Below are 72,089 nucleotides of genomic sequence, written 5' to 3'. Positions count from 1 at the left end.
AGAGAAAGTGACTAAGCTCTACTTATTCTCAGTCCTTGGGCTCAGTTAAGATGGTTGGAGCCTAGTACCACAAAACCAAGATCATGGGACTGATAACTGAGGAGCTACATGCAAAGGAAAATGGCTCAAGGGAAACAGCCTGCCTACCATAGGCCCAAGCAGTTCTCACGTAAATGTGAGGGGCAATGGTTAAAAGGAGGAACAGGAAAGAGAGTAAGGACAGCTCAGTGCATCCTATCCTTGCCAATTGGCACAACAGCTCCTATCCTTGACTTGAGGTCAATAGTATCATTAAAGAAGATCCCAACCAACCAAGTCCAGCAGGAAGAGATAGAAAAAGAATTCCATTTAAAATAACTACAGATGCTATAAAATACTTAAGAGTCTACCTACCAAGACAAACCTGTGAACTATATGCTACAGAATGTTTTTCACACAAATAAAGTCAGATCTAAACAATTGGAGAAATGTTATCTGTTCATGGGTAGGTTGAGCTAATATAACAAAAATAACAATTATACCTAAATTAATTCACTTATTCAGTATCATACTAAATTACCAAAAATTATTTTGTAGAGCTGGAAAAGTAATAACATAATTTATCTAAAAGAACCAAAGGTCAAGAATGTCAAGTGAATCAATGAAAAAATTTGAAGGAAGGTGGCTTAGCAGTATCAAATCTGAAACTATGTCACAGAATGATAATCGTCAAAACAATCTGGTACTAAGAAACAGAGTGGTAGATCAGTAGACCAGAATAGGTACACAAAATATGGTAGTCAATAACCATAGAAATCTACTGTTTGACAAACCCCAAAATATTGGGATAAGAAATCACTATTTGACATAAATTGCTGGGAAAACTGGAAAGCAGCTTGACAGAAACTAGGTATAGAATAACATTCCATATCATATACTTAGATAAGTTCAAAATGGGTACATGATCTAGATATAAAGGGTGATGTGAGCAAAATATTAGGGAATATTAGCAAAATATTAGGGAAATATTATATCTTTTACCTGTTAGATATATGGATAAGGGACAATTTTGTGACTAAAAAAGAGACAGATAGCATTATAAGATATTAAAGTGGACAATTTTGATGAAATCAAATTAAAAAGAGTTTGCACAAACAAAACCAATTTAGCCAAGATTTGAAGGAAAACAGGAAATGGGAGTGTGGGGAGTTTATAGTAAGTTTCTCTGATAAAGGCCTCATTTCTCAATTATATATAGAACCAAGTCAAACCTATAAGAACACAAGTCATTCCCCGAGTTGGTCAAAGGATATGAACAGGCAGTTTTCAGACAAAGAAATCAAAGCTGTCTAGGTTCACATAAAAAATGCTCTAAATCACTATTGAGTAGAGAAATGCAAATTAAAATAACTCTGAGGCACCACAACATACCAATCTGATTGTCTAATATGACTGAAAAAATAATATTACCAATATTAAAGAGGATATGGAAAAATAGGGACACTAATGCATTGCTGATGGGGCTGTGAACTGATCCAACCATTCTAGAACTCAAAAAAAATTTTTAATTAATGTTAAAAAATTTTATTTAAAAGTAATAGAGAAAAAATAAAATTGAATGTTAAAAAACAGCCCATTACTTAATATTGACTGACATTTTGTCAGAAAGATCAAAAAAAGATGTCAAATTCAACTCTGTGAGAGTGTAAGTTTCATCCAATTTCCCCTTCTGATACTCTACCACCTATCTTGGAGGTGGGGTGGGAGAGTGAACAGGAAGGGAACTCTAGTTCCTCTAGTTTTGTTAGGACAAACTTTCCAACAGAAGTACCTAATCTGTAATTTGCAGAACAAGTGATGACCTAGAGGGAGTTTCCTCACCAGAACTTTGGTATACCGATGAAATCACAGGACTAATCCCCAAAACATGTCTCACTGCTTATGTGACCTTGAATGTCACTTTCCCTCTCTAGTGTGAAATGGAAAGGTTGCATTAGATAATCCCTAGATTTCATCCAACTCTAAATCTATGGTCCTTTGATTCCCCAGTCCCTGTGGCTGCATTGAAGTCTGTGAATGAAGAACCTGAGTCCCCCAAAAGGAGGAAACAGGCTACCCCTAACAAGCCACTTCTGATATTACTCAGGAAATGCGATGCAAGGGACCAATCCTAAATCCCCAACCCCACCTCCTTCCTTGAAGGAAGATCCAAGGCAAGAGTTCCTAATTGGGTGGCCCAATCTTTCACTTCAGGGAAAGCAGGCATGCACTAGCATACCTGTCAGTAGAGCTACAAAGCAGTCCAGCCATTCTGGAACGCAGTTTGGAACCATGCCCAGAAATTTCATTATCATACTGCACAGTGTTTGACCCAGCTATACCACTACTAGGCCTATATTGCTAAAGAAATCAAAGAAAGAAGAAAAGAATCTCTGTGCATGAAACTATTTATAGCATCTTTTCACAGTAGCCAAAAATGGGAAAGTAAGGAGTTATCCTATGGGGAAAATGGCTAAACCAATTGTGGTATACGAATATAACACAAAATATTGTGCCATAAGAAATGATGAACTGTACACTTTTGAATGAAACTGGGAAGACCTTTATGAACTGATACAGAGTGAAGTAAGCAGAACTAGGAAGACAGTTTATAAAATGTTAATAATATTATGGAGAAAAATAACTTAGAAAGGCTTTAGAACTCCAATCAAGGCAATAGGAAACCAAGAATCTAAAACAATGAAGATGAAACTTGTTCTGTACCTCTTGGCAGGAGAGGAGCCGAAATTAAAACGCAGAAAGAGATACCCATTTTAGGATATGGCTAATATGAGAATTTTTCTTGGCAGACCTTGTGAATATATACTAAGACATTTGCTTTTCTTTTTTTTTTTTTAAATGCGCTCAGTGGTGGTCAGATAGAAGGCATGGAGATTAATAAAACAAAATAAATCATATTAATAAAACGAAAAAAACCTTGTTACTTAAACAAATAAATAAATATATTTAGTCTGCTCTTCCCCTTCCAAAACAACTTTGGAACTCACTTAGAACAGGCTCACTGAGCTGGATTTTTACTCATAACTGGCAGATCTGAGATGAAAGGCCTGGGTTATGATGTAGGGAGGAGAAGAGAGAGTAGGAGGCATCTTCCTCTTCAAGTCACACCCATACCATGTGGTGATTGGGGTGGTGATCTCAAGATGACAGTCTTAAATGGCATGAGAGTCCTCCAGGAAATACCTTTGCCACAGGAATGGTAAGATTCTGCCTCTGAAGGCAACAAGGCATCTGACACACAGACTGCAGGAAATTTTCCACTTTCTGCATTTTTCTAAAAGCCCCTGGTCCCCAGCTCAACATCTGGCATCAGGGAGATTGGATCATTCAGCTTTAGGGAGTTTGCTTATCCATAATATTTAATCAGGTTCTCTATACCAGAAGGATATTGTGGAGAAATGCCAGGCCTAGAGGCCTGTGGGCAACCCGAGTCTTCCCTTACCTCACCTCCCGAGGTCTTCGGTTGGCCAAACCGGATGCTCGCATGAGAGAAAGGACGTTCCAGAGTCGAACAAGGGTTGAGCTTTATTTCAGGGTCTAGTTACAAGTGCAGGGGAATTCTTCCTTAGGAGGGAGCAAAGAATCTCCCAAGGAGGCAAAGATCTTACAATAAGAGATTGAAAGTAGAAGTGTAAGTGGGGAGAGAGGGGGAGGGGATAGAAGAGAAAGGAAAAGCGGAGCCTTGTTGTCCTGTCCGCTCCGCCCCCCTCCGCCCAAGAGAACTTTCAGGCTTTCCTGATCCTACTTAAACTCTTCAGCCGCATAGTTTGCATCTGAATACCGTGCTGTTAGATAACAATAGTGTGCCCAGATCCGGGACAATCTCGAGGGTGGGGAGAGCTCTCTCCCATCACGTTTCTCACGGGAAGAGGCGGAAATACACGAGATAGCTCGGTTCACCTCGATTCCCAGTCGTTTCCTGGGGGGTCTCATGAGAACTCTAAGATTTAGAAGTTCCCACCTTTACCCGCCCGAGACTGTCCACCTGGAATTGAGCTTCCATCCCCAGCAGAGAAAAATGTGGAAAGACACAGCATATAAGACAGTGGAGCTCACAAAAATCTCTCCTCCAATTTTCTTCCAAATTGCTTAAGGAACTTTTCCAAAGTGATTATGGAAAACAATGACCTATTGTATGTGGGTGAGTGTAGATAGAGGTAGGTTATAAGGAAAGAGATCAGCCACTCAAGAACAAAACACTGGATTATAATTGTAGCTGGCTCTTACTCCAAAGTTCCACCCCTATCCCCACTCCAAGGAAATTCATTGGAGTCAATAGAAAAGTTGTCTTCCATTGCAAGGGCCTACCTGATTGATGGGGTACAGGCCTAAGCCAAGACCTTTCTTCCCTTCTATCTGAAGGGCTTTTGTCACATTTGTCTGAAGGACCCTGGAAAGTCTGGCTGTGGGAGGGGAGGGGGCTCCTTGGATTCCCCTTTCATTTCTCTCAGCCCAGATACTCCCTATTTGATCACCATTTAGCATTCTCTTTCTTTGATCCTAACATCCTTTTGATACTCTAGACTACTTAGCATTCTCTTGAAGTCTATGTTACCCAGTCTGGTTTGTGGATTGTCTGGATTACCAGGCACTACCATTGGGTTCCTCCCTGGGTTTGATCTCTCAAGACTATCCCTAGGACTCCAGATTACCTGGCAACGCCTGGATGCTTCCCTCAGTCTTTTCTGTATTTAAGGTGCATCTTGCCTCCATGAAGGCACTCAGATTCAATCCAGCTCAGACTCTGTCTAGCTGGGATTCTGTCTGGCCAGTTTGTGAATACAAGCGTTACAAATGCTTAGTCTCCTTAAGAATTAAGCCAGTAAGGAGAATCTTTAATAAACTTTGTTTTCTTTGGCTTTAAGAAGGCTTGAATCAAATTCATTCAAGTAGGACCTGGTGTGTCGGTATTTTGGGATCCTGATGAGGTTTAGGGGTGATCCGGAACCCCAAAATACCGACCGTCCGGGTCGTGCTCGAATGAATTCGACTCAAGCCTTCTTAAAGCCAAAGAAAACAAAGTGTATTAAGGATTTGCCTAATTGGGTTGCCTCTTAAGGAGCCTAAACCCATTCAGTGACTAAGGGCTAGGTAAGAATTAAGACAAAAGATGGCCTAATTTACCATCTCAAAAATATCAGTCTGAGAGGGGAAGACTTTCAAAGTTTCTGGCCAAAACAGAAAACAATTGGTATCCACACTCATTCTAAGCCATCAAAACCTAAACAATGAGCCACAGAGTCTTGGGCTGGAAGCCTTTATTAGTCATTCAAGGAAAGCTAGAGTGATTTGGGGTTGAAAGCAGAGTCAGATAGCTCCATTTGAAACACAATGGACATTTTTAAAAGCCAATCTGTATTTCAAGAAATTCATACATGAAAACTGAAGAGGACAAAAAGTAAATTATCCCAGCTCTTTGAAAAAAAATCAAAATTAATTACATAAAATTCAAATAAAAAACTAACCCCCAAACCCCAAAATATATTACAAAATATAGGACAATCAAAAATTACATTCCTAAGGACAGAACACCTACATGTAAGGATATGGAGCTCCAAGTGGAGAGAGGGACCACATGTGGTGAGGGAAGAAGAAAGAGAAAAAAGGAGGAAGAGGAGGAACATTCCCCAACCTCTGTTCGAATGGGCAGGTTGGGTCCCTAGAACACAGATACTATGACTCTCAGGGTTCTAGAGCTATTTCTCAGAGACTGTATTTCTCCTACTATAGGTTTTGAGTGCCAAATGTAGTAGTTCCCATTGACAATCATCCAATAGTCTCCATTAGTTTTATCAATTAGTTTACTCAGGTTTTACTCAGTTCTAACTCAAGGGGAAATTTGGTTGAATAAATCACAGTGTATACAAACTGAAAGTTCCCATTTGTATCTTGGGGCGTGCGTGTGTGTGTGTGTGTGTGTGTGTGTGTTTGTGTCCTCTAGGGGCTGTTGACCTGAAAACTTAGTTAAAGAAAAGGCAACAGGCTAAATGCACACATTTTATGATTTAATTAATTAATCAATTCCCCATAAAGAAACAGTTACATAGCACTATGGAGTGTTGACCTGAAAACTTGGTTAGAGAGAAAAGGCAATAGGCTAAATATGCATACATTTTATGATTTAATTAATTAATTGGTCAATTCCCTATTAAAGACAATGGTAACATAATGCATTATGGAGCCAGAAATGTTCTGGCTACCCAGTGCAGAAATCTTCTGGCTTATATACATTTTGCTGTGAGAAAGGAACTTTCCTAGTTGAACAAATCATAAATTTAGTAAGACAAGACAATTAACAAAGTAATGTTGGTCAGGCCTTGCAATTCCAGCTGGGTAAACATATGTCTCAGTGACGAGAAAGGAAATCCCACCACTAGTGAGTGGCAGGCTTCCTGCCCTAAACAGATAACTGACATAGGAAAAGGCTAAACAAAGTTCAATAGAAATTACGACCTAAGATGTCTATTTTTCTTTACCATTAATATGCCATAACATAGTATATGTCTATAGATAATAAGATACAAAGGAAAGCCTCATTATTCAAGATATAGTGTCTTAGGTTAAAGGTCTCCTTAAGGAGTGTAGAGTCGGCCTTGGCTGGCTTTTGCTGACATAGGAAGAGGCACTCTCTGAGTTTGCTTCAGAGAGAACAAAGAGATTATTCCAAAATTTTATATTAAACATTATCAGGAGTCAGAGGTGACTCTGACTACTTAGTACAGAAATCATCTGTCTTAAGTACATTTTGCCATGAGAAGGAAACTCCTAATCGAGCAAATCACAAATTCAGCAAGACAGGACAACCAACAAAGCAATGTCAGTCAAGCCCCGGGACTCCAGGCTGGGTAAACATATGTCTCAGTGATAAGGAAGGAAATCCCACCACTAGTGAGTGGCAGGCCTCCTGCCCCAAACAGATAACTAACACAGGAAAGGGCAAACAAAGTTCAATAGAAACCACGACCCAAGATGTCTATATTTTCTTTACCATCAATATGCCATAATATAGTATGTGTCTATAGATAACAAGACACAAAGGAAAGTCCCATCACTCAAGACAGCGTCCCAGGTCAAAGGTCTCCCACGGAATGCAGCGTCCCAGGTCAAAGGTCTCCCACGGAATGCAGAGTCAGCCTTGGCTGGCCCCCGCCGACATAGGAAGAGGCACTTCCTGAGTTTGCTTCAGAGAGAACAAAGAGACCCCTCCAAAATTTTATATTAAACATTATCAGGGCTTACTGTGCTGTTTCATGACTGATCCTATAACTGTCCCAACAAAGATAAACTTAAACCTAAACTTGGACATTCACTTTCTTTTCTTTTTGAAGAATAAGCTCATGTTACGTCATGTGGGACTGAAATCTGGTTCCTAAAGCTAAACCTCCCTTTACTCAAAGGTGGAGAGAAAAACAGTAACTAGCTCTTAGTTTTGGTTTCATTCTCCACCTTGACCCAAGATCCTTGCTATATACAATCAATCAACCAATCAGCATTTCTACAGGGCTTATTATATGTCAGGCACTGTGCTATTGACATGTAGTGGTTTTACCTAATGTACCAGTACCCACTACAAGATGACCTGGCAGGACTCTGCATGTTCTGAACCCTTGGACACTAGGTCTCATGATTTTGTCTTCTGGGGATTTGACTCTCATCCCAAGGAAGAGAATCAGACCCTGGCACTTGATGAAGGTGTCACATATCCTATCTGACTCCCTACCTCTGTTCACCCCACATCTCCCTGAGGTGCTGGAAATGGCAGAAAGAATCTTAGAGTTCATCTACTTTCAACTACTTAAATTTTCAAATAAGAAAACTGAGGTCCAGAGAGATTAAGTTGCCCAAAGTCACATGGGTCACAAGTGGAAGAGCCAGGATTTCAAACTAAGTCCTTCAACTTCGAACCTAGCTCTGTTCCTAAGAAAAGTTATTCTTTCTATGACATTAATGGACTAAAGTGAGCAGGCTTCAAATATATTGATAGTAGGACATATGGAAGCAAACCTGGGGATATCTTGCAAATGCAATGAGGCTGTCTTCCTGAGAATTCCATCACTAATGTTGGGAGGGATAGGATTGGAGAATTCAGTCTAGGATAAATAAAGGGAACAAGAATAACTTAGAAAAGACACACTGGAAGGCAACGAGAAGAGCATCCAATTTGTAATCACAACCATAGAATAACCTAATGTAAGGGTTTGGACAGACTTTAGAGGCCATCCAGGCTAATATACACCTGAGTAAAAATTCCTCAATAATATTCTTGATGAAAAGTCATCCAGATTTCTTGAAAACCTTTGGTGAGGGGAAACTAAGTACCTCAAGAGATGGCCCATTCATTCCACTGTTGGATAGTGCTAACTGTTATGTAGTTTTTTTTCCATGCTGAACTGATATTTGCCACTCTGTAGCTACTGTGCCAAATTAATAGTTTTCACACTGGGAGCAAGCACAAAAAGTTTATCTCTTGTCCACATGAGAGCCCTTAGAATTCTTGAATATGGTTGTTATGTGTCTGTGACCTTTCTCTTTGGCTAAAGATGACAGTTCTTTCAACCAGCACTCACATGGTATGATCTTGATACTAGTAATTTGGTTTTCTTTTTTTTTTTCAAGTCAGATTAAACAATGATTTATGTATTATTTTTCATAAACTGGCTCCTAGTTTTGTTTATTCAGGTTTTTTTGCTTTCAATTTTATTTATTTCTCCTTTGATTTTCAGTATTCCCATTTTGGCATTTAATTGGGGAATTTTAATTTTTCTTTTTCTGGTTTTTTTTCAGCTGCATGGCCAATTCATTGATCTATTCTTTCTCTCTTTTATTGATGTACATGTTTAGCAATATAAATTTTCCCCTAAATAATGCTTTGGTTACATCTCACACATTTTGGTATGCTGTCTCATTGTTGTCATTATCTTTAATGAAATTATTGTTGTTTCTATGATTTTTTTTTTGACTCACATGCTACCTCCTGTCTTTCCCCTGGTGGAGGAGAGGGGGTCACGTTGTACCTTCTACCAGGTTTTTGGCTGATATGAGCTGTGAGTAGCAGTTGATTGACAGCTGCTGAGGATAGCTAACCTTCCTCCATATACTCCTGTGGATGATGGCTGTGATGAATGTGTTAGAAACAGGAACCCTGGTGTGGGGGACACTGCTACTCCTAGGTCTTCTGTGGTTTCTTCCTTTTGATGGTAATTAGTAAGCAGATGCTGCTGGTGGTGTTGAGGAAGGTGGATCATTTGTCCAAAATGATCTTTCCCCTTAAGGATGGCTGTGGGGTCTTGGTTGGAAGTAGGTCTGGTGGTTCATGAAACACTGCTGTTCCCAAATTTCCTGTGTTCAGGCTTCTCTACTGTCTCCTTTAGAGTCTGTGAGGAGATGGTGGTCAGTGTAGTGGTAGTGGTTTGACTTGCCTGGCACGTGCTACATCTTGTTTCTCCCTCATGTGTCTTGAATGCTTAAAATTCCAAAGAAAAAATTTCTTGACAGTTAATAAATAATTAAGGACATCTTAAATCCTGGCATGATGTGCTCTTTTTAAGGCCTAATCATTCTAAGGGATAGTGATGAGAAAAGTCATTTGACCCTTAAAAAATGTACCTTTTTAGGGAGTAGAGCCAAGATAGTGTAGTAAAAACAGGAACTTGCTTAAGCCCTCCCCCAAACCCCTTCAAATGCCTGAAAAAATGACTCTAAACAAATTCCAGAGCTACAGAACCCACAAAATGACAGAATAAAACAAATTTCCAGACCAAGGAAACCTGGAAGGTTTACAGGAAAGCTATATCGCACTGGGCTGAGAGTGGAGCACAGTTCAGCATGGGCCATGCCAGAACAGACTGGACTGGAGGACTCAGGGGACTGTAACACGCAGTTGTGGCAGTTTCCAGAGTTCTCAACCCACAAACACCAAAGACAGCATAGAAGGTCAGTGGGAAAACTCTGTGAGACCTAGGTGAAAGGGGAGCACTGGAGGCTGGCCCCAGCCCTGGGGTGGGGGAAGTGGCAGCTGCAGGGGCAGTGGCAGCAGCAGCAGCAGCAGCAGCTGCTGCTGCTGCTGCTTCTTGAGCTCTGGAACCACAGACGGTGGGGGATTGATTGACTGATACGAAACTGGGACAGTACACCCACCCCCAACACCACCCACACTGGGAGCAGAGGCCCACCTTGACAGACAGTTTAAAAAGTCAAGTATTTGGCTGGGAAGATGAGCAGACAGAATCAAAAAAACTATAGAATAGTTTTTTCTATAAGACTATAAAATCTTTCTTTGGTGACAAAGAAGATCAAAACATACAATCAGAAGAATACAACAAATTCAAAGTTCCTACATCAAAAACCTCCAAGAGAAATATGAATTGATCCCAGGCCATAGAACAGCTCAAAAAGGATTTTGAAAATCAAGTAAGAGAAGCAGAGAAAAAATCGGAATGACAAATGAGAGTGACACAAGAAAATTATGAAAAACAAATCAACAGCTTGCTAAAGGAGCCCCCAAAAATACTGAAGAAAATAACAGCTCAAAAAATAGACTAGCCCAAATAGCAAAGGAAGTCAAAAAGCTAATAAGAAGAAGAATGCCTTGAAAAACTGAATTGGCCAAATGGAAAAGGAGATCAAAAAAAACCTCACTGAAGAAAATAATTCCTTAAAAATTAGAATGGAGGTGGGTGGAGCCAAGATGGTGGAGTAGAAAGATGCACATACACATAGCTCCGAACCCACAGCCCACAGAACATTGGTAAAAAAGAACTCCCAGCAAATTCTGGAACAGCAGAGGCCACAGAATGGTGAACTGGAGGAGATTTCTGTTCCAGAGTGCCCTATAAACCTCTCGCAAAAGGTCCGTCGTGCTGCGGACGTGGAGCCGAGCCTAGCCCTGCCTTGGCTGCACAGCACCGAGAGGAGCAGATCCGAGCGGGCTTCGGGGACGGAATCTCCAGCGGCTGCGCGGGTCCCTCCACCCACAGGTGACAGAGGTTGGTGAGAGGGTCTCTTTAGTGGGTCGAGAGGGGAGTGGGGTGCCCCCATAACTCAGGCCCCCTTGGTAGGCAGCAGCAGAGGCGGGAGCAGACCAGGGCTCCCCAAGCAGGCAGGAGCCCGGATCCATTGTTGAAGGTCTCTGCATAAACCCCCAGAGGGAACTGAGCCTGTGAGGCGGCCCTGCCCCACCTGAGCACCTGAACTTAATCTCACACTGAATAGCAGCCCTACCCCCACCCAAAGCCCTGAGGCTGGGAAGCAGCATTTGAATCTCAGACCCCAAGCGCTGGCTGGGTGGATCTGGAGGCAAGGTGGGGGTGGAAAGAAAACTCAGAAGTCAAGTCACTGGCTGGGAAAAAGCCCAGAAAAGGGAAAAGAAATAAGACTATAGAAGGCTACTTTCTTGGTGAACAGGCATTTCCTCCCTTCCTTTCTGATGAGGAAGAACAATGCTTACCATCAGGGAAAGACACAGAAGTCAAGGCTTCTGTATCCCAGCCTACTCAATGTGGTCAGGCCATGGAAGAGCTCAAAAAGGATTTTGAAAATCAAGTTAGAGAGGTGGAGGAAAAGCTGGGAAGAGAAATGAGAGGCATGCAGGTAAAGCATGAACAGCAGGTCAGCACCCTGCTAAAGGAGACCCAAAAAAATGCTGAAGAAAATAACACCTTGAAACATAGGCTAACTCAATTGGCAAAAGAGGTTCAAAAAGCCAATGAGGAGAAGAATGCTTTCAAAAGCAGAATTAGCCAAATGGAAAAGGAGGTTCAAAAGTTCACTGAAGAAAATAGTTCTTTCAAAATTAGAATGGAACAGATGGAGGCTAATGACTTTATGAGAAACCAAGAAATCACAAAACAAAACCAAAAGAATGAAAAAATGGAAGATAATGTGAAATATCTCATTGGAAAAACAACTGACCTGGAAAATAGATCCAGGAGAGACAATTTAAAAATTATGGGACTACCTGAAAACCATGATCAAAAAAAGAGCCTAGACATCATCTTTCATGAAATTATCAAGGAAAACTGCCCTGAGATTCTAGAACCAGAGGGCAAAATAAATATTCAAGGAATCCACAGAACACCGCCTGAAAGAGATCCAAAAAGAGAAACTCCTAGGAACACTGTAGCCAAATTCCAGAGTTCCCAGGTCAAGGAGAAAATATTGCAAGCAGCTAGAAAGAAACAATTCAAGTATTGTGGAAATACAATCAGGATAACACAAGACCTAGCAGCTTCTACATTAAGGGATCGAAGGGCATGGAATAGGATATTCCAGAAGTCAAAGGAACTAGGACTAAAACCAAGAATCACCTACCCAGCAAAACTGAGTATAATACTTCAGGGGAAAAATTGGTCTTTCAGTGAAATAGAGGACTTTCAAGCATTCTTGATGAAAAAACCAGAGTTGAAAAGAAAATTTGACTTTCAAGCACAAGAATGAAGAGAAGCATGAAAAGGTGAACAGCAAAGAGAAGTCATAAGGGACTTACTAAAGTTGAACTGTTTACATTTCTACATGGAAAGACAATATTTGTATCTCTTAAACTTTTCAGTATCTGGGTACTGGGAGGGATTACACACACACACACATGCACATGCACCCGCACACACACATAGAGACAGAGAGCACAGAATGAATTGAAGAGGATGGGATCATATCTTAAAAAAATGAAATCAAGCAGTGAGAGAGAAATATATTGGGAGGAGAAAGGGAGAAATGGAATGGGGCGAATTATCTCTCATAAAAGAGGCAAGCAAAAGACTTATTAGTGGAGGGATAAAGAGGGGAGGTGAGAGAAAAACATGAAGTTTACTCTCATCACATTCCACTAAAGGAAGGAATAAAATGCACACTCATTTTGGTATGAAAACCTATGTTACAATACAGGAAAGTGGGGGATAAGGGGATAAGCGGGGGGGGGGGGGGGATGATGGAAGGGAGGGCATGGGGAGGAGGGAGCAATTTGAGGTCAACACTCATGGGGAGGGACAGGATCAAAAGAGAATAGAAGTAATGGGGGGCAGGATAGGATAGAGGGAAATATAGTTAGTCTTATACAACACGACTATTACGGAAGTCATTTGCAGAACTACACAGATTTGGCCTATATTGAATTGCTTGCCTTCCAAAGGGAAGGGGTGGGGAGGGAGGGAGTAAAAGAAGTTGGAACTCAAAGTTTTAGGAACAACTGTCTAGTACTGTTCTTGCCACTAGGAAATAAGAAATGCAGGTAAAGGGGTATAGAAAGTTATCTGACCCTACAGGACAAAAGAGAAGATGGAGACAAGGGCAGAGAGGGATGATAGAAGAGAGAGCAGATTGATGATAGGGGCAATTAGAATGCTCGGTGTTTTGGGGGGGGACAAAAGGAGAGAAAATTTGGAACTCAAAATTTTGTTAAAATGAATGTTAAAAGTTAAATAAATAAAAAAAATTAAATTTACAAAAAAAAATAGAATGGAACAAATGGAAGCTAATGACTTTATGAGAAATCAAGAAATTATAAAACAGAAGCAAAAGAATGAAAAAATAGAAGACAATGTGAAATACTTCATTGTAAAAACCACTGACCTAGAAGCAGATCCAGGAGAGATAATTTAAAAATTATTGGACTACCTGAAAACCATGATCAAAAAAAGAATCTAGACATCATCTTTCAAGAAATTATCAAGGAAAATTGCCCTGAGATTCTAGAACCAGAGGGTAAAAGAAATATTTAAAGAAGCCACCAGTCACCTCCTGAAAGAGATCCCAAAAGGAAAACTTCTAGGAATATTGTAACCATATTCCAGAGTTCTCAGGTTGAGGAGAAAATATTGCAAGCATCCAGAAAGATACAATTTGGGTATTGTCGAAATACAATCAGGATAACACATGATCTAGCAGCTTCTACATTAAGGGATCAATGGGCTTGGAATATGATATTCTGGAGGTCAGAGGAGCTAGGATTAAAACCAAGAATCACCTATCCAGCAAAACTGAGTATAATCCTTCAGGGGAAAAAATGGATATTCAATAGAACAGAGGACTTTCAAGCATTCTTGATGAAAAGACCAGAGCTGAATAGAAAATTTGACTTTCAAATACAAGAATCAGGAGAAGCTTGAAAAGGTAAACAGAAAAAAGAAATCACAAGGGACTTATTAACGTTGAGCTGTTTACATTCCTACATGAAAAGATGATCTTTGTAACTCATGAGACCTTTCTCAGTACTGGGTTGTTGAAGGAAATAGACAGACAGACAGACAGACAGACAGACAGACAGACAGACAGATAGATAGATAGATAGATAGATAGATAGATAGATAGATAGAGAGATAGATAGATGATAGATGGCACAGGGCGAGTTGAATAAAAAAGGATGATAGCTAAAAATAAGATTAAGGGATGAAAGAGGAATATATTAGGAGGGGAAAGGGAGAGATAGAATGTGGTAAATTGTCTTACATAAAAGAGGAAAGAAAAAGATTTCACAATTAAAGAGAAGAGGGGGGAGGTGAGAGGGAATGAGTACAACTTACTCTCATCAGATTTGGCTTAAGGAGGGAATAACATACACACCCAATTGAGTATCTTACTCTACAGGAAAGTAAGGGCGAAATGGGTAAGGGAAGGAGGATCACAGAAAGGAGGGCAGATTGTGGGAGGGCGTATTCAGAAGCAAACATTTTTGAAAAGGGACAGGGGCAAAGGAGAAAATAGAATAAGTGGGGGCAGAATAGGATGGAGGGAAATATAATTAGTCTTTCACAACATGACTATTATGGAAGTATTTTACATAACTACACGTGTATAACCTATGCTGAATTGCTTCCCTTCTCAATGACAGCGGGTGGGGAGGGAAGAAGGGAGACAATTTGGAACTCAAATTTTTAAAAACAAATGTGAAATTTTGTTTTTACATGCAAGTTGGAAACAAGATATACAGACAATGGGGTATAGAAATCTATCTTGCCCTATAAGAAAGTAATGGGGAAGAGGATGGGGGGGGTGATAGAAGGGAGGGCAGACTGGGGGAAGGGGTAATCAGAATGTATGCCATCTTGGGGTGGGGAAGGAGAGGAGAGATGGGGAGAAAATTTGGAACTCAAAATCTTATGGAAATGAATGTTGAAAACTAAAAATAAATAAACATGTTTTTGTAACAGAAAAAAATGCACTTTTTCTTGCTTCTTGAGTTTTGTATTTGAAAGTCAAATTTTCTATTTAGCTCTATTTTCTTTTTCTCAAGAATGTATTAAATTCTTCTGCATCACTGAATATCAGTTTTTTCCCCTCATTGATCACACTCAGTTTTGCTGGGTAGGTGATTCTTGGTTCTAATCCTAGCTCCTTTAACCTCTGGAATATTCTATTGCAAGCCCTCTGATCTCTTAATGCAGAAATTGCTAAATCTTGTGTTATCCTGATTGCGGTTCCACAATACTTGAATTGTTTCTTTCTGGCTGCTTGCAATATTTTCTCCTTGACCTGGGAATTCTGAAATTTGGCTATAATATTCCTAGGAGTTTTCATTTTGGGATCTCTTTTAGGAGGTGATCAGTGAATTCTTTCAATTTCTATTTCACCCTCTAGTTCTAGAATATCAGGGCAGATTTCCTTTAAACTTTCTTGAAAGATGATGTCTAGACTCTTTTTTTGATCATGGCCTTCAGGGAGTCTAATAATTTTTAAATTATCTTTCCTGGATGCCAATTCTGCTTTTTCAGTTTTTTCAAGTTTTTTTTTTAGCATTTTACCAAGATGTTAATTGTCTTTTCATCATTTTCTTGCATTACTCTTATTTCTTTTCACAATTTTTCTTCTATCACTCTTATTTGATTTTTAAAAATTTTTTTTAGCTTTTCCTGAAATTCTTGTTGGGCTTTGCTCAGGTTCAGATTTTTATCTGAGGCTTTGCTTGTAGTTGTTTTGACATTATTTTCCCTGTCACTACAATAGTTTTTATGGTCAGATCCTTTTTATTGTTCTTGTTTGCTCATTTTTCACCCTGTTTATTGACTTTGAATTTCATGTTACAGTTGTGCCCTTTTCCCATGTGTTGGGGTGGGATACTGTTCCAAGACTGAAGGTTTTGCATTGCTATTTTCAGAGCTGGTTCTTGGGGCTTGGAAGTTTTCAGTGCTTCCAAGGTGGTGTGATCTGGGCCAGGTGTGGTCACTGATTTCCTGGTCTGCCCTCTGGTCCTTATCAAAATGAGCCCCTGATTCCTGACAGCCACAAGTGCTCCTCAACTGATCCTTTGTGACCAAAATGCTCCTTTCATCCTGGAACTTCACCCTGAAACTGGGGATAAGCAATGGAATTGGGAAACAGTAGCTAGACCTATGTCCTGTACTAGCATAGAGTCCCCTATAGTGTCTTTCTGACTAGTTGCTCAGTCCTCTTATCATTTCTGGTTTGAGAACTCCTAAAGATTCTGTTGCTGCTGCCATTGCCTACAAGGCCCATGGCTATAATATAACTGGTGTTATAGTCATGTGTGCACCTGGCCAGCCACCCATTCCATTGCCACAGATCTCTCCTTCCAACTTCCTAAATTGTCTTGGGTTGGGAAAATGTCACATGCATTGCCAGAGCTAGCTCAGTGTTTGGGAGGCTCCAAAGAAAAGTTTGGAAGAGAAGAGATATTTGAAAGTCTACAGAGCCATTGTTGCTGACCTCGTTGTTTGCTTGTGAAACATGGACAGTTTACCAGCACCTTGCCAGGAAACTGAATAGCTTCCATTTGAACTATCTTAGGAAGATTCTGAGGATCATCTGGCAGGATAAGGTATCAGACACTGAACTCTTTTCTCGGCCTGGATTGTCAAGTATTCAAACTGCTTCAGAGAGCACAACTCTGATGGGGCTGGCCACGTTGTTCGAATACAAAATGTATGCTTACCAAAAAGACTATTTTATGGAGAACTCTCACGGGGCAGGTGATCACATGGTGGCCAGGAGAAACGATACAAGGATACTCTCAAGGTCTCTCTCAAGAACTTTGGATTTGACTGTGCAACATGGGAGACACTGGCACAGAACTGCTCAGCATGGCATGCCCACATCAGAAAGGGTGCTGTGCTCTTTGAGCAAATCAGAATTGAGACAGCACAAAGTAAATGCCGGATGCGCAAATTTGGGATATCTACCCAAATATTCACACGGACTATCTGTGCCTAACCTATGGTAGAGCATTCTGAGCTCATATTGGTCTGATCAGCCACAGTTGGACATACTGAAATTTCACTTCATCATGGTGATGTCATTTTGGTCTTCTTCAAAGACAAAGGACAACAACCAACCATAATCTTATACAGCAGGACTGTCATCTCCATGGTCCTAGAGAGTATGGTTCTTTCAAGGTAACCCAAGATCACGTTAGATTTTTTTTTTAGCAGCAATATCAGCAATATTGATTCATTTGAATATTGAGATTCACCCAAAAAATTACCTAACCCCAAAATAAAAAATACCTTTTTCAGGTAAACTGCCATCTCATCATTTTTTACTTGGGTAGTTGATTTTCTACACCAAAGCACAACTTTACATTTATCTCTATTGAGTTTCATGTTATCACATTCACCTCAGTGCTCTAGCCCAGGGTGGGAAACCTGTTCCCTAGAAGTCACATGTGACCTTCTAGATCCTTAAGTGTGGCCTTTTGACTGAATCCTTGGGCTCAAGGCTGCACGTTCCCCATCCTTGGGCTAGCTTGTCAAGATGTTTAGGCATCTTGACTCTGTCATCCAATGTGCTAGTCATCCCTCTCAACTTTGTGTCATCTGCAAATTTGATGTGTATCATTTATGACTTTACCCCAGCAACTGACAAAACAAGTTTAAAAATGTCTGCCAAGCAAAGATCTCTGAGGTACCTCATAGAAGACATTTCAAGATTCTGTCATTAATGACTACTCTTTGAGTCTGGACACTTAATCAATTTCAAGTATATCTAACTGTGCTTTTTGCCCAGCCCACATTTCCCCATCTTGTCCACAAAAATTTCATAAGAAAGTCTGTACTATTCTTGTGGTCAAGATGGAGAGATGAGGTTAGACAATAGTAAAATTAGTTGCAATCAGAGCTGGTTGCTAAATTTAGGTAAACTAAATTACTATGCTAAACTAAATAGATTGCTAAAATGTAGGTAGACTATCTATTGCACTTTCCTGATCTACCAGTTTTGTAAGTTGGCCAAAATTTAAGTGAGATTAATTTGATATAACATTTTTCTGATGGAACCATTCTGGTTTTTTCTGATCTCTACTTCCTTTTCTAAATGTTACTAACCATCCATTTCATAATGCATTCTAGAATATTTTTTTTGCAGAAATTAAAGTAAAACCTAGAGTGTACACATTTTAGTCTCTTTCCTTTTAACACAAAATTGAGATATTAACATCCAGTCTCATGGTACCTCCTCTGTTTGCCACAATCTTTCAGCAGTCTTAGCCACTGATTTTCTCAGTACCTGCCTAGGATATAGGTTGGCTAAGCCTGGTGGCTTGAACTTATCAAGAGCAGATAAATTTCCTCTTATTAACTGCCACATTTGTAGTTATAACTTTGCACAAAGTAGACACTTAATAAATGTTCGTTAACTGACTGACCTATTATCCATTTTTTCCTGCTTTTTTAGCCTAAAGATTATCCTATTTGGAAAACACAGTCAAAATAAGAGTTGATTGAAAAAGGTCTGCCTTCTCTCCATTATAAGTTTACTGATCCACCCTAAGTACACTTCTTTGATCCTCTTCTTTACCCCATTACGTATCTCTAAAACAAGATAAAAAAATCTAAGCCTTTTTTGAGATTTTTAATTTGAGTAGCTCAATGCCACGTCATTCTTATAGGAACTGGATGATCTTTTGTCTCTTTTTTCCCAATTACAACTTTCATCTCCATATTTTATACATGTCTTGTGAAAATCTTGGGTTGGCAGTTACACGTCTACATGGCTCTATTGAGACAACTCCCCCCTTTTCTTCCTCAAAGGAATTACTTTTCTTTGTGTCTTCAGAATTTTCTTCTTGAAGCTTCTTTAGCTTCTCCCCAATTTTAGCCATGGGATTGGATATATCCTTTTTCTGAACCCTCTGATCTTTGACCTTTCCAAATTCAGGGCTCATGTCAGATTATGTTCAGATTTCCCTTCCTTCTCTATCACAAATTCTAAGATGAACTGGCCATTTCCTGCTGAATCTCACCATTTCTGCCCCATCAACCAGTTCCTAAGTCTTACTGAAGAGGACCTGACCCATGCTAGCACTTACCATTGCTGGTTGCTTCCTCCATCTTTTAAATGGTTGAACTATGATTTAGGTCAGCCAAGAATATAATAACAGCTCTCCTTTTGGCAGAGGGAGAGAGCTCCCACAGATGGCCAGATAATTGAAGTCCCCCATCAGTACTATCTAAGGCCTTAATGCCAGGCTTCAATCTATTTTCCAAATGTTTCATGTAGTTGGGCATCCTGTCCAGGTGGTCTATAAATACAAGGGTCAAACATGAGCTGCAGGCCTTGCTGCTTACAACATCCCCCAGTGGACTCAAACCAGACTAAAATGTAATTGGGAAATATTTAACAAAATAAATAAAAATACAGTAGAACATATACAACACTAATATGTGATTTTCTAAGCCAATATGAGGCCAGTGGCTCCATTTCTATTTGATTTTGACATACTGATCTATGGCATTCTTTAGATCCGTTCTGCTGATTACTTGGTATGAATCCTGGTCTCTCCAGGACTCAAATTTTTCCTCTATAAAGGGGACTAGATGAATAAAATTATACTTGATGATTTGTAAGCTCCCTAATAATTTCCAGGCCCAAAGATCCATGAAATATCCTTGTAAGACTGGAAATAACAGAGATGTAAAGGGTCATAGGTTTAGCTTTTGATGAGAAAGGAAAGAGAGAGAAAAGGGAGGAATAAGGAAAAAAAGAGCAGGACTGGGTTAGGAACAAAATGAAGGATGTTTGGGGCTTTGTTTTGTCAATTTAATTCAAGAAATATTTATGAACCACTTACTTTATACCAGGCAAAACAATCCTTGCCCTCAAATGGCTTACATTCTACTGGAACACAGAAGACGAGGGGCAACAAGTACACCAGTAAGTAAATAAAAGTACATACACACAATAAATACGAAGTGATTTCAGGACCCGATGGCTAGAAAAGCCGGGGAAGGCCTAGGGCAGGAAGCAGCGTGTGAGCTGAGCCCTGAAGGGAGCCACAGACTCCGAGAGGCGGGTGCAGAGAGAGCACTCCAGGTGCAAACCAGGGGCATGGGATGTCGAGGGTGTAAAGGGGAGGAATGTGAAAACAGTCTGGAACGAGACTGGGGCCAGGCTGCGAAAGGCTTTAAATGTCAAAGAAGGGTGTATTGCAACTTTCAGTCATGGCGATATGGGACCCCGGAAGGTTTGCACAGGGAAGTAATGCTATGCTTTAAGAGTCCCGGTTTGGCAGCTGTGTGGAGAATCTATATGAGAGGAGAGAGGAGGGAGAAGAAGCAGAACAGTTGTGGTGTGAATGGAAAGAGGAGGACCCATGACTCTGAGGCTGTGAACCTGGGTATCTGCAAGGACGCTCTTACTTTTGACAGAAATAGGAAAATTAGAAGAAGGGATAGGTTGAGGGGGATGAGAAGTCAGAATCTGGGACTATCCTACTAAGTCCTGGTGTCATGTTGCAGAATGGTGGCTGGATAGACTCAGGACTATGAAAGGGGGTAACCACAAAGCTTCCCCAGGCTAGGAAAGAGGCCTAGCCTTGGGGTCAGCAACCCATGATGACTCCTTGAGGTTGGACAAGTTTTATGGTTAGAGCATCCTGAGTGATATGCCTGCCCAGGAAAGAGACTGCCATCTCTTACAGTGACATTAGCCAGCACAACTCATAGCACCGGCCCTTGTGTTGACAAAGAAGTGGCAGCACTCCGACAGGAATCGGTTTCCCTGCTCTGATTCTTCTCTTGGCCAAGAGATGGCCTCAGCTTAAGCAGAGAGGCCCTTGCCTCTCAGAGGTAAATCATGTTTTCTTCTGTACATGCCACCCCCAACTTTTGGCCTCCAAGGCCAGTTTGAGAGCATGAGGTAGCTCCCAGGAGAATGAGAAGTATGGCAGAAACATTCAAACATTCAGCCTCTGGAGAGAGATGAAAGGCAGACCACACTGGTGTCTTCTGGGAGCAAAGCCAGCTTGGATCCTCAGAAAGAGCAGTGTGGGAAGGTGAGAGCAGGGAAAGGTATGTCCAGGCTTTTTCTCCTTGGTGTTGGAGCACACAAAGGTGCCACATTGCCAGACCCAAAGAGAAAAGGAGGAAAGTATAGATGGAATATTAAGGCACTGAGGGCTTGGTTCAGGCCCCTGATAGGAGAGAGATATCTGTCCCCTAGGATTTTGCCATGGATTCTCAGAACCCTAGGCAACGGTCCACATCTTCGCCACCCCCAGCCCTCAAATCTTCCAGGTGGGGAAAGTGTGGTTCACTTTTTGGCAGCCGAAGGAGAAGCCAGGTATCTCAGAAGCCTGGCAGGTCTAGAGGAGTCTTGGGGGGGATCTCTTGGGAAAATATTAGACTCTGAGTTCCAACCAGATATCACAGACTTTGGACACAGGATAGGTCAGGCGGAAGAGACCAGCTCTGAGAGCAGACTCTCAGAAGAAGGCCTTGATCTCAAAAAATACCTAGCTCTTTTCCAACACTTTAAGGAAAAAAAAGTCAGAACAGCCCTGACGTGACTGAGCAGCCGACACAGGTCACTTTATAGCTGTTTCCATTGACAGTAGCGTGGTAGATTGAAACACTAGGAGGACAACAGGGAAGGTCTGGAGCACCTTGACTAGGTGTACGTTACAGAGCCAGCAGAAACTTCCTTCTGGAAAAACATTTAAGCACTAAGAGAGGACTTGCTTCAAGGGCCCTTCACACACACTTCAGTGATCCTCTACTGTGACTGCAACCTAAAGAATTTAGGTGTCACAGGTGCTGTGCCTGTGTTAGCTTGTCTTTGTGCCACAATCCAGAAGTCAACAAGACCAGAGCAGGAGAATGGTACAGGTCATTGAAGGTATTTCCAGAGTTCCTCCATGACCCTGTTCACTGGATCCACCCATGTAGACCTCCGTGTCAACCCCTTTTCCTCTCTAAACTGGTGTGGGCAGCCCTGTTGGAAAGGTCCATGGAACTCAAGGTCAACTCTCCCAATATTTTCCAGTTTGGTTAGAAAATTAGGTCTTTTTCCATTTTACAACAATGCTGTGCAGGCTTGAGAAAGAGGGACACATATGCACACAAACATACAAACCTGTATGCGTACACACATATACATGCACCCACTGAATGAGATAATAAAGTTACTGAAGAGTATCTTTTGGGCCCACATTTCCAGGTGATACTGGAGAAATCCCTGTAGCTTCAATCACAGGTAGAGCCTTCATAGTCAATGCTGTGAGATGGTCTGGTTTCCCAAGCCAGCTTCTTAGGACTTTTGGCCCCGCACCTCACCCTGAGAATGGAAGAAAATTACACAGTAGGTTAAAAGGGCACAACAGGGCCTGGAATTCTCCTTGCCCTTCTTAGCATTGATTTGTTTTGTGCTTCTCAGGAGAAAAGACAGTGGGCCCATTTCAATTCAACTCTAGAAATACTTCTTAACCACTTACTATGTGCCAAGCATCATACTAGACAGGGTAAACAGACACAAGCAAACAGTCCCTGCCCTCAAGGAGCTTAGACTCAATTGTACACAAAATGGTAAATACAGGTTAATTTCAGCAAATGAAAGAATTTGGGAGAGATTAGGAAAGGCTTTGTGAAGGTGGTTCATAGCAGACCCTTGAAAGAAGCTAACAGGGATTCCAAGAAGTTGAAATCAGGAAGATGGAAATGCTTTCAAGGCTTAGAGAGTGGTAAAGGCAAAGAGAAGGGGATAGGAGGTATTCTACATTTTAGAATACTGTAAAAGTTAACCACATTAAAGTATACAAGTCGATTTGGTTAGCATCCATGCTGAAGAAAGGGGCTCCTTAGATGTCTGAGTGACCTGTCCTATGTCCCCCACTCAGTTCTTTCACTTGTCACTCTGCTACCTCTGAGACACTGCAAGGGCTGGGTACAGGGGTGTGCTGGTATATGTTTAACAATGGGCTCTCCCCTCCAAAAAAACACACCCAACAACAAAAAGAAGGTATAACATAATTTTAAACCTCGTCTGTATTATTAACATTTTCTTCATCACTTTCTCAAGTCCGGACAATAAACAAAACAAAAAAGCAAGTATTGATCTGTACAATGTGTCTATTTCTGAGGTGCAAATGCTCACACTGAAAACTTAACAATCTGCTGCTATGAGTTGGCTCCAGCACACCCCTGACTGGGGATGACTTTTCCCCTTTGACCAATGGAGGCAGTAAGACTCAGAGACAACAAATATTTTTCCTGATTACACAACAAGTTGAGGCAGAAACCAGGTCTCCTGATCCTCAGTCTACCTCCTGGATAATACTGAATTCCCAGCTCAGAAAGGCAAACTCCATAGTAAGCGTCATCTTTCATGGTCCAGGAGTGGGGCACCTACAGTCTTTAGGCCACAGGTGTTCCTCTAGGCCCTCAGATGTGGCCCTTTGACCAAATACAAATTTCACAGAACAAAATTGAGGACCCAGAGGGCCACACATGACCTCAAGACTGCAGGTTCCCCACCTGTGGGCCACCCTAACTAATAATGCCTATGTGGGGCCCATGGGCTAGGGAAGGACAAGGGTGACATTTCAGGTTGGAACAAAAGCCCACCATATTTTCCTACGAGGGAAGGAATGAAATGGGAAAGATCCTTGAATGTGATGAGATCTTAAATTTTCACCAACCCTTGTGTTTTGTAATTCACTAAGCCACGATGATGTAATATAGCAAAAGATAATTTGGGGGTTTTGTCTTATCTTCTTTTAGATTTCATGAATACAGAAACCAGATCTTACCTCAACTTTGTATCCACTCTAGTGCTCAGCTCTACACATAGTAGTATCTCATAAATTTCTGTTAAAATGAATTTTATTTTAACCCCACCACTTCTTATAGTATTATGGTAGCATGAGGTAGCTGGCACAGCAAATAGAGCACTGGACTTGGGAGTCAGGAAGACAAATTCAAATGTGGCTTCAGATCTAGCTATGTGACTCTGGCCAAGTCATTTAACCTTTGCCTGCCTCAGGTTCCTCATCTGTAAAATGGGGAAAATAAAAGCACTTACTTCCCAGGGTTGTTGTGAGGATCAGAGGAGAAGATATTTGTAAAGCATTTTATAAACTTTGAAGTGCTACATAATAATAAATAACAATTATAGTAATAAAAATAAATATTAGTCAGATTAAGAGGGACAGAGTTTTCTGTCTTTACCTAGGACAGGCTAGGAAAGTATCTAGAGGTCCAGAACTGACAGAACTGAAGACCAGTACTCATGTTCTCTTGGCTCTGTTCATTTTGTTCTGCATTATTTCATGCAAGTCTTTCCATGTTTTTCTAAGATCACTGAGAGCATCACTTCTTAGGGTACAATAGTATTATATCACAGTCACATACCATGACTTATTTAGCCATTCCCCAATTGATGGGCATCCCTGAAATTTCCAGTTCTTTGCCACCACAAAGAGAGCTGCTATAAATACTTTAGAACATATAAGTTCTTTTCCTTTAATACATCTAGTAATGGTATTGCTGAGTCAAAGGGTATAGGCAGTTTAATAATTCTTTGGGCATAATTCCAGATTGTCTTCCAAAATGGTTGGATCAGTTCAGAATTTCACCAACAATGAATTAGTGTCCCAATTTTTCCACATCCCCTCCATCATTTGTTGCTTTTCCTTTTAATCTTTTTAGCCAATCTAATAAGGTGTAAAATGATATCTCAAGGTTGCTTTAGTTAACATTTTTCCATCTGACTATAAATTGTTTTGATTTCTTCATTGGAAAGCTGCTTATTTGTGTCTTTTGGTCATTTATCAATTGAGGAATGACTCGTACTCTTCCAGATTTGACAAAGTTCTTATATATTTGAGATATGAGATCTTTATTTGAGAAACTGTAAATTTTTTCTTCAATTTTTTGCTTTTCTTCTGATTTTGACTACATTTGCTTTATTTGTGCAAAACCTTTTTAATTTAATGTAATCAAAATTATCCATTTTATACCTAACTTTGCTTTCTGTGTCTTTCTTAATTCATAAATTATCTATCCATAATTCTGGTAAGTAATATATTCCATGTTCTTCAAATTTTCCTTGTAACATCTTTCTTTATATTTAGCCTATATATCCATTTTGACCTTATCTTAGTAAATAGTATAAGATATTGGTCTGTGCCCAGTTTCTCCATACTGCTTTCTAGTTTTTCCCAACAATTTTTACCAAATAATGAATTCTTATCCCAAAATCTTGTCTCTTCATTTGTCAAATACAAGGTTATTATGTTTGTTTTCTGCCTTAAATCGTGTTCCATCGATCTATTTCTTAGCCAGAATAATGAAGAGTGAAATGAGTAGAGGAAAGAGAACATTGTATACAGGAACATCAATATTTTTTAAGAATGACTCTGAGCAGATCAGTCATTTTGACTATTATAAATACCCAAATTAACTATAAAGGACCTATGAAGAAAGATGCTATCTGCATCCAGAGAAAGAATTCATACATAGGAGCATGCATAGAGTAATTTTACATATATACTTATTTGTGTCTAATGGTAACCATCTCTGGGGTGGGACGGGGGATTGGTATGAGAGAAAAAAAGGCGGGGGGGAGGAAATTTACATGATAACTGTTGTATATTTCAAAGGAATAGCAAGTTTGCACAGGAAATTTGTAATTTCCTGTGCAATCACCTTTTTTATAGTACTATGTTAAGGAAAAGTTTGTTTTATGCCATAAATTAAAATAATTACTTTTATAAAGAAAATTCATAATTATAGTTAATGTATTATCTGTTTTATAACAAAATATGCCTCATTAAATATTCAACACTTTTCAAAAGTCAAAATAACTCACAAAGATTGTTCCCTGGCAAAGCTGGGGTGTAGAACTATTGCAAAGCGAAGCCTAGGGCTCAGCCATGAACACCCTGCCCGTCTCTGGAGAGCAGGCCCTAGTTCTCTCACCTCCATTTTGCTGTAAATCCAGTGAAGGACTTCTGTCACTTTGGTGTATACACCAGGTTTGTTCCTTTGGCCACAGCCTGTGCCCCAGCTGGTCACGCCTGTGAGGTACCATCGGTTGTTCCTCTCGCACACCAGTGGACCCCCACTGTCCCCCTACAATGAGAAGATAGTGGTCACAGACAAGGAGGGAGACGATATTCTTACCCAGGTATCATGGGTATGTTGCTACAGGAAAGTCTAAGTCTCCATTCCCCCATTTCCCCTATCCTCCCCACTCTGTCTGCTGGGACATTAGGATCCACCCTCCCCTCCCACTCACCCAAACAGGAATCATTGCCTCACCTGGCAAGAGTCCCTCCCTCCTCGGAGGTCCCCAGCACACATCATCCGAGGAGTCAGGTAATTGTCATAGACCAAATAGTTATTGCACTTATTAAAGTCAATGAGATTGACTTGAACCTCCCGCAGGTAGGGGGACGTCTTCTCTTAATGGAAAAAGTGTGAGAGAAGGGAATCAAAGAAGAAGGGGAATGAAACCCAGAGTTTGATTTCCAGCCCAGTCTAGCCCAGCCCAACCTCCACAGTGCCCATGATCAAGTACTACTGCTCCTTGTACCTGACCCTAGGCCCAGGTACATTGAATATATACCCCCAAATACACCCACTCACCATATACATTCTGACTGACACTCATATATGTGTACAGATACACACACACATATACACACACACACACACACACATGCACGCACACACGCATGCACACACGCATACACACACGCATACACACGCCCACGTACATTTTGATTTTGTATAAATTCATCCACAAAGCACTTTCATATACCTGCACTGATCCTCAAAAGAGTTCCGCGAAGAAAGCAGGGCAACTATTCCCATTCCCATTTTACTGATGAGGAAATTAAATTTGAATGAGGTTGCCTTAGGTCATCTGACTAGTAACCTAGGAGCCTAAGCCAGACCCTTTGACTCCCAATCCACTATGTTGCCTTGTCTTTCTATATTCCATATTCATGTACATATGAACCCCAAAATGAGCTCTGCAATGACACATGCAAATGCACAAAAAGAAACACCAGATTTACACAGACACATAAACACAGTCTTCTCTTAGAGAGCCCAGATGGCCACTACCCTCCACCTGGTTCTTGTCCTTCAGTTTTACTTACTCCCAAGATTTCCAGCCTAAGAAACAGTAGGGCACAATCATCATCATCATGATAATAATTATAATTTATATATTTTAGCATTTTATGCAAAGAATTTTCTATTGGTATCTTAATAACAACCATGTGAATTAGGTGCTGCTATTATCCTTATTTTACAGATGAGGAAACTGAGGCAAACAGACTTGCCCAGTATCATACAGCTAGTAAGTGTTTGAGGCAGAATTTGAACTCAGATTTTCCTGATTCCAAGTCCAACATTCTATTTATTGCATTTTAACACCATGGAGTTAAAACTGAGCTCCCTGCTAGGACTCCTGGCTCCCTATGGCCAGAGGCCTATAGAGGGGACTGCTGCTGGGGTCCTCCATCCTCCTCCTGAGACAGATAAACTTCCCCCTACGGTGCTCAAACCCACAGTTCTAGCTATTTCCCCTACTTTTCTAAGCTCACCACAAGATCCCTAATTAGATTCTGGGAACTAGCTGTGCCCCCAGTCTTATTTCCCACAGGGTATGGTCAGCTCTGTCCATAGTTCTCCTCTAGTTTAGGGCAGGGAACTTAGGCTGTGACTCAGGCTGCCCACTTCACTACACCCACAACCAGCCCCTGCCTCTGTATCATCTCTGGCTCCTTACCATCTGTCTCCTTTGTCTTGCCAAAGCCTGTGATCCAGCAGGTCTCATTGAGACTGAAGGTCTGTCCATGCATGGGGAGGCAGGCAGGATGGACGTGAGCTGCAATAAAGATCCCATGGCATCAGCCCAAGGCCAGCACTCAAGTTTTGTTGTTGGTTTTCATTTTTTTCTCATAGGTATGGAATCTACCAAATGCCCTAAAAATCCTTGTTCTTATCCATCCCCCAACCCCTCACAGAGCTCAGAATCCTCATGAGACCTGAGACTGATTCTTTCCTTTTTCCTTAAGAGTTCTCATGGTCAAAATACTCATAGGAACTCTTCTTCCATTTTCATATATACAGAATCACACTGAATTTGAGAGTGGGAAAGGACCTCAATGACCAGATATCTAGCCAAGTCCGTAGTCAGCCATACTTTGGTTCCACTCCAGTCCAAAGGTCAGTCCTCAGGTCACCAAAACTATGATAGGACTAAGTGTGTGGGCTGTGCACACTGAGCAACCTGACGGTGGCTCACTCCCTGCACCCTACTGCTCTCTTGTACCATACTTGCAATAGAGGGACATCTACTTGACAGAGAGCACATAGGGCATGTGTCTTGTAGCCACTGGGCACTTTTTGCACTCTTCTTGTTGGATAGAAGAAAGTAATAGTCTGAAGTCTTGGACATCCAGGCCAATGGTCTGGTCTATGTCCATTCCACTCTGGTGATGGTTCCCTGCCCCTTCTCCCTAGAATTAATCCATGGTCATATATGATCAGAGTAAAAGGTCTTCTGATTTTGTTTACCGTGACTCTGACTCAGGAAAATGCAATGAACTGAGAGTCACAAGCTCTGGGTTCAAGGCTATGCTCTGACATTTACCAATTGTATATGACCTTAGGGAAGTCATTTCCCTTCCTTGAGCCTGTCTTTCAGATGAATATGTGCAAAATGATGATCTTATCACTAGTTCTTTCTAAAATATGGTCTTGAGCATGGTAGTAGGTACTGAAAATGTTTATTAAATTGAGTTCCAATCCTAACAAACCTCTCTAGTATGGGTCCTTTCCACCACCCTTGTCTTTTAGCCTTATGATTCCCATAAGCAGAGTTTCTTTTCCCACCAGCATCATTCTCCTCCCTTCACATGTTTGTTTAAACCTTTCCATTACAGACTTTCCCTGTACAGGGCTGAATATTACCCTGATGGTAGACTGAACACATTTCAGAGATGCCAAGCCATCACACTCTCTTGAGACTCTTCCCACCTTTCTTCTGCCATGCCTGAAGGTGAGGCTTAAGTGAGCCTGCAATCCCTCAAAAGGGGACCCTTAAAATGAGAAGCACCTAGGCCAAGGTTTGTGATGGTCACAGGTTTGGGGTGGGGCCCCCTGGGTCACTCTATGTCCCACTTCCAGTCCCTCCCTGCTCACCAGGTCTCAGTTTCCTCTTCATTCCAATGGGTTGATTGCAATGACTAATGACATCATTTTCATAATTAGAGGCAGATACCAGCAAGTACCCCAGGCCCAAGAGCATGACCGCAGCAGGGTTAACAAGGTTAAGATTCTTGGGACTCCAGCTCCACCCCAGGACCTCCTACTAGTACAGTGTTAGACACATAGCAGGCATACTCCCACCATTCCTTCCATTTCTCTGTCTGTGTACCTTTGTAGGATCACAAGATCAAAGGTCTATGGATACAAGTACCCCCAAACCTTTTATTTTGCAGATGAGGAAACTAAGGCTCAAGGAAAGTATTTGCTTATAATCACACAAGCAGTGAATGTCAGAGGTAAGATTGGAAACCAGGTCCTCCATCTCCAGAGCTCCATGTTCCTTGTACCTTGTACTCTCATTTTACAAGCAAAGAATCTGAGATCTAGTTTAGTCAAGTGATTTTTTCCAAGGTCACATGGCTAGCTAATAACAGAGCCAGGCCTTGAACCCAGATCTTCTGACTCCAAAGTATTCTACCAGGATTGGCTATGGAAGGTTTTCTTTCTTCTTGACCTCTTACCCAATTCCTTCCCATCCTTCAAAACTCAATTCAAGTATCTCCTCCTCCATAAAGCTTCTCCTGCATAGCACAAACCACAGGGATTACTACCCCTCCTTTGAACTTTTGAAATACCTACTGCCTGAATCATTCTTTAATGGTGATCAAAAACAGCCTTATATTGCTTTAATATATACATCTTTTTAAAAAATTCAATTCTACTTTGTTTTCGGGTCTTTGTTTTCTCCCTTCCACTCACACACCCCTCTTCTCCCTCCATACCCACTACTGAAAGAACAAGAAACACAAAACCAGTTGCAAACATTTAGTTAAGCAAAACAAGTGTCTGGGCTGACCACGTCCAAACCAAAAAATAAGTCTTGATCTGCACTATCACTTCCTATCTAGAGAGGGGTCGTGTACTTCATCATGAGTTGTCTGGCATTGTGTAATGCACATGTCTTTTTACAGTCTGGAAAGCAAAAGTGGAACTATGCCTCCCAAAAGTCATTGTCACAAAATTGTTCATAACCTTGAAGCCAGTAATAATACTTCTAGAACTATTTCCCAAAGAGACCAAAGAAAGACAAAAAGGAACTACATGTACAAAAATATTTATAGCAGCTCTTTTTGTGGAATGTCAAAGGATTGGAACAAATTATGGCATATGAATATAATGGAATATATTAGAAATGATGGGAGGGATAGATTCAGAGAAACCTAGAAAGATTTGTATGAACTGATGCAGAGTGAAGTGAGAAGAACCAGGAGAACCATTTATACAAAGACAAGAACATTGTAAAGACAAACAAATTTGAAAGACCAACTATAATTCCAGAGGGCTGATGAGGAAGCATGTTGCCTACCTCCTGATAGAAGGGAGACAGACTCATCAAGAGGTACAATGAGTTTTTGGACATGACCAATGTAGGAATTTTGTTTTCCTTGACTATGCCTATTTGTTCTTTTTTTGAGGAAGGGTAGGACTAAAGAAAGGTAGTAGTAAAAGAAAACAAATGCTTGTTAATCAAAAAACAAAAGTTGAAAATAACAAAAAGAAAATAATAATGCACATGTTTTATCTTTCCAGGCGGATTGAAAACTCCTGAAGTCTAGAGGCCACAAAGAAAAAGTAAGAGATAACAGCTTCTGTGAAAAAGGTGTAAAATGTTTAGTGGAATGCATGCTCAGTATGAGTTAACAGTATGACATAGCACTCCCAAACTTGATAATCCCTTGAATACTTCAGGAATCTCCTGCTTCATTGGTGAAGACAGTCTTTGCCATCAGATTTAACTCCTGTGGCCCAAAATTCAGCACCTGGCTCAGCATCCAGCTCCAGAGTCAAAACTTTAGTTAAAAAACTTAGTTAGTCCAAACTTTTCCAACTGACTAGGAGCTGGCATAACATGTGCTCCATTGGCCAGGATCACCTCCACACTACGATGTGACCTCAAGTTAGGGCTTCAGATGAAGGTGATCTAAATGCAATTGTGGGTTATATCAGTATAAGCATAAAACAAGTGAGGTGAGAGTCCCACTGAACCCTACCCTCACTAGACTCCACTTTGGCGTATGATGTTCAGCTCTGAACACCACATCTGAAGGACTTTGATAAGCTGGAACATGACCAGAAGAAACCAACCAAGATGACAAGAGAAGTGGAAACAAGGCCATACAAGATGCTGGCGGAACTGAGGATTTTGTTTAATCTTAAGAAGAGGTGACTTAGAGGAAACATCATAGTTGTCTTCAAATACCTGAAAGGATGTCACCTGGAAGAGGGATTAGATTTGCTCTGGGTTGGCCCCAAGGACAAAAATAGGAGCAATGACTATAAGTTTTAGATTTCGGTTCGATGTAATTACAATGTCCCCAAAAGAAACCTGTTTGAAAATGAGATGGAGTTTCCTAACAAGCAAGTTCTCCATCATTTGAGACCTTCAAGCAGGGGCTAGATGACATTTCTTTTGGATATTGTAGAGTAAATTAGCATCCAGGTACTAGCTGGGCTAGTTGACCCCTGATTTCTGTTAGTTGAAACCCTTCCCATTTTCCAGGGTTCTGTCCTGATGCCACCTCCTCCATAAACTCTATGGCATAACCAGTCCAGAATGATCTTTCCAAAATTTGCAGAGCATTTGAACCTCTCTTAGTTTTTGCTCTATTTATTTCTGCATGACATCTATTATGTAGTTATTACATGTTTGCGTATAAAATACCCTGATTTATTTCTTATAAATTCTAAAATTGCATGTATTCACACCATCTCCACCATTAAAATGTAAACTCCTTTAGGGCAAGAACTGTTTCACTTTTGCCTTTGTATTCCCAGTACTGGCACACACTGAGCGATAAATAAATGTTTGTTGGTTGATTCATTGATATGTGTCATATGACCTTTGTCATATAATATCATGGTCAGTTAGGTGGCCTGGAGTCAGGAAAACTTTCCTTCCTGAATTCAAATCTGACCTCAGATACTTACTAGCTGTGTGACCCTGGGCAAGTCACTTAACCCTGCTTGCCTCAGTTTCCTCATCTGTAATATGCGTTGGAGAAGGAAATGCAAACTACTTTAGTATCTCTGCCAAGAAAACCCCAAATGAGATCACATTTGCCAAAAACGACCAAAAAACGTCAATAAGTATGACATCATCATAAATGAGATTATACCATACTTTAAGGGTTCCAAAGCACCTGCAGAGAGTTTCTCTTTTAGTCTTCACAATAAACCCACAAGGCAAGTGCTACAAGTATTTTCATTATCCTATTTTACAAATGAGGATGCTGAGGCTTGGAGAAGATAAGCGGTTGCCCAGAGCCATATAAGTCATGTCAGAAATGAGACTGAAGCCTAGTTATTCCTGTCTTCAAGCCCAGCTCTCCACTCATTATACCATGGGAGTAGGGACCATGTCTTAAATCTCATCACATTCTTTCCCCCCTCTCCCTCCCCATATACCCCACTGCTTCGCACATAGTAGGCACTTCATCAACGGTTAATGAATGACTGAGTGGCTTCGCAGACGCTGCAAGGCTGCCCATGGTCCTTCTCTGGAAGAGGCAGTCTTGAATGCACTCACTCACCAGAAAGGGTCAGGGGCTTGTCAAGTTTCATGAGAGCAATGTCGTAATCGTCCTGTTCATCAGAGTAGTTGGAATTAATGATGATCTGGGAGACGGAGGCTGCTTCGGGCAGTTGGAGCAGGTTGGTGGTCCCTGCATACACTTTCCAGCCCTCTAGAATCTTCTCTCGGGTCCTGCCAGAACAAGAGAGAGGACAGTGCTGTCAGCAGCCACCCACCTGCCTGGCTGAAGGACAGACAATCTCTGCTTGTGCCTCTGGCTGGCTGATGAGAAGATGTGTGGCGGATGGCATGGCTTCTGGGAGGAGCCTTCTAACCTGGCCTCCTGTTCTTTACTATGCACCCCCCATATGCACAGTACCTGCTGTTTCTGCATCACCTCTTCTCCTCCTCTCTCCCACTAAAAAAAAGCCCGATACTGGGATAGCTGTCAGTGCCTGCCACCCACTTTCATTGTATCCACTATGTAAGGACACAAGTAGGAAATTTTCCCCATGAGCTTTGATTCAGTGGTTGTTGCCACAAACAAGGCTTCTTCTTTAGTTCCATTTCACAGATGCACCCTCCAACTTCTTAGTATTTGAGGATACTCCTGCCCCTCCCATCTTCCCCTCCTGAAATGTCCTAAGAGAAATCAGGAGTAGTTTAGGGAAAAGAACGTTGAATTTGGAATCACAGGACCTGAATTCAAATCCCATCTTTCATACTTGCAATTTTCAGAATCTCAAGCCTTCATTTAACCCCTAACTGGCCTCAGTCTCCTAATCTGCAAAATAAGTGCATTGGACTAGAGCTCTAAGATATCTTCTAGCTCTAGACCTGAGGTTCCTAAACTTATTTGGCCAGTACCCCTTTAAAAAATACTCAGCACCCCCTTTAACCCTTCTTTCTTTAACCTTTAATAGTTTTCTTTAATTTGTGTCATCTCAAAAAATATAATTTTTTAAATGACATCTTAAATTTAATCATTTATTGTAAATTTGTAGGATTTTTCCTGCATTGAAATTAATATTGGGTCATGTAACCATATAGTATCATGCTGCAAACAAGTCATCACACACTCTTCTACCTGCTAATTGCCTGCTAGGTTTCCCTTCAGTGAGCACAAGCTGGCCTGCAACACTTGCTTAAGACCCGTTGGTGGACTTGACCACTGATTGACTATAACTCACATTTTGTGCATTTATTTGGAAAATAATGCAATCACTATAACTTTAACTCTGTTACACAACTGATGAAACATGTGCCAATGTTTGTTTCAAAATTTTGTTCCCCTCTTTCCTTATGTTTCTGCTGTCCCCTTATTTTTATTCAGCACCCCCCAACTGTACCAGAGGCTACTACTGCCCCCTGGATCATTCCAATGCCCCCCAGGGGGTGATATTGCCCACTTTGGGAACCTATGCTTCTAGACCTATGATCCTATGAATCATGTAATTTCATTCTCATTCTGTAAATTAGATGAAGGTGCTGAGAGAGCAGCAGCAGCATCTCCTAACTTTGCAGAGATCATCTAATCTAATTCCTGACTGTGAGCATGACTGCATCTGACATGGCCCAGATGCATGGGGGGAGAGGGGTAAGAGAGAGAAGAAGATTCTTCATTTGGGAGTCTGTCCCAGCCCTTACCAACTATCCCACTGCTTCCTCCCCTGTCCAGTCTGCCCCCACCCCAGATCATTACTTACACAAAGAAGCAGTGGGCAGCTGTGAGCACCCACTGAGCATCGATGAGGGTGCCCCCACAGATGTGGGTTGTGCCGAACTGGAGACTAACTTGCCAAGGCCACTTGTTCTCAGGGGCCAGGGCCCCACCCACAATTCTCCCAGTCATGACCCTCATACCACAACCTGTGAGGGAAAGAAAAATGAGAGAGACCTAGAAACTCTGATTCTTCCTCAGTACCTTCATTCCTCAACCTGGGTGCCATCTGTTCCCTTTTGGACCCAAGAAGGGCTGAGAAGGTCCCACCCCTGCAAAACATGCCATCCACATCTGCTGCATCATGTCCCAAATATGACCTGGCTTTATCATTTCCTAGTTCCACATTGCACAACTTTAGGAGCATACCCTGGGCATCAGTCACTTTGAGGGTTATCTAATATTTGGAGATTCAAATGAGATAACATGTAAAGCACTTGCAAATCTCAAAGTGTTATAGAAATGACTCTTGTTATTTTTATTATTCTCTCTGACCTCAGAAGGCTTATGGCACTTCCTCCTCTTTTCAATCTAATTTTAATATCACTCTTAAGCAAGATATAATTAGGGAAATAAATCTGTTTATAAAATACTCATGTGACATACTTCAAAGCCCAGAGTAAATAAACTTTGAATTACATTATATTTTTTTCTTATCCTTTCCTTTAGGATAAATAACTGAGAGTTAACTAGGACTCCTTATCCTGATTTAGTAAGTCCAAACAATCCATTTCACCCGTGAGTTTCTTTGATGATAGGTAACATGCAGAGGTGCAGTGGCTAGAGTGCCAGGCCTGGAATCAGGAAAACTCATCGTCCTGTGTTCAAATATGCCCTTAGACACTTACCAGCTGTGTGACCCTGGGCAAGTCATTTAACCCTGTTTGCTTCAGTTTCCTCATCTGTAAAATGAGCTGCAGAGGGAAATAGCAAACTACTCTAGTATCTTTACCAAGAAAACTTCAAATGGGGTCACAAAGAGTCAGGTATGACTCAAAATAACTGAACAATACACCATGCTGAGGTATACTGGTAAATACTTAACAAGAAAAAAATATTTTTTTAAGTTTAATCCCCATGAACACTTCCTTAAGTCTAAATAATCAACAAAATAATAAATCAAGCCCTGATTTGTAGCAATTTCCTATTGTTAGAGCTGGCTCAAGCACATGCCTGCTAACAAATCACGACTGGACAGACTCCTCCTAGAGCTTAGTGGCCCAGAAGTCAATGAAGTTTACACTTTTCATGATGGGGGGTGGGATGGGGTGGTAGGGAGCAAATAGTAGGCTAAGTAAGTCTTTGGGTGCTATGTCCAGTGACTTGGGAGCCTATGTCCTGACCCTATACTAAGGGACTGGAGGTCATCTGGGCTAGGGCTCCTACTTACCCCTGATCCTTTGAACAGTGTTGTCAGACTCAAATACAAATGAGGCCACTAATTTGTACGTAAGGATCCCTGCAGGCCACATATTGACTTAGTTTTAAAATGCCATATTTTCTATATTTTATTGCGTTTTTATTTTATTATCTATTTCCCAATTACATTTTTATCTGAGTTGGACTGTATTTGAGAGCAAGCTACATGTTTGATACTTCTGCCTTATAATGTAACAGATTCAAATTTCCCTTCCAGGCCTGAGGACATTAAACTTGTCTCTGACTAGAGTTAGTGGAAAGCCACCTTATTATAGCATGACATTGAGAGATTCCAGACCTGAACCAAAAGCCTATTTATGTACTCTACCCTAGCATATGCTCTGCAATGGTATTGGTAAAAATAACAAAGGCTAGCATTTACAAAGTGCTTTCATGTTTGCAAACTGCTTTATAAATGTGATTTCGTTTGATCCTCACAACAACCCTGTCAGATAGATGCTCTTATTATCCCCACTTTATAGATGAGGAAACTAAGGCAAGCTGAGGTCAAGTGACATGTCCAAGATCACCCAGGAAATAGGTATCAGAGGTGAATTTAAACTTAGGGCATGTGACTTCCCAGGGCTTTATTTTTCCTGTGTCAGAGTGATGTTAAAGTGAAGGCAAACTGTCCAGATAAGGATGGTAATAAAGACTCGTGTTTCTATAGTACTTCTCAGCTTCTCAGCTTCCCTCCCAATAGACCTATGAAGTAGGTGCTGTACGTATTATTATTCCCATTTCATAGATGAAAAAACTAAATCTCAAAGAGACAGCATGGTATAAAAAGACAGAGCCAGGAAGACTGAGTTTAAATCCTGCCTCTAACACTTATTGACTGTGTGACCCTGAACAATTATTTCACCTCTGTGCCTCAGTTGCCTCATTGTGTGAAATGAAGGAACTGGACTTCATGACTGCTAAGGTTCTTTCTAATTCTATGACCCTATAAACGACTCACCCACAGTCACATAACCACTAAGTATCAGAACTACAGCTTGAACTCATGTCTTCTGATCCTGTTTTGCTACTGCCCTGATGTTCCATGATAAAGCCATGTTCTCTCACATGGCCTTTGGCCCAGAGCCACAGAAGCCTGGCCACCCAACTCCCCTTGAGGTCCCTGCTGCTGCTTTTACTCTGATCCAACAAAAAGGGAATCTTCTTACGGGTACATTGAAGAGAGATGAACTGACGGGAAGGGCAGTCAGACCTAGAGGGGGAGATACAGAAAGAGATGGGAAGCAAGAAGGACAAACCCACCTCCCCCAGGAGCCTTCCTTGATCCACCACCAGCCAATCTGCTTTGTTTCTGGTGTGGCCATCCTATCAGAATTCACTTCACATAAAAATCTCATAAAGCTATACTTGGCAGACATGGTAGAGTGGGCTAGCAAACATCGCTCTTAGTCATCTACTCTTTGTCATCCAGTTGCTTTTGTGGCTGAAGACCTACATTTGTCGGGATGGATGGATTCCACAATTTCTCTCTGTTTGAATCTGATTTGTAGAATCTATGAGGGGGGGATAGTTGAAAGGATACTAAGGTGGGAGTCAAGACTTGGATGAGAATCCCAGCTCTGCCACCTCCTGGCTGTGTGACTTTAGGCAGATTGTACTCCCTTTCTGTACCTCGGACTAACTGACATGTCAGTTCCCTTTGAGTTCCGAATCCTCCTACCCCATGAATCATGCTTATCTTCTAATGACTCAGCACCCTGTTCACAGACTGCTGTTAGTCTAGCTCCAAATAGAAGCTCAGAAAATGCTGTCTATTGACTAATAGCAAGGTCCTGATGGTTTCAGACACAAGAGACCAAGGTGTATCAGATAAACCCATAGGTAGAAACTATATCCAAGGCATAGCTGGGAACCCACCACCCTAACCCTGCCAGTTCTTGGAATTTCCTCCAGTCTTCTATCCCAATTCACCCTCCCCATTCTTCTATTCAAAACTCACTTCCTCCTAGCAGATTTTATAGTGTAAACAACGTGATGTTTACCTTGGCATTAGCCTTATTAAATGTTATATTGTGCTGGGGAGGTCAGGTCAGCCACTCTGTCCTAAATACCAGCTTCCCAGGAGCTCAGGAGGTAGGGATTATGGATATGTGCCATGTCTATCCTAAATAGGCATTGCATATGTGCTTGTAGACCATAAAGGAAGGGGAGGATTGAATTTCCTGTGACCTCCATAGATGTCACAAAATCATAACAGAATCTCAGAGGCAGAAGGGACCTTGTAGGGCACAGAACTATGGGTTCCTAGAGCTAGAGCTGGGAGGAGACTTCAAGGCCATTTATAGACAAAGAACTTGTCAATCAAAGAGGTTATGTGACCATTTCCAACTATATTTGAAAAGGAACTCCCTTGACAACCTTCTCAATAAGTCATTATCTACCCTGTCCTTGAAAATCTCTAGTAAAGGAGGACCCTGTACCTCCAAAAGCAGATCTTCCCATTTTTTAAAATAGCTCTAATTGTTAGGAAATTTTTCCTACCATCAAGTTTAAATTTGCCTCTTTGCAATTGCTCTGAATCCTAGTTCTGCCCTCTAGGGCTAAAAAAACCCCAGTCTAATCCCTCTTCTAAATAAAATCCCTTCTATACTCTAGTATAGAAGATTAAGATCATGTTTCCTTTTCCCTAATTCCTACTCGCCAACCAACTGCCCACTGGGGACCCAGACAGAACTGGAACTGGCCAGTTGAGCAACACAGCTTCTCTCCCTCTCTCTCTCTCTCTCTCTCTCTCTCTCTCTCTCTCTCTCTCTCTCTCTCTCTCTCTCTCTCTCACCTGTCTTTCTATCTATCTATCTACCTATCTATCTATCTATCTCTATCTCTTACTCTTACTTTTTCCCCAGGTCAAGCCCCACTTGGTCATTATATTGTTTTGGCCAAAAATCCTGAGGGTCTTCCCCTCCCAGATTGGCTTTTTTGTTTTGACTAGGTAAAAGAGGCTGTTCTTACCTAGTCTTAATCACTGAATGAGTGTTGCCTCAAACTGAGTCCTGTTAAAGACCTTAGCTTAAAAAGACCAAGGTCTCCCACTGCATCCACTCCTCCAGATCTATCCAAAGATAATTCCAAAGCCACTAGATCCAAAGAAAGTGAGGCTGATGACTTTGCACAGCCCTCCCTCACTTAAATCCAATACACTTGCATGTCATGGCATCACCTCCGTGATACCATGGTCCTTTTTGAGAATGCAAGACAAACAACTCCCCAACCAAGTCTTCTCTTCTCCAAGCTAAACATTCCCAGTTCTTTCAACTGAACCTTGCATAGCATGGTCTCCAGCCCTCTTAGCATTCTGGTCTCACTTGTCTGATCCAGCACAATTTTGTTAATGTCCTTGCTAAAATGTGAGATGCACAATGAACCATAGTACTCTAGATATGATATGACTATTAAACTGACAAATAACTACTAATGATGACAGTGGTACTTTCCCTTCTCTTTGCTGGACACCTTGACTGAACACAGATGAAGGTGGCAAAAATTTTCTTGGCCACTATGTCACACTGTTGACTTATATGTCCATGGCTATAACCCAGGAGTCTCAAGTTCTACACAAAATCCAAGTGGGGGAAGATCCCTAACATAGACACTGATCCTCTTGCCTTCTGACCCACCTGACAGGTGAGAAAAAATAGAGTATGGAGGAACAGGTGACCTCTACACAAATTGGTAATACTCCTCCTCAGCCCTTACCTGTTGATGCTCTCCTGGATGGTGTTGTTGTATTTAGACACAGAGTAACTACTGGTGAACCCTGGGTGAACAACTTCACCTGTGTGGTGAGCGCTATTAAGACAAGGGAGAAAAGAATGAGGACCCTTGAGCCACCGATTCCTCTTCCAGAATGCTGAATTCTGACACAGATGCTGGTGTTCAAAATCATAACCCCATAACATGGATGGAACCCTTTCATAACCCCGCCCCCCAAGCATATTTGTCTATTGTCTTATTTCAACCTTGCAGCATCACTGAAAGGTAGATAAAGCAGGAATTATTCTTCCTATTTCACAGATGAGAAACTGAGACCCAGAGAAGAAAAGGAAGGATTCCTTCTACTCTCCACCAAGAAAAGTTTAAGTTTCAATACTGGCTTCTGGGTAAATGCCCCTCTGACATCTGGAAGAGATCTGCTCAGTCTGTGACTTGAGGAACTGTCACGCACATTATCCATCATCAAAGAAACTCACTGATTAAATGAATTCCTTGAACGTGCTTTGTCTGGTTAAGGAGCCTTAGACTGACCAAGGTGAGGACTGGAGGACTGGTCAAGAGTTCCAGGCCTAGTCTTTTATGGTCACTTACATCTAAGGAAGTCCTCCATAGTCCTCCTAATGAAAGGTTTCTGTGAGAAATGTTTGGACCATGAATTGGTAAACACTTTTGTATCATATATCTTTTTGGCACTCTGGTGAAACCTACGGACTCCTTTTTTCAGAATAATGTTTTAAACTTTTAAAAAATATACTTATCAATTAAAAAAAGCTTTGATTAAAACCTCAGATTAAGAACCCCTGATTTACATGAATGCTCTGTCACTTGATTGTAGATTCAAGCTGGATTCAAAAACACCTGAATTCAAATCTGGCCTCAGACATTTACTAGCTATGTGACCCTGGGTAAATCACCTAACCTGTTTGCCTCAGTTTCCTTAACTATAAAAGGATGATAGTTACGAGGATCAAGTGAGACAATTTGTAAAAAAACACTCAGCACTGTGCCTGACACATAGTAGGCCCTATATAAATGCTTATTCCCTTCTTTTTTCTCATCTTCCAAGATCTCTTTCAAGACATAGACACCTGTGCCCATAAACACATTCAAACACATTCAAACATTTACATGCATGACTAGTCTCATGCATAGTCCTATCTTGGTGACACCAAAAACACAAAAGACAGAAGGACAGCAGATATTTGAACTATAAATCACATCATACCTATGGATCCCAGGCATTGTCTATACCTCCTTCAACCCAGTAAAGCAATTACTTTGCTCTTCTTTATGGAGGTTCCCAGCACTCTGGATCATCTCTCCCCACATCTCATTTCCTTTCTAATACAACAACATTATCAGATTTGGATCTGGAAGAAGCCTTAGCATCGCTTAGTCCAACCCTGTCATCTTGCAGATAAAGAAATTGAGGCCCAGAGATGTGAAGCAACTTGTCCAAGGCCTTATTTAAGGTCCTTCTACGGTATGAGACTCATTTAATCAGTGAATATTAGGTGTGAAAGGGATATGAGAATTTCTCTGGTCTACCTCACTGGACAATGTAAGAATCTTCTCTATAACATCTCCAACAAGTGGTGATTGAGCCTTGATTTCAATCACCTCTAAGGATAAGGTGTTCACCACCTTTCAAGGTGGCCAGTTAGATTCTTACACAACTCTCGTTATTAGGAAGTTCTTCCTTAGGCCAGGAAGAAGGTCAGACAATCAAGATGGCTTTGAAAGTTATAGGTTGATCTTACTTTGTATTTTTTTTTAAGCAAGTTATTGATACTAGGGACCTGAAAATTCATGAACAACCCTCTACCTGTTCTGATATACATACATACACATTCCATTTGGTATTTGTTAAGATCACAATAAAATTTAAAACTAATTCTGAAAAATGTTCTTCCTTATACTTACATGAACTGATGCAAAGTGAAGTAAACAGAACCAGGAGAATTTTGTGCACAGCAATAATAATGTTGTAACAATAATCAATTGTAAAAGGCTTAGCTGCTCTGATCAAGACAATGATCCAGTTCCACAAGACCTAAAATGAAAAATACTATCCATTTCCAGAGAGAGAACTGATGAAGTCCATGCATAGATGGAAGTATACTTTTTTACGTTATTTTTCTTGCAGGTTTTTATTTTTTATGTGCATGTGTTTTCCTTTTCAACATGACTAATATGGAAATATGTTGTGCACGACTTTACATATATTACCAGTATCATATTACTTGCCTTCTCAAGGAATGGGGAAGGGATGGGAAGGAGGGAAAAAATTTGAAACTTGAAATTTTTAAAAAATGAATGTTAAAAAATTTTACATGTAATTGGGAAATATTTAACAAAATAAATAATTTTTTTTTTCCTTATATGAAACTGAAACCTGCCTTTCTGTAGCTTCTCTCCATTTGTCTTAGGGCCTTCTTGGGACCTAGAAAATCATTTCAGGATGGGTCTTGTCATCACTGTGCTAGAACTGGTTCAAAAAGCTTCTGGGAAGTTGATTATTTTCGGTAAAAATTTTAACCCCTCAGAAACGAGCAAACCCTACAAGTCAGGGCTTTGTTTATTGTTTTGTTGATTTCCAGACTTAAGAAAATAATAAAGAAAATGTTAATAATGTTGATTAAACTTTAAAATGTCATGCGTTGTTCCCCCCCACCCCAACCGCTCCCAGAAAACTAATTGTTAAGTATTTTCCAGCACACCCTTGAGTCCTTTGGATCCCAGCCATCCTATTAAATAGCACAGCTGCCTCTTCAGAGAATGCTTCAGGTCAAGACTCTGGATTTTAGAAGTCTTCTCAGGATAAAATTTACCTATCATCAGGCTTAGAAAGTTTTGGAGACTAAAGAGGAGGAAAGGTAATGGCATGTAAAGACATGAGGGCATGGGCAAAGGTGGAGGATGAATGAAAGGACATAGTACCTCTGAAAACCAAGTTGTCGGCAGATCTTTTCAGAGTAGGAGTTGTTCCAGCCCTCACTGCAAACAGGCAACCACTCACGATGGATTCCAGAATAGAGTCTTAGAAGAGACCTGTCCCAGTCAAATCTCACTGGAAAAAAAAGAGAAAAACCCTGAGGCTTGGGATATAGGGGGTTGCAAGTCATCCTCACAGAACAGAAACTGGAAGGAAGAGCTAGGAACACTGAGGGTCTGAACTTTTGTTTGGAGAGGGAATAAAGCTCCAAGACAAAATCTCCACAAAAGGAGTCAACCACGGAAGCTCTATATTAGTGGAGGTCCAGGCATCCTGAGACAGTATATGAAAGAGACAAGATCCCTCAGTTGCTGTGTTGGTTATTTTCACCTAAAAAATGTTTTTTTCTTTATTTTTTATTTTCTTTCTTTATTTTTAAATTTTTGTGGCTGGGATGGCTTTTTGGGGAAGGAAGGTTCATTCAGGTAGTCAACAAGCATTTATAAAACTCCTACTATGTTCCTGGCACTGTGATAAGTGCTAGGGGTACAAAGAATGGCAAAAACCAAAATCAAGCAAATAAACAAACAAAAAAAACCCATCAAATCCAATTCCTCCTCTCAAGGCATTCCTAATCTAATAGGGAAAACAACATGAAGACAACTATGTGCACACAAAATTTATACTGATGTGGATATAAAGGTGCCCTAAGGGTTGCTTTTTCAGTACCTTGTGAGGACCCTCCCGAGCCTGAGGATCCTAAAGTCTCTTCCCCTTTTCTTGAAACACCATAAAACTTCCCTCTTGTCCTGGACCACAAAATTCCTTGTCTCATCCTGGGTCATAAATTTTCCCTTGTCTCCCTTATCCTGTCCTGATTAAAACAAGCCTCTGTTCCTCTGTAAATTGCTAGTCCTTCTTCCAGGGCTAGCCCACTGCTTTTGTACCAATAAAGCTCCCCTTGGTTAGAAGATAATCATCTAAGGGAATTCTTTCACATCTGAACCTGCTCTCCCAACTCTGACCTCAATATATACAATCTATAAAATAAGCCAGAGAAGGAAAAGCAAAATATTCTAATATCTTTGCCAAGAAAATACCAAATGGAGTCACAAAGAGTAGAACATGACTGAAACAAGTGAACAACCACAAAAAAGTGGGAGTCGTCTCAGAAGGAGGCATGGGAAAGGACAGAGGAGAGATATATTAGGAAATGAAGGTGATATAATAAAATCAATAAAATTATTATTTAAAAACTTGGACTTTTTTGTTGTTCTTTTAAAAAAAGAAAAAGGAAGGAAAGAAGGAAGGAAGGGAGGAAGGGAGGGAGGAAGAAAGGAAGGAAGAAAGGAAGGGAGGAAGGAAGGGAGGGAGGAAGGAAGGAGGGGACTTCCTAAGTCTTCATTTCCTTATGTGCAAAATGAGGGGGTTGGAATAAATGGCCTCTGATGTCCTTTCCAGCTCTAAACTGATGTCTTAAGTTCCTAATCCCCTAGGCCACAGGACCTTGGCTAGTCTATCTGTACCTGGGAGGGCCAGTCAGCCACTGAGGCTGGGATGGAGAAACTGCTAAGGACTCCTGCTCTGGGAAAAGGTGTGAGGCCCACAGAAGAGGGAAGGGACTGCCATCTGAGCCAAGTTCATAGACATCAAAGGACATAGCATCCTAAATTTAGAACTGGAAGGTACCTTAGATCCCAGTGAATACAGCCCCCAACTTTTTTACAAAGAGAAAAGGAAGACTTTGTCAATCTCTCTCTCCCACACACACAGGCACACGTGTTTAGAATATAAACACACATGCATGTGTAGACATTCATAGCTGTGATTATCCAGTACCTTGAAGGAGGATGGACTGGGCACAGGCATCTTTTGTCCCGTATTTACCCTCGCATTTACAGACCCCCTTGTGTACCAGGCTCAGCAGGATCATTTACACACTTCCAGCCAAAGTGTTGCCCACACAACCTGACCCCACTTACCACAGCCCAGCTCATCACTTTTAAACTTGCAGTCCACAACCCCATCACAGCGCACAGCATTCCTGTGGCAGCTCTCGACCGGCTCTTTGTACTTGATCTCTGTGTGGCCCTTCCAGAAATAAACTGGAAAAGGAACAGATGTATGTTTCACTGCCAGGACTGAGGATCCAGGAGGCTCAGAAGTCAAAGAACCAGTGGTTGGCAAAGACAGAGCTGGATCCGCATCCACAGAGCTGGATTCTCTTTGGGACTCTGGGGTTCTCCTTGATCATTCTCAAAGAATAGATGGTCAGGAAGGCTCCCCAAAAGGCTGTAGCAAGGAAAGCAACCTCAAGAGAACTGAGGCAAGTAATTTCCCTCATTCTGGGACTCAGTTTGTGAAATGAAAGACTTGAACTGATAGATTTCTAATGTCCCTCTAAACTACAAAGTGTCAAGGAGGCAGGGTGGCAAAGTGGAGAGAGAGCAAGGAACTTGGACCTGGAAAGATCTGTGTTCGAATTCTGCCTCAGGCATACTGCCTGTGTGACCAGTGGGCAATATACTTAAACCCTCTAAACCCAGGTTTCCACATCTGTAAAATCAGGAAGATGATATCTATACTATACACCTCATAGAGTGGTCTATAAAACTCATAGAGGTTTAAGTAGTGTTTTTATGATAATAGATAAGATAAAAGGAAATGAAAACTCTAAATGTTAATTTTTATATAAGGGACTAAGAGTTCAGTTCTTTGGAGGAGAAATCCTTTGCTGTTGATTCCATGTAACTTTTGTCCCAGTCACATCTTTTAGTTCATCAGGATCCATCATCATGAAAATCCTCTTGGGATACTTCCTACACACTAACACATACTAGCTCTGTCCCCCTAACTGGCTTTCACCATCCCCCAGAACCTCAAAAGTCTTTTGCTTCTTTTCCTCTTTCTATCCATCCAATGAGGGGGCCTCTCAAAATTTTATCCAGGCCTATTTAATTTCATTCTCTCATTAATTGTATCAGATTTTCTCTAAATTGCCTTTGAAAACTAATGATGGAGGACTGCGAGTGATAGACAATGTGACATAGTCAATAGAGAACTGGCCTAGAAGCCAGAAGCTAGTTTTAAGCCCCAACTCTGAAAGGTACCATACTCTGTGATCCCAGATAAGTCATTTAATCTTTCAGTGTTTCAGGAAACTCTCTGAGACTATATGTTTCAGAGAAGCTGCTGACTTGCATTAGTGGAGATAATTTCCTTACCTGTGTGTTGAGCAACAAAAGCACAGATACATTCTTATCCATTAGTCTTTTTTTGTGAAGGAAAACTCACTTATGATCACAACTGTAATTATCTCTTTGTGGTACATGGAATCATTTTAATGACTTACAAATCTATAATTTGAATGAAAGAATGCCACAAACCACAAACCACAATCCATCCCATTAATTTTTTGGTTATACCTTTTCTAATAACTATATCCAACCCTGAAGTCTCATGCAAATTCTAGTCTCTGTTACTTTAACTGACTCCAGGGAATCTCCATTCTCATGATCATTCACATTTCTGCAGCACTTTTAAGGTTTACACCTTCCTCACCACAGCCCTGTGAGGTAGGGATAGCAAATATTATTAACTCAGTTCTAAGGATGAGGAGACTGAGACTTTGGAAGGTTGAATGACTCTCCCAAAATTAATGTAACTCCTAGGGATTGGAGCTTGGATTCTAACACAGTCTTTCCTGACAAAAAGTCTAAACTTTCTACTACACCACGCTATTCAGTGTCTCCTCCCATCCAAAGACCACAATTGAAGTCATACACCCACTCTCCAAACCAGTTCCTTCTCCTCAATTCCCTATTGCCAATATTGGTGCTACCATTCTCCCAATACTACATCTGAAATCTTGGAGTACGCTTTGACTTTTCCTTTATTTCATGCCCCCTAGCAAATCTGTTGCCAAGACTTTTCAATTCATCCTTTGCAAATCTCTTGAATTAGTCCTTTTCTCTTTGTCACCAGTACCACCCCTCTAATCTAGATCTTCACCTCTTGGATAACTGTTAGAATCTATTGATCCGTCTTCCTCACTCCAGGCCCTCTATTCTCTACCTGCCCCATGCCCAAATCAAACCATGTTGAATACCATCTCACCTATCTTCTTTAAATGCCACTTAAATCATCTCACTCCCTTTCTTAAGAACCTACAACCTCCTCACTATTTGTCACTGTATGTCAGATCAAGTCCAAATTAAGCATGCTCAGACTAAAATATGAATTTATAATCTGGCCCCATTTTATCTAAATTAAACCTCTCTCTTACCACTCTACACTACGTATCCTTTGTTCCATCAGGAAGAGCTGACTCCTCACCAACTACTGATCTTTTTCCTCTGCTTATTCTTCCTTCCTTTCTCATTGATGGAACTATACATGCCACCTGCAATGCCCTTTCTCTTTCTTGTTACCTATCCAAAGTACAGCCTTTCTAAGTTTACCTCAAGCCTTCCTTCTTTCACCAAGTTTTCTCCTCACCCAAAAATCTGGTATCAGATAATTCCTAGCTGGGTGACCCTGGATAACTATCTAAACCCCTTTGGGTCTCAGTTTCCTCATTTGTAAGATAATAACATAATAATAATAGAATTTATATAGCACTTTACATGCATTATCTGCTTTGAGCCCCACAATCCTGTGAGGAAGGTACTATTATTAGCCCCGTTTTACAGATGAAAAAACAGAGAGTCAGAGGGTAAGTGATACGCCCAGGGTTACACAGCTAATAAGTGTCTGAGGCAGCATTTGAACTCAGTTCTGCCTGACTGCAAGCCCAGTATTCCACTGTACCACCTTGCTTCCCCCTGGTGAGGATGAGAGAGTAACAGTCTGTATCTCACAGTTTGTTGTGAGGATCAAACAGGATAATGTAGGTAAGTTGCTGTGCAAACCATTAAGCACTTCACACAAGCTAATTTTTATTACTGTCATTGTTAGGGTAAGAGTTGATAGTGGTTTCCTGGTCACTTCCTGTCAAGGAATCACAGTATCCCTGAGTTGGAAGGAATCTCAAGTCATCTAGGCCACTCTATCATGATCCAGAATCCCCTCTACCCTGTACCAGACATTTGGACATCTAGCCTTTGTCTGAAGGCCTCTAATGAATAGGAACCCACTACCTTCCAAGATGATTCATTCCACTTTGGGATAGCTCTAATGAGGACATGTTTGATTTCGCCTGCCCAGCCCACCCTTCAGCAGGAGGACTCACACAGCAGGATGAGCGCAACAACCAGAGTGATGAGCAGCAGGACACAGCCAATGAAGGTCAGTCTCTTCTGGCTCCCCTGCCAGGAGATCTTGGGCATGGACACACCTAGGAGTGGGTGGCAGCAGAGGAAGGTGAGGCTCTTGGGAGGGAAACAGGCATCATTGAAGAGGGAGAAGGAAACAAGACTGGCCCATTTGGGCTCTGTTAGGGTTTTGACTCTTCACAAAAAATAATCTATCAGCTAATTGATTAATTGACTGGAGCTTTCCCAAATGACAACCATTTAATACAAAGTACCTGGAAGCTCATTCTCATTATTGGGAGACAAACCAAGTCTAAGAGAGGTAGACAACATGTCTAGGGTATTAGGGCACACTTGGGATGGGCTAGTAGAGCAAACATGAATAAGACTTAAATACTTTAAGAACCAATTCTAAGTAATCCATTCAGAATGACTAATTTCCCTGTAGATCAGTGGTTCTTAACCTTATTGGTGTCATAAACTCCTCTGACCATCAGATGAAACCTATGGATCCCTTTAATGTACTTAAATCATTGAGGGAAATGTCAAATTTCATTTAGATGTCATCAAAAATAAAGATGTAATTTCTTTCTCATCTATGTTCATAAACCCTCTGAAATCTATCCACAGTGTCCTCTACCTACCCCCTACAAAGAACCCCTTGCTGTAGAGAAATTACCCACACCCATGGTCTGGGAAAGCCATGTTTCTCTCATATCAATCTCCTCCAAGAGAGGAAAGCTTGTTATCTTAGTCCTTCTTCACAGGTGGATCTTGTTCACCATCACTTCACGCTGTATGTGGTACCAGGTGGACCCTACCTAGTTAAATAGGATGACTCAATGGAAAGAGCCATGGTTTTAAATTCATTTCCTGTTTGTAATGAATTCTTCCATGCCCAGAAAATCAGAACATGAGACAGAACAACAGCAACCAAAGTTCTCATCTGTCTTACTGGTACCATGTATTCCCCACCTCCTGCATTGCCACAGTGACAATGGACTCCTATTTAATTACTTCAATTTCTCAGTAAATACTCAATGACTGATTGAGAGATCTTCATTGCTAGCTGTTTTCATCCTCTCAACACATACAAACATACCCAAATCCAAGAGACAGAACCAATAGCAGAATCTCCCCACTCCCTTATGTGGGTTCAATAGGCCTACTGTTGCCCTATGACCCTCAGTTCAAATTTTGTTCCCCTCAATCCAATATCTCATCTTACTTCTGCTTTCTGGGGCTGCCCGTACAGCTGGAGATGACCTTGTAGGGGTTGATCTGACAGCAGATCTCACTGGAGATGATCTAATCAATCTGACTGGGGATGCTCTGGTAGGGGATGACCTTGCTGGGGATGATGCGATGGAGGGTGACCTGGAGGGTGATGACCTTAGGGGAGATGATGCGATGGATGGTGACCTGGAGGGTGATGACCTTAGCGGGGATGATGCGATAGATGGTGGATGGTGGATGGTGGACCTCGTGGATGATGACCGGGAAGGCAAGACATTCTGAAAGGAGAGGAGATGGGTAGGGCATTTTGCACAATTTTGTACAATCCCCTGAGCTTTCAAATGTGTATAACCCAAACCAGGAGACAGAAGCTACACAAAGAGAATCTACAGTTTTTACCACATTTCTTTATAAGCAAGAGTCTAAGATGAGCATATATTCCAGCAAAAAAGCTCATGAACCAAAATTACCTCAGAATCACCACAGCTCCCCCATAAACTCTAATCTCTGGGAATCTGCTTAGGGCCAGATAGCCTCCCAAGGACAATGAGGCATTTCCCTCAGGGCTGTGGAGTAATCTGTCTTTTGGAGCCTTTTTGTGTATGAGAATTAAAGCACTCAAGACCAGGCTATCAGATGTTAGACATAGCCTAGTGTCTTGGCATTAGGGGAACAAGCCCTGTCCCCTGAAGAGAGGTTACCCCATTACAATTCAAAGAAAACCTACAGGCTATGATAGATAGATAGATAGATAGATAGATAGATAGATAGATAGATAGATAGATAGATAGATAGATAGATGTCATTCATTCTTCATTTTCAAGATCACCAATAACATCATGAGTAAAGTCTTGACTTGCACATGAATCAGATTTAAGTGAGGCAGAGGCCACAGGACTTCAAGAGAGGTAAAAATGGTAAAATGGAACAGGGGATGTCTTTCGATTCTCTCATAAACTGGATCTAACTGAGGCAGAGTTGTATAAAGTCATCAGCCTCATTCTCTCTTCCAGAGTCATCAAAGTCCAGTGACAAGACAAAGTCAAGAGGACTGAGGATGGCTCAGGATGTGGTGGATGACCTTAGCATCTTTGATAGCTAACCAAGCTCTAGGTGTTCCAGTGCCCGCGTCATGGTCATTGGAACAGATTGTTCTCATCTACCCCTTCCACAGGGATAGACACCCCCATAACTCACCAATGGGTTTGAGGCCTATGAGTTATGTTCAGCCTGGTTTAACCTGTCTGCCAAGAAGGCTTACCAGGGTGTTGCTGCTGCACATCTTACAGCTTCTTAGAGCTGCAGGTGAGAGTTGGGTGACTGGTTGGACACCAAAGGTGGATAAGCAGCCCTGAAAAGGGCTCAGCAGACTTCACACCAGAGGTCCTAGTCCTCCGTGAACATCCCATATACCTCAGATAGATTACATACATACATACATACACGCCATCCACTTCCCAGAGTTGTTGTGAGAGTCAAATGAGATCTTTGTGAAGTGCTTAACACAATGCCTGGAACATAGTAAGTGCTTACTAAACACTTGTTTCCTTCCTTTCTTCTTCCCTCTTTCCCTTCCTCCCTTCCTTTCTTTACTCTCTCCTTCATTTCCTCCTTCTTTTCCTCTCTCTCCTTCCTTTCCTCCCTTCTTTTCTTCCTTTCTTCCATTTATTAAGCATTTTCTATGTGCCAAACACCGTACTAAATACCAACGACACCAATACAAGACAAATGAGGCAATCTCTGGCCTAAACCTCACATTCGAAGGGGGAAGACAACACAAAAAGAAAGAACTGGTAAGGGGAGGGAAGAAAGGAGTACAGCTATTGCTGTTGAGGAGCTGGAGGATACAGGAGGAAGTAAAGTAAGAAGTAAAATGAGCATGACCGGGGCCCCTCCTGAAATGATGGTCAGATCAGGACGGGGGACTCGCCAGTCCTGAGAGCAGCCTCAAGACACAGACAGTGGGCTACACGCCTATCACAGCTACCAGCAGGCAAGAGCATTAAGACCAGGTCAGGCCTGAGGAGAACAGGAGAACCAGAGACCAGGGCCTGGGGGGAGGGAGGGGCTTCTAAATCTGAGGTACCATAAGTGAAAAAGCTGACTGCACCTTGGAGCCTGCAGCTGTCCTCAGCTAATGTTTTGGAAGAAACTTCTCCCGTTCTGCTGAATACTTGGCCTACGGAGTATCCAATTTCCCCTTCCAAGCCCTGGAGGGATGCCAGGACTGGCGGTGCTGATACATTCCGAGCAGCCTGGTAGTTTTCCAGGCTTGCTGCTTGCTGGTGATTCTATGTCTGTGCCTGGCACCTGCTGCAGCTGGAGAGTGTCTCCTCTTCCTCCCTCCCAAGCAGTCCCTGTAGGGATAGGAACAAGAGACCTAGCAGGCCAGTCCATGTGTCCCTGTGTCATGCATATAATTTCTGACCCAAACTTCTCGGGCTGACAGGCAGGGAGCAGTAAGAGCCTAAAATTTAGAGCGGGAAGAGATCTCAGGAAGCCATCTAGCCCAACTCCTCAGTTTATACTATAAGAGGATTCAAAGCACAGGAAGGCTAAGGGGGAGATGGGCGAGGTCTCCCAGGTAGGACCAGGATGCACTAACTCCAAGTCATGGCATCTTTCCACTGTGCCAAGCAGCTGGTTTGAGGAGGATAAAGAAAGTTGGCTATGAGATCTAATATGCTGTGATTATGAGAGTTTGGAAAGAAGTCACCTTTCTAGGTCTCCATTTATTTTAAAGGCATGGTAGAACATCCCTTATAATTATTTAACTTTATTACTAGGAATAACAATTAATAAAATGTTCTATGTGGTCATTAAAGTCCTTACCTCAATCCAACACTAGCATCCCTTTGGGGGAGGGATCCATCATCAGTGTTAGTATTATTATCATCAGTGTTGTTGCTATTTTATTACTGACATATTGATTATTATTAATAATAATAATTAATATTGACATATTAATTTTTATATAGAGATGATATATTGATATATGTGACTGATATATATCACTATATATTGATATAATAAGGCAACAGAGTGGTTAAGACCTGGGTTCAAGGCCCACTTCTGGCCCATACTGGCTGTGTGGTCTGATGGTGCTCCCAGGTAACACTCCGAGACTCCAAATTCTGCATTGGTAGAAGTTTTCTCATTGCAAGTTCCCTATACGGGTGGAACCAGATATCCAGTCCAAAAAAAAATCTTATTATTCCCATTTCTGAAGGTAAATGATGTAATCATTTTTTCATAGTGGAGTTCTGAGGACAGAAGGGCCTCTTTGTGAAAACATCCCAGGCCCAGGAGTGGAGCATGTTGGGATCCTATGCCATATTCCACTGGCTGACAAAGGAATTGGGAGGCTCAGCGACTTGGCTGACATGTTGCTGGAGCTAATTACTAAATGTATGCTAGTGGGGTTATTTCCCAAATGATTTTCTCAAATGAGATATTTGTAAAGTATTTATCACAGTAGGTGCCTAATAAATGCTTGTTCCCTTCCATTGTTGTAATCTCATGAGTGTCTGGCTTAAAGTACTTAGAGATATTTTTGTCTAGCTATCGTTGCTGATTACCAACCCACTGAGGACAAAATGGTTTGCTTTGTGGGGATTTTTCACCTGAGGTTAAAAATGCTTGGTGGACTGTGGAGAGATGAAGAGCGGTACAGCATGATGGACAGTCTGAGACCCACAATCCAGTTCTAGAAACCTCTCCTTGACTTGCCTTCATCCTTAACTCTCAGATATGAGGAAGAAGCCACATTGGGAGAAGAACCTCTCTTTCTCAAACTCTTTGAAGTCCCACCTTCCCCCTTGGGGAGATGGGTTGTGGAGGAGCTGCAACATATGAGGCAGGTGGCAAACCAGTCCCTGGACAACATCAAAGAAGAAGAAAACTCTCCGGGACATTGGCACATAGGACACAGGCTTGGCTGTCCTATCCTGGCATGGATTCTGCTCTCAGAGACTGGAATGGCAGAAATCTTCAAAGTGAAGCCTTCTACAGATTTATACCAGGGAAGGATGTGTGCCTCCCCCCAGACATTTTCACCCTCCTATTTTCCCAATCACCTAGCCATGGGATAGTGACTAACCCTAGAAAAAGTTTTGCCAGAGTCTCTGAAGCCTCTGCCCAGTGGTCAAACACCACAGACATTTGCCCAGCCTGCTCTGGCCCCTTTCCTCTCTGTGTCCAAGATGTGAGCTTTCCCCTGGTCTTGGGGAGAAATGGATACAAACAGAATCTTCTCTGAACTATCCCCCAAAATATAAGCCAGATATCTGATATAGCGCTGGCGGGGGAGGGAAGTAACGGTATCTCTGATCCTTTGGGCTGGGGCTGGAGATTCTTGGGTAGGCTCCCCTTTAGTTCTTCCTGTCACCCTGGGGTCTCCTTTCATCCCAAGAATTCCAGCCTGGAGAAACTACAGGAAGGGGGTGAGAAAGGCCTCAAAAGAACTTCATCATCTTTCTCTCCAGGGTCATTTTCCTCTAGCAAATAAGCCGGTTTAAAATATCACTCCACCCACTGCCTTGGCCTCAGTAGGAAATGTAGGTGACAGGTCCAGAGGTAAAGGAGGTAAGTAAAGGGTGGGGTAACCAGAACAGTTCTCTTTTCCCTAAAAGGGAAAATGATAGGAAAGGCCATGCTGAAGGTGGGCCCTGTATAGCTGTAGCCCTGGCCTTAGCTAGCCAGAGTAAGAACAGACATCCCCAGAACTAGGAGGTTAAAAAATAAATTCCTAGTTTCCTGCTGCTCATTGTGAAATGTTTCACAGGCCTGGAGGGTGGAGGCAATATGCCAAGAATGAGGTCCTGTCCTGGGAATGGAGTATGTATATACAGGGAGGGGAAAAGAAGAGGAGAATCCAGGAAAGGGACAAAGGTCCTACTCTACCCCAACTCTGGAATTCCCAAGAAGCAGCTTTGGGCAAAGACAGCCATGCTCAGGGACTCCTGGCCACAGAAGAGAAGGCAGTCTGGTGGGCAAAGCTGTTGGGATGTGGGGGGTGCGGGAGCAGCATTAGAAGAAAGCACAGACATTAGGCACCTCCCTTTGCAGAATCCCACTTTGATAAAGGACTCAAACAAAGCTCCTCCAGATTACCAAAAGCTGAGTGAGATAGTCTTCTAGGCAAGATCTCTCTCGCTCTCTTACAGGGACATAGTGGTAAGGAGAACAGAATGGCAGAGAGAGGAGGCAGCTGGGTGTACTGGAGTGGCTTTGGATTCAAAACACCAGGGTTTGAATTCCTGTTCTGCCCCTGACCAGCTGTGGGCAAATCTCAATCTCCCTGGGCCTCAGTTTCCTCAAAAGTAAAATGAGTGGATCACACCAGATGATCTCCCAGGGCTCTTGCAGCTCTGACGTTCTATAAAATCCTCAGTTCTGAAGGGTAGTATCAAGATTTTCCAGTATAGACAGGGCTCTTGGGGTGGAACCACACCCAGACTGTAGCAGAAAGTACATGGAGTGATCTAGTTTGAAGGACTCACCTAGGAAGCCTAATATTTTGCACACAGGGGACCCCTGATAGTGAACGTTTGTTTAATGAGATTCCACAGCCTTCCTCTTCACTTCTAGTGTTTGGCATTCCTCCCAATAAGGAAATCTTTCTTGAGCTCTAAGCTACAGCAGCATTAACTAAACAAAATCTCTTCTTCCTTCTTCAATAAAGATGGAGAATTCAATTCCACAAATGTTTATTTTTACAATATGCAGAGGACTGCCCTAGGAGCAGGAGGTGTAAAGAGAGAAAAGAGAGAAACTGAAGCTCAAACAAACAAAAACAGCTCCTGTCCTCCAGGACTTGGCTTTGTCCTGGAATCTAGTAGGGGCTGGTGAGATTCCAGTATCTTGGTCAGAGTCCAAACATCTTCCCCACCCCTGCCCCTAGGGACAGCTCATACTGATCCATCTCTGGGAACCCTTGGTGTTTTCATTCATCTATTTAGTCACTCAAAACAATTTACTAAGTACCTATTTTGTGCCATGTAGGGGCAGGGGGGTGGGGGTGGGGGCCTAGAGTCAGGAAGACATCTTCTGAGTTCAAATCTGACCCCAGATATTTACTAGCTGGGTGATCCTGGGCAAGTCACTTAACCCTGTTTGTCTCAGTTCCCTCATCTGTAAGTGAACTGAAGAAGAAAATGGCAAACTGCTCCAATGTCCACCAAGGAAAACCCAAGTGGGATCATGAAAAATTGGACATGACTGAAACGAGTGAACAACAACAAAATTGTACTAGGTACTTTGTTAAATTCTAGGAATACAAAGATAAAAACCAGAACAGCTCCTGCTCTCAAGGAGTTTCCCTTCTAAAACAGAGGTTATTAAGTTTCCCTGTGTCAAAGACACCTTTGACAGTCTGGTGAAGCCTATTGACCCCTTCTCAGAACAATGTTTTTAAATGGATAAAATTAAAACATAGGATTACAAAGATATTAAAATAGTTATCAAAATATTTTGAGTAGTATATGTCAGACCTGGGACTTGAAAACCCAGGGCTTCTTTACACTGAGGCTAACTTTGCAAACATGATAACATGTTGTCTCTCAAAGTGAATGTGAAAAATATCAGGAAGACCTGCCTCTGTCAAATACTGGCTATATGATGTTGAGCAAATGACTAAATCCCCAGTGTGTCCCGGGCAACTCTCAGACTTTGAGTTGCAAAGAAGTTGCCAATCTGCATTAGTAGAGAAAGTTTCCATACTGGGAGTTCCCTCCATTTATGAAATCCCAAGTTCAGACTTATCCTTCCCTTCCCTCACCTCTCAAAGAAAACCCAAATTTGAAAAAAGGAGAGCACAGGAGAGGCGTCACACAGAAGAGTCCCCTTGAGTTGGGTCTTGAAGGAAGCAAGCGAGGAGTTGTAAGAGGTGAAGGTGGGGAGAGTGAGCCTTCCAGGGTGCTCAAGTAAAGTCAGAAAGATGGAGTGCTAAGGGTGGGAAACGACAAGATGGACAATTTGTCTGGGAAGTAGAATTGAGGGTGAGACCAGCATCTTCCAAGCTCTAGATGAGGGAAGATACTTCTAATGGGTCCTAAGTAGAGCCAGTGGAACTGTCAAAATAACTCTTTCCAGAGGAAAACAGCAAGGACCAAGAGAATACCACCCTGGAGATCCAGGCTGATGACCATCATAGAATCATAGCATTTAGAGCTGAAGATACCTTAGAGATTATCTAATCCAACCAACACCATCCTCCCTTTATTTTACAGAGAAGGACTCTGAAGCTCAAAGCCTGCAAGTGCCTTGCCTGGGATCACATAGCTGCTAAACAGCAACTAGGTTTCTGACTACAAATCCATGGCTCTTTCTCCTATACCACATTCACCCTTTCACAGCATTTTACAATTTACAAAATTATTTTTTACAACAACCTTGTGAGGCAAGTCATGTCAAAGTATTATTCCCCCTTTGCAAATAAGGAAGGCAGTCAAATGATTTTCCTGTGGCCATACAGTGACCTTAATTCTAGTGTTAGAACTAGGATTTAGCCCCAAATGTTCCATCTTCAAGTCCAGTGTTTTACCCCCTACACTCAGAAAAAAAGAGCTTTGTTGATCTTAGAGCTGTTCTATAAATATGAGCTACTATTCATTATTTAACAACCAAAAAACGCAAAAATAAAAAGACCAGAAGCAGGGAGGCTGTTAAAATAGTCCAAACACGTGGCAATGAAGACCTATAGTAGGGAGATAGAATTAGGAGTCAAGAGGAAGGTCTGTAGATTCTTTTTTATTCAGACTTCAAGAGAGTAAATAAACAAATTGCCCAAAATCACACAGAAAATAAGACATCTGTGAAGTGGTGGGGAAAGCCCTGGATTTGGAATCTGAAGGCCTGGGTTAAGGTCCCAACTCTACCACACATAAATAACCTGAGTTCACAAACTCAGAGAATTTCAGGGTTGGAAGGGACCTTAGCCTAATGCCCTCTAGAGCAACCCTGACAAGCCATTCAACATCGTCTTAAAGACCTCGAATAATAAGGAAACCCATTACTTCCCTCTACTTTGGCCAGTGCTAATTGTTAGAAAGTTTTATTTGTCAGGCCTAAATCTACTAATTGACTTCTCTAAAACTTCTCCCCATTGCTCTTTGTTCTACCCTCTTACACCAACTAGAATAAATCTAATCCCTATTCTCCATGAAAGTACTTTGAGACACTTATCTTATCCCTTCTTGGTGGTCTTTTCTAAAAGATAGCTATCCTCACTCCTAAAATCATGCCAGTCCTTGTTTGGCAGGATCTCAAGGTCCTTAATTATCCTGGTCATCGTTTCTGTAATGGCTTGACTTTGTCTATGACCTTCCTAAAATGTGGTCCTCCAAACACTAATTCATTGTTCTTGGAGCTGTGAGCTCATCCAACCATTCTGCAGAGCGGTTTGGAACTATGCCCAAAGGGCTACAAAAATGTGCATACCCTTTGACCCAGCAATATCGCTTCTAGGACTGTATCCCCAAGAGATCATAAAAATGGAAAAGGGTCCCACATGTACAAAAATACTTATAGCAGCACTCTTTGTGGTGGCCAAAAACTGGAAATCAAGGGGATGCCCATCAATTGGGGAATGGCTGAATAAATTATGGTATATGAATGTAATGGAATACTATTGTGATATAAGAAATGATGAATAGGAAGACTTCAGAGAGGCCTGGAAGGACTTACATGATCTGATGCTGAGCAAAAGGAGCAGAACTAGGAGAACTTTGTGCACAGCAACAACCACAGTGTGCGAGAGTTTTTTCTGGTAGACTCGGAACTTCATAACAACACAGGAAGTTAAAAAAAAAAATTTCCGATGGTCTTCTAAGGCAAAACACCTTCCACACTCAGAGAAAGAACTATGGAATTCATTCACAGAATGTAGCAGATCGTTTGTGTGTGTGTGTGTGTGTGTGTGTGTGTGTGTGTATGTATTATGTTTTGATTTGTTATATGATTTCTTCCACTTATTTTAGTTCATCTACATAACATGACTATAGGGAAAACGTATTCAATAGGAAAGTATGTGTAGATCCTATATAGAATTGTATGCCGTCTTGGGGAGGGAGGGAGGTGGCGGGGGGCAGGTAGGGGGAAAAAATCTAAGTTTTTTGATAGTGATTATAGAACATTAAAAATTTAAAAAAATGTGGTCCTCAAAAAACCATATCCCAGATGTGGTCTGAGCAGTATAGAGGAGCAGGGGACCATCACTGGCCTCTTTCTAAACCCTGGGCTGCTTTTAATTCAGCCTAAGATTGCACTTGCTTTTTGTAAATGATGTGATACCACTGAATCACATTCAGGTGGCAGTTTACAAAAACCCTCAGATCTGTTTCAGGTAAATCCCAATCTTACTTGCCACATCCTGTATTTCGGAGGTTGATTTTTTGAACCTTTTTAGAACTTTACATTTATCCCCACTGGAGCTCATTATTCAACCTACAAATCTCTTCTACTACTACTAGCACTACTACTACTACTACTACTACTACTACTACTACTACTACTACTACTACTACTACTACTACTACTACTACTACTTCTACTACAAACAGCACCTGAATTACCACTACTGCCACTATTACCATTTCCCAACATTGCCACATTGCCATGACTACCACCACTATTACTACTACTACTAATTATTATTGTTATTGTTACATAGTTCTGGATATTTTTATTGATCCTACAAAAGATAAACTTACAACCTAAAACTTTTTTATTGAAATTACAAAAAAAAAGTTATTTAAGCCACTTGTGAAGTTGTCCTCAGGATATTAAATAGAAAATAATAAGAACAGGATAATGACTTGCCCTAGAACCATTTCGGTTTGAATTTCATGGGGAAAATATGAAAACAATTTGATTATTATTATTAATATTGAAATGTTTTATTACTCTTATTACTTGTGCTAATTAATATTACTGATTATAATTAATAATAATTAGTATTACTAGCAATAATAACAACCATTCACCTTTCTATAGTACTTTCCTCGCAGTAAACTTTGCTTGTGATCAAAGCACTGGTAAATCTCAGGCCTGGGATTTGATTCCCCTGAGCTCCCTCAGAACCATGACAGGGGAAGGAATAGGTTCTGGAAAGAATAATGAAGGGGAGAATTGGCATGGGTCCTCTGGCCCCTTACAGACCTTAGGGATACAGAGGACCTCCCTTCCCTAGCCCTCATATGGTCCTGCCCACCCAATCTCGATCCCTAAACAGCTTCCATCTCTGAGACAGTGACCCCTGCAACTTTCTGCCTTCCCCTTGCTGGTATCCAACCTCTTCTAGACCTGAGGAGACCAGAGATTAACTATGTTAGTGAAAAAGATAGTGGCCACAGACTTGTCTGATTCCTGCCTCCCCCCTTGCCACCAACCCCCCTACACACACACACATACACACACACATACATACCTACCCAGAGAAAAGCAAAGACAGAAGTTCTAAGAGAAAACAGAGAAATCTCTTCCATACCCACAGGGCTTGGCACTTTTCAAAGCATCACATTCACAAAAAATGATTACATTTTATCCTTCACAACCTGTGAGATAAATAGGGAATATCAGGCCCATTTTACCCATAAAGAAATGAAGGCATAGAGAGATTTGCCTAAGTCATTATTTAGTAGCTGAACCAAGATTAAAGTTCTTAATTTTCAACCTAGTGCATCTCTGAGGGAAGATTTTCCCTTACAAATAGATCCCTGATCTCTCTGTACTTTCTGGGGCCTTGCAATCCCCCCATGTTCGCCTGCTCTTGTGCTTTCTGAGGAAAAAGGTAAAGATTTCTTTCTCATAGTCCTAGGGCCAGATCACCGACAAAATTTCCCAGAACCTCCCCCAAACACTTAGTTGAGGTCTTGATAATTGACCAGTCATGTTCCATCATGAATATACTTATTTATGCATGTATCTTAATTCCTTATTAGACTATAAGGCCCTCTATCTTATCTAAGTAGGCAACTGAGCTAAAGTAGAAAGATCCCTGGTCTTGGAGTCAGAGGACCCAGGATCCAGTCCTAACCATGAGACTTAATGGTGTGTGACTGAGGGCAAGACCCTCAACCTCTTCATTTCTCCACCTATAAAACAGAGGTACTAATACTTGAATTGTGGGCAGCTCCATGGTACAGTGGATGGGATGCCAGGAAGACTGATCTTTCTGAGTTCAAATCCAGCCTCAGACACTTCCTTGCTATGTGACCCTGGGCAAGTCATTTATTTGCCTCAGTTTCCTAACCTGTAAAATGAACTAGAGAAGGAAATGGCAAACCACTCCAGTGTCTTTACCAAGAAAACCCCAAATGGGGTCACAAAGAGTCGGACACAGCAACAGAAACAATGCTTGGATAACTTCTCTCACCAGGTTTTGCATGCAGTAGGCACTTAACAAATACACAATAGAATTGCTCTGGGACTTTCAGGGACCATAGACCCAGCAACTGGGAGGAACCTCAGAAGTCATCTAGTGCACCCTCCTCACTTAGCACTTACTATCTGTGTGATCCTGGACAGGTCACTTAATCCTTGTTTGCCTCAGTTTCCTTATCTGTACAATTGGGATAATAATATCACCTACCTTCCATAATTGTTGTGGGGATAAAATGAGAAATCTATGAAGTGCCTTGCAAACCTTAACGTGCTACATAATGCTTTGCTTATTTTACAGTTGAGGAAACTGTATTTTATTGTTTTAGTTATTTTTACTATTTTACAGTTGAGGAAACTGAGGCCTAAGAAGGTTAAATGACTGCTCAAGGTCACACAGCCAGGATTTGAACCCAGGTCTTCTGACTTGATACCATTGTTTTCTTTTCGTTGCCTCTAAATAAAAAGGCAAGGACTTTGTGTAATATTTTCTGCACTGTGTCATGCTTTCTGCTCATAAGGAAGAAGAGGAAGAAGAAAAAGGAGAAGAAGGAGGAAAAGGAAGAGGAGTTGATGAAGAAGAGGAAGATGAAGGAGGAAGAAGAGGAGAAAGAGGAGGAGAAGAAGGAAAAAGGAAGAGGAAAAGGAAGAGAAGGAGAAGGAGGAGAAGAAAGAGAAGAAGGAGGAGGAGGAGGAGAAGGAGCAAGAGGAGAAGATGATGAAGAAGAAGATGAAGGAGAAGAACAAGGAGAAGGAAGAGGAGGAGGAGAAAGAGAAGGAGGAGGAGGAAGAGGAGGAGAAGAAGAAGACGAGGCTATGGGAGAGGCGTCCAATGGTATCAAACATGACCCACAACACTCCCTAGTGTAGCATGAACCAAATTAAAATGTAACTGGGAAATATGACATAAATAAAAATACAACGTAGATAATGTTAACTTGTGATTTTCTAAGTCAATCTGTGACCCGCAGGAATCCATTTCTATTTGAGTTGACAGCTGCCATGTAGCAGATTTGGAACTGGATTTTTCAACCCTGACTGTGCTATTTCCTACCTGTGTACACATGGGTATCACTTCCTCTTTTGGCATCTCAGTTTCCTTTTCTATATCAGATAGTCCAATGATTTTTAAATATTTTTTTCTTCTATCTTTTACCCAGGTCAGTTGTTTTGCTACAAGATAATTTATATTTTCTTCTATTCTTTCAGTTTTTTGACTTTGTTTTGACTATTTCTTGTTGTCTTATGGAATCGTTAGCTTCTGTTTGGTTCATTCCAGTTTTCAGGGAGTGTTATTTAGGCAATGTTTTGTAACTCTTGTTAATTCCTTTTTTAATTCTTTCTTCCATAGCTTTCATTTCTTTGCCTACTTTTTCCCTCTAACATTCTCATTTCATTGATAAAACCTTTTCTCTTTACTTTTTAAAAGTCTCTTGCTTCTCCTCTAGGAATTCTAGTTGAAATTGTGTCTAATCTGTGGTATTCTCAGAGATTTGCAGATGTTTTAAAGTCATTTGAGCTTTGTCTTGAGCATCCCTACCACTGTAATATCTCACTATTTTTTTGTTTGTTCATTCTTCTAGCCTACTTCCTGACTTCAGAAGTGATGTTAAGTCCAGGTCCTGTGCATTTCTGAAGGGAAGGTCTGAACTGGTTTTGTTGCTGCTGGAGTTGTTCCAGGACCCCAGGGACAGATGAGGCTGGGACCTTGGGCTCCCAAGGTAGTCTGATCTAGGACAAAGTCTGATTGTTGTCACCTTGGTCTGCATTCTGCAAGTTCTTGTCCTGGGTTTGGGTCTGAGCAACAGCAGATTGGTTCTGGAGTCTGCTTCTTTCAGTTAGGTGGAAAGCTTTGCTTGTTCAGACTGACAGAGTTGGAAGCTTCTTTGGGTCTGGTTTCTTGCTTTGGTTATTTCTCTAGGGGCTTCAGATTGGGCTTGAGGCTATCAATGAGACCTTCTTCTGCTCCTAGGATCTGAGTCATGCTGCTGCTGCTGCTTGCTTTTGAACTTCCTCTTCTCTCCATATGTTGCCTAGGGCCTGATGGCTCAAGTGGAGAAAGTGAGGCTGGTGAAACAAAGTCAAGTGCAAGTCATGTCATCATTTCTCTGAGGGCATGGTCTTCTTCAAAAATGAAGGACGAACACAAATTGAGGGGACCATATTATGACTCCAGTTTCCTTCCACCTCTAACTTCTATAATCCTCTCCTGATAGTGGGGACAGTGGTAGATGGGTGGGAGTAGAATATACCTCCTCCCTTATGGGGACACCTTCCATGTCCAGCCCTGACCACTTGGACAGTCCACATGTAGGAATGGAAGGGGGAAATTCAAACATCTACCAAATAACAATGTTAACATAGGGAGGAACTTAGCAATCATCTAGTATAAGAGTTCTTAGCCTGGGGCATTTGAAATCTTTATAAATATATTTTGATAACTACGTTTCAATAAAAATCACCAAGGTAATGTAAGAGGTGAAATTTAAGTCAAGGTCCTCTGCTTCCATAGCCAGTGTCTGTATTTGTGCCTTATTAGATAACTGGTCATAGAGTTAATGACATTGAGGTTGTCGGTTCAGTTCCCTGAAGACTTAATAGGTTTGAATAGAGAAATAATTTGCTCCTGGGTCAATTCACAGGTGAGGGGAGTTGGGAGAGGGGTAACAGAACACGAATGATTAAATGTAAGGGATGGGGCGGGGGTAACTCTTCTTTACTTGTCTGGGACATTATTCTACCTCAGCATTTGGAAGAAAAGCAGCTATTGAAGTAAACATTCAAGGTAGAATTTGAACCCAGATCCTCTAACTCCCTATCCAATATTTAATTTTCTACATTATTCCACATCTGCATGTTCTGAGATGTTTTTGTTGTTCCGTCATCTCTGACTCTTTGTGACCCTGGGGACCACAGCACACCATTACTGGCTATGGGGTTTTCTTGTCAAGGATACTGGAGTGGTTTGCCATTTCCTTCTCCAGTAGATTAAGGCAAACAGAGGTTAAGTGACTTGCCCAGGGTCCCACACCTAATAGGTATCTGAGGCTGGATCTGAACTCAGGTCATCCTGAGTCCAGGCCCAGTAATTTATGCACTGAGCTACCTAACTGCCTCTGTTCTGAACTGCATCTGTCATGTTTGAAAGGATATACTTTACTCTCTTTTCTGCCACTTGATGCTGAGGAGAAGGAGTAAAGAAGATACTTTGCTTCTTACTAACTACAGTGGCTGTAGAAAAAAATAAGAAGAGAAGACAGAAAAGATATCTCTGCATAGCATGAGAATTGTTGCAAAGTGGAGAAGGACCCTGCCAATGAAACCATGGAGAGGTTTTTGCTGATATTAAGATAAATGTCACCGTTTTTTCCAAAAGGAACATAACACTACTTCAGCTGCAAGCAACAGCTAAGCCAGAGGCTGGAAGTGATAGATACTGCATCTGTCAAGGATCAGGCCTAGCTAAGCAGTGGAACAGATCATCAGAGAAGCATCTGGACAGCTAGAGTCATCCAGCAGAGATTGTGCCTAGAAAGGTGTGTGATAGTCTAGACTAGCAAGGATCAGCCCATAAACTACACTCATCAGTCAGGTAATCAATCAGATGTGGTGCTATCAAAATCTTTATTCCTAGAATTCTGTGCCACCATGGTTACAGGAATTCCCTAGATGTGTGCCTTACTACCCTGGTGCCTTAAATGTATTCCCATTCTTTCCAAGAGGCACTAAGCACATTGGTAGGAGAGTGTGATGCAGGTTTATGAGTGGGATGTTAGGTAACTATTATGTGTTTGTTTTAGGCATTTAGTAAATGTTTTGGTTAAGGTTAATGAAGTATTAGGGGCTGATATACTAATGGGAAATACCCTGGTAGGGGTAGAAGGGAGGAGTTCCTGAACTATAGCGTCAGTAACACCCACGATTGTCACTTCTAGGGCTCTGAGACTCCTTCTGGTGAAACTCCTACTTGCTAACCTGAAGGCAGGTTGAGAGGAGGAAACAGTTGCAGAGAGAAAAGGGGAATTCTTCTGGGGGCACAATGTTGCCATGCATTGCCTAAAATAACTCAAAGTGCGTGTTCTAATAATCAGCCAGCCAGACCATTCTCATAGTGAGATACCTCTCTGGGACCAGTGGTCCAAGAGTCGAGAAGCCTCAGGACAGATGCCAAGGCTGGAGAGGCCCTCCCAGCACACCTCCTAGGACTTGGTGACTGTGCTTTAATAGACAGACAGCCACAAAGCAAGGCAGTAGCATAAGGCCAACGCACTGGGTATGGTCCCTTTCCTCCCCAGCACTCAGACATAGAAATGTCACACCCAGAGGCTAGGTTCCTAGACCAGCCACCAGGGCCTTTCTGAAGGTCCTGTTGTCTCCTAGTGTCTCCCTAAAGAGATAAAAGAACATTATGGAACATCAGGACCTTCTACTTTGACCTCTTTTCAAACATGGGTGGGGTCTGCATGGGGAAGAGGGAGCAAAGATAACTTTTTCCTCTCCCGGAAGCCCTATAGTGAGTGGATGGAGCCCTTTGACTATGGAAAGACAGGCAAAATTAGATCGGGTTTGGGTTGGACTGGATTGGGTTGTACTAGAACTGAACCAGACAGGATTGAATTATAGTTCGTCTCTTGTTGGGGCTCACTACCAGAAACATATAAAACTCACAAGACAAGTGACTGACAGCCAACTGAATCTTTCTAGCCCAGACCAGGAACATCCCCATTCTTTCACAGCAATGGATAAAGTGCCTTCTCTTCTCCTACTCTTCACAAAGAGCACAGATCTTGCTCCCCCACAGACCCAGGGCTGGTATAGATGCAAGTGGGGATTAAAATGTCAATCCTTTACTATTGTTTCCATCTCCTCCCATCCCCCACTCACAGAGTGAAGTCAAGGATGCCCTCAAAGCTGTCACTATCACCCACAATGTTAAATAGAATGGGATCAAGCTCTCCAAGCCCCAGGGAGGCAGACTGCCCCTATTCTCTGACCTGGTACTCATCCTGCCCCTCACCCACCCTAACCAGCTTCCTACATGTCTTGGATTGTCACCTCCACCCCCAATTCTGCTGAACAAAGGGGAAGCTACATTTCAAGACAACAAGCCATTTGATTGTTACACAAATCAGAATTGCAGATGTCATCCTAGGAGTCATACACCTACACACACACACACACACACGCACACACACACACACACACATAACCTACATTGGCTATTCAATACAAAAGGATGAATCCATCGAGGAGAAGGGGAGCCTGCAACCTAAGGGAGATACCTGCATATGATTGACAGCATTCAACTCAGGGATCTTCCATTAAGCTAACCCAAGGTCTAGCTCTGCCAAGTATGTGTCCAATGGCCTTGGAAGAATTTATATTTTGTATACTTTGTGTGAGAGGCAGCATGGAATATCCAATAGACCACTGGAGTGGTAACCAGGGAGTTCTGGGTTTGAATCCCATCTGAGATATGTACTCGCTGTGTGATGCTGGCCAGATCATCTAATCTCTCTGAACCTCAGTCTGTTCATTTGTAAAATGAGAACAGAAATAATAATACTCACTTAGAATTCCAGAATTTTAGTTGGAAGGATCCTCAAAAGTTATCTAATGTAACCTATACTACCAAGAGGAATTCCCATTGTGAGACAAAGAACCTACTACCTCCTAAGGAAAGCCTTTTTGGATCGCTCCAGAAGCTGTCGTTGGTAGGAAGCTTCTTCCCCGACATCAAGTCTAGATTTCTACTTCATGGGATTGACTTGAGGATCGACAGAGATTATATGTGTAAAGCTCTTTGTAACCTTAAAGTACCGTATAAACATTAACTACCACTTGGGGGAGCGACCATAGCCACAGGCTTAGACCAAGGAATATCTACTTGATGGTCCAGCATCTTGGCAGTGTGCCAGACCTGTTCTTGGGAGAGTGTCTCCAGTCATCCCCACAGCCCTACAGTGTCTGTGTGATCACGGTGATGTTTTAGGAACGTCCTGTTTTAAGAATGCTTGACATAAGAAAAACTAATTTTTGAAAACAGATGAATTCAGGAGTTATTATTCTTTAAAGAGGAATTAAACCTGAAGAAGGCCCCAAAAAGTAGTAGAAAAATGAACCGCAAGACTAAGGATACTGTGTTAGCTGGGCATGAGAAGAGACGTCAAATTTATCACCAAGGTCTCATGTATTGGGAAATGGGGGCTGGCCAACCACAGAGAGGAGAGAGAAAGAGCAGGCAGACATCCCCAGTCTTGTACTGCCCACCCCCCATATTGGAAGAACCAGAGGAAGGTACCAACACCTTGGGTATACTTCGAAAAGTGGACTTACTGAAGGATGTGCACAAGAATTAAGGACTATACAGGATGAGGCAATGTAGGCAGCACAACCTGAAGTGATGGAGCCAAAACCCAACTCATGGACCATCTCTTCCTCACCCAGCTATGCTACTTTGGACTCCCCTGACCCACTTCTCTACCATGCCCCAGAGATGTCATCATTGGGAAACCTCATCATCCTGCAAGATCAAATCAACTTTGGTCCTTACAACTCATCACTACCTTCTGCCCTCTGATTAGAAGTGGTGCCAGGAGCACCAAAACCTCCACTTAGGTAGGAGATTAGGGACAAACAGCTTATTTATCATCTGGCTGCACCACATGAGGACTTGTTGGATTTCTCCACCATGCCTCCTCAGAAGGTACCTTCTCCTCCCCCTTTTCAGGTTCCTTTTGTGTATTTTGTCTTTGCTCATTCAGTTGCAAAGCTCCATGAAAGCAGGGTCTCTCTTTTTCTTTTCATATTTGTATTCTCAATATTTAGCACAAGGCCTAACCCAAAGTAGGTGCTTAATAAATGTCTGTTGACTCCAAGTACCTCAAGGAGTCAAAGTGCTCACTTTACAAAAGAATTCTTTGCTTAACAAAATGGTTTACAGTAGTTTGTTTGAATATCAAGTTCATTTCATGTGTTTAATTATATTTTACTTGCAAAAACTCAATTTGCAAACTATTTTATATTTTTTCCCCTACTACTTGTCTGACCTTTGACAGACCACTTAAGGTCTCCCTGGGCCTCAATTTCCTCATCAGTAAAATAAAAGATCTATACTAGATGACACACAGACCATTAAAAGAAAATCTACCCTATGAGTGGAAGTTTCTACTGTATAGTGGAAAGGGCACTGACTTTGGAGTCAGAAGAGATACATTCATACCCTGGTTCTGTCATTCACTACCTGTGTGGCCTTGAACAAGTGACTTAACCCCTTTGGTCTAGGCTTCCTTATCTGTAAAATGAGGGGGTTGAACTAAGGTCCCTTTCAACTCTAAACTGATTATCTTTGAAAGGCCAATCCAATTCTTTGACATTTGAAAGGTGCCTTTTCCTTCCTTGGATACAGAAGGGAAAGTAGGATCCCATCTCTTCCATATTATCCCCAGAGGCTTCAGAGGAAATCTAATGAATGGCTTCATCAAGCCAACAATCTTTTTAAGACACCAGCTCCCATACTGCCTAAGTGAATACCTAAGGCTGTCCTTATGTTCCTATTCAACAGATCATGTAAAGTGTAGAGATGACTAGTCGTCTCTGTTCTGCCCCAACCCCTACCTCACTAGCATGAGCCTTCAGGCTGCCCTGCCTCTGAATGCCCTGGAATACTATCCGATGAGGAGATGCTCCACCAAACAAAGGGGTGGACTCAGAAACCACAGAGGAGGGAATGGTGGTTTACAATTGCTCCCTTCAAGAGTGAAAGTTTGCCACTCGGGGCCTATGTAGCACCTGCCTCACCATGGGGCACCTAGGAATTAGTTATTCATTAGTCACTATTCTTCTACCATTAAGAACAATCCCACTCTCAGATCTTCCATGTTGGAAATGAGTGTCCTTAGTAAATGTCGACCCAAGTTTACCCTCACCAAGCAACCCTGAGTCATGAAGCCTCCAAGTCCAGTTTTCCCAAGTTCCAGACCTGCCCCTTTCTCATCCTTTGGGCATCTATTGGCAAGCAATTGGCAAGTTCCACTCATACAATTGAATAAGCGTTTTAGGCATGGGACTCCAAGATGAACTTAGCAAATTGGAGGAGGGGACAAAAGTAAACAAAACACAATTCATTATGGACAAGGAGATACCTATGCAGAGTAGGAGAGAGAGGGGAGAGGAATGTAACCAGGGAAACTAAAGTGAAAGATAGAAGAATGTGGTAGAAAATGATCTGAGAGTCAGAGTGAATAGCCAGCCAACTCCAAATCAGCTTTGTACCTCTGAATCAAGGGTGCTGTGAGGCTCAAATGAGATAATGGATGTAAAGCACTTTACAAAACTTAAAGGGCTATATACATGTTTATCATTATTATTATTAATTATTGGCCTATAGGCATCAGTCCTCTAGTCTAGTGATGACTTCATTCTCTGAGCCCTCTACTGATCTCAAGCAAGGCTTATAAAACAATACAGAGTGCTCTTGTAAATGTTTAACACCCAGGCTTGGAGAAGGAAGGGAGTATATGAACACACCCTTTTAAATTTAATCCCTACTATTAACACTTTCTTAAATCTAGACAATCAACAAAGCAACAAATCCAGGTTTGATTTACAGAGATTGACCATTTCTGAGATCTAAATGTTCACACTGAAAATTTAACAATGGACTTTCTCAGGCTGATCTGAGCTGGCACTAACACACCCCACATGCATAGAATAGACCTTCCCTCTAAAATCAGCATTGATTGGGCCTTCTTAGAGTCCCAAGCCCTGCTATACAAGGGAAGAGATACAAGAGAAATATGAAGAGTCCCCAGAAGAGGACTATAAGAGATGGGAAATACACCTCAGAGAAGTTTCAAAGAATTGGAATGATTTCAGGAGAAGAGAAGGCTGAGGTCTAATTTGCCAAAGGCTTCTGGGTTCACCTCTACCTTCTCAACTGCCTCATTATAGAATGGAAGTGATCTAGAACTCTCAAAGGCTCTGGCAGGTCCCATCAATCCTAAAAGACCAGGCCCAATGGAGAGCTTGTTGTCCTACATGATACAAAGACCAGAGTGTTGGGCCTGGAGTGAGGAAGACCTGATTCAAATCTAGCCTCAGATATTTAGAGCTATGTGACCCTGGGCATGTCACTTAACTTCTGTCTGCCCTTTGGTTTCCTCACCTATAAAATAGGGATGATACTTCACAAGGTTGTTATAAAAATCAAATGAGATATTTTGTAAAGTACCTGGCACACAGTAGGTGCTTAATAAATGTTTACTCTCTAGCTAACTCCAGCAAGCTTTATCACCAGTTTATGGGCCACCAAGTGGTAAAGTAGTTAATTTTTTTCCCTACAACAGTTCTAAAAGATCATCTCCTAAAGCTCAAAGAGGATTGTAGAAAGTGTAAAAGGATATCACAGATATGTTGAAATCTGAAAAACTACCTCAAGTACCTAGGGCAGAGTAGTTTGGTAGAACAAGCACTGAGGGCAAAGGAACCTGGATTCAAATCCTGATGACAACTGTGAGACCTTGGACAAATCATTTAACCTGTTTCCTCATCTGTAAAATGAGGGTTTGTGCTAGATGATTTCTGAGATTCCTTCTAGCTCATGATCTAAAATCCTCTGAAGTTTATGAGAAGTTCTTACATAGAGGAGAGAATGACTAAGGGCAGAACAGAGGAAAGAAGCTAACAGTACAGCAGGAGGGGTTATAGTTAGGTATAAGTAAGAACAGGGCAGCTAAGTGGAACAGTGGATAGAACCCAGGGCTTGGAATCAGGAAGATTCAACTTTCTGAGTTCAAACCAACTGTAGACACTTACTAGGTGTGTGACCTTGGGCAAGTCACTTAACCCTGCTTGCCTCAGTCTCCTCATCTGTAAAATGAGCTGGAGAAGGAAATGGTAAACTATTCCAGTATCTTTGTCAAGAAAATCACAGAAGGGATCACAAAGAGTCAGACATGACTAAAAACTACTAAACAACAGAAAAATAAGAACTTTCCAACCTTATAATAGCAAAGATTATTAAGTGAGAGAATGAATGAGTGGCCAAGGGTGTTTGTGAAATCTCCTTTAAAATTATAAAAGTTATGAAAGATTCACAAATGTCTGGAATGGGTTAAATGTCTAGAAGCAAAGATGAATACCATCATCACTAAAGGTCCTTTCCCCTTCCATGAGTCTTAAACCCAGAAAGGTTACGATCAAGACAGACTGACAGGTAATTGGAAATGACAGTATCCACAGCATACTAAGTACAGTATGTAGCACTTACAGAAAATTCAAGAATCTTGACGTTCCCTTCACCCCAGACTGGCTACTGAAGACCCCAAGGCTCCATTGACTTCTCTCCCCCATCAACTATTTCCTAAGAAAAGAGAGATGGAGATCTCTGATCCAAAGTAGCCATTAAATGTAAAAAACTACATTCAAAATTTAAGGGGGGAGAGAAAGAGAGAGAAAAAGAAGGGAGGGAGGAAGAGAGAAAGAAAGAAAGAGAAAGGGAATGAGGGAGGAAGGAAGGAAGGAAAGAGAGAAAAGAAAAGAAAATCTAAGGCAAATGATGAACCCACATGATTCTCCTTCTTCTGAGCCTTCCTTCCAAACCCTCCCTGGAACCTAAGCAGGGGGGACTGGCTCCTATAAAGGACTGGCTGAGCAGGGTTTCCCAGAGCTGGCTTACCGGGTGGCTGTCCCCCTCCATGATTTCTGATGGGATGAAACTTCCCCAACTCAGCTGATGGGCAAATCCATGTTGTACTGGACTCTGTAGTCCCAGGGACAGGAGGGGAAGAAAGAGGCTGGCTCAAAGGCCTATGGGGCTGGCCATCGTCAGAAATGGGGCGGGGGAGCAAGGTGGTTGGGATGTGTGAGGTAATGTGATGTATAAACAACAAGGCAGAACTAGCCCAACCTGTCCCTCCACCCCTCCTCCAGCTGGATACCCAGTTACTCAGCGAATACTAGGTACTTTGCCTGAAACTATCACCCTAATGTCACCCTTGGGTGAAGCTTTGTGTGGGGGTGTGCACCTGGTACTTCAGGAGAAAGACCAGGGACCCTTAGAGGAATGTAGATAATGGTTTTCCCCCAGCACCTAAAAAAGATCCCCCACCAAAACCTCTCCAATATCAACGAATTCACACAGAAGGCATCAGAAGAGATCCAAGCCAGGAGAGGGTGAAACCTATGTTATTGCCTACGTTTCATCTCAAGTCTCAGAATCCAAAGAAATAGACAAAGAATTAATGGGGCATGAGAGATAGAGCCCTAGAATAAGGGGAGAACTTAGAGAGACCAGAGTTCAAAACCTGCTTTGGTTCCTACCAGCTGTATGACCATGAGCAAATAACTTAATCTTTCT

At 41.6% G+C, this 72,089-nt stretch overlaps 1 protein-coding gene across 3 annotated transcripts; it reads right to left on the bottom strand.

Moving 5' to 3' along the window:
- Window positions 1-20,008: 20,008 nt before the first annotated feature.
- Window positions 20,009-71,550, bottom strand: TMPRSS13 (transmembrane serine protease 13). Of its 3 annotated transcripts, XM_072613105.1 has the most exons (14): window positions 71,409-71,546; window positions 61,785-62,797; window positions 49,344-49,629; window positions 48,094-48,198; window positions 44,846-44,968; window positions 42,869-42,998; window positions 39,911-40,003; window positions 37,363-37,406; window positions 34,761-34,923; window positions 33,074-33,246; window positions 28,000-28,098; window positions 26,520-26,662; window positions 26,178-26,330; window positions 20,009-22,536 (listed from the first exon to the last, which is right to left on the bottom strand). In XM_072613105.1, exons 2-14 carry the CDS (start codon window positions 61,818-61,820, stop codon window positions 22,510-22,512), a joined length of 1,575 nt encoding a protein of 524 aa, XP_072469206.1. In that variant the 5' UTR covers window positions 61,821-62,797; window positions 71,409-71,546; the 3' UTR covers window positions 20,009-22,509. The 3 variants fall into 3 exon arrangements, with proteins under 3 accessions (XP_072469206.1, XP_072469207.1, XP_072469208.1); XM_072613106.1 differs by lacking the exon at window positions 61,785-62,797 and having other exon boundaries at window positions 71,409-71,549; XM_072613107.1 differs by lacking the exons at window positions 20,009-22,536; window positions 26,178-26,330 and having other exon boundaries at window positions 26,526-27,235; window positions 71,409-71,550.
- Window positions 71,551-72,089: the final 539 nt, after the last annotated feature.

Source organism: Notamacropus eugenii, chromosome 5, assembly GCF_028372415.1.
Source record: "Notamacropus eugenii isolate mMacEug1 chromosome 5, mMacEug1.pri_v2, whole genome shotgun sequence".
Classification (NCBI taxonomy): Eukaryota; Metazoa; Chordata; class Mammalia; order Diprotodontia; family Macropodidae; genus Notamacropus; species Notamacropus eugenii.
This window is presented reverse-complemented; position numbering and strand designations above follow the sequence as displayed.

What these genes read in the sequence shown, in the direction of transcription:
- TMPRSS13 (XM_072613105.1), bottom strand. Translation starts at nt 61,820, where the DNA reads ATGCCAAAAGAGGAAGTGATACCCATGTGTACACAG. An exon ending in CAAGACAAAGGAGACAGATG is followed by an intron (nt 26,663 to 27,999) that starts GTAAGGAGCCAG and finishes TTTTCCATTAAG; the next exon opens with AGAAGACGTCCCCCTACCTG. An exon ending in GAGGGAGGGACTCTTGCCAG is followed by an intron (nt 26,331 to 26,519) that starts GTGAGGCAATGA and finishes TTCTCATTGTAG; the next exon opens with GGGGACAGTGGGGGTCCACT.